General features: G+C 40.4%; 1 protein-coding gene across 2 annotated transcripts; it reads left to right on the top strand.

Annotated features, from left to right (window-relative positions):
• The first annotated feature begins 926 nt into the window (after nt 1-926).
• Nucleotides 927-54,047, top strand: rbms1a (RNA binding motif, single stranded interacting protein 1a). Of its 2 annotated transcripts, none has more exons than XM_063012403.1 (14): nt 927-976; nt 33,195-33,373; nt 40,337-40,395; nt 41,614-41,705; nt 43,969-44,126; nt 45,953-46,032; nt 46,149-46,264; nt 47,287-47,336; nt 48,221-48,308; nt 49,055-49,105; nt 49,953-50,063; nt 50,158-50,238; nt 50,486-50,564; nt 53,291-54,047. In XM_063012403.1, the coding sequence occupies exons 1-13, from the start codon at nt 971-973 to the stop codon at nt 50,558-50,560; spliced, it is 1,146 nt and encodes a 381-aa protein (XP_062868473.1). In that variant the 5' UTR covers nt 927-970; the 3' UTR covers nt 50,561-50,564; nt 53,291-54,047. The 2 variants fall into 2 exon arrangements, with proteins under 2 accessions (XP_062868473.1, XP_062868472.1); XM_063012402.1 differs by lacking the exon at nt 927-976 and adding an exon at nt 23,189-23,465.
• Nucleotides 54,048-60,948: the final 6,901 nt, after the last annotated feature.

Genomic DNA, 60,948 nt, shown 5'->3' with positions numbered 1-60,948 from the left:
ACCCAGGAACCAGGAGAAAACGAGGCTGGGGTCAGGAACACTGGAAGCATGGGATCCAGGAAAAAGCACAAAGTTCAATTATCAAAAGTTCAATATCAAAAGTTCAAAAAGGTAACCAGGAGAGCTGAGCAGTTCACGCTGACATCAACAGACGATCTGGTGGAGATTGAGAGAAACTGGGGGTTTTTAACTGCTGGTAGATGAGGAGTAGATAGGAAGCAGGTGTGACTAATTAGCCACGGTGGAGATCTATTGGTTAGCTCCAGAACCAATTAAGCTGGTGCAGTTGCAATAAGCGCCACCAGGAGTCACCAAAACACCCTGGGTTGAGCCAGAAGAGAAGTGAGCACAGCAGTGACTCCTAACAGTGTGTTTATTAGACTTGATGTCTATGCCAGTCTGTGTGGCTCTTGGTCAGTTATTCACTAGGTGGCGCAGTGGGTAGCACTGTCGCTTTACAGCAAGAAGTTCCTGGGTTCGACTCCTAGGTGGAGTGGACCGTGTCCTTTCTGTGTTTGCATGTGTGTGTGGGTTTCCTCCGGGTGTTCCAGTTTCCTCCAACAAGTCCAAAGACAAGCAGTCTGACCAGTTGGAGCTGCTAAATTTGCCGTTTGTGTGTGAATGTCCTGTGATGGACTGGCGACCTGTCTGGTGTGTTTCCTACATTTTGCATTATGAACAAGACCCACCGCGACCCTGATCAAAATAAAGTGGTGGTGAAAAAGATAATGAATAAAAGAGTTATGTAATTATGTAATGTTAAAAGACAGCCGGTAGATGGCGTGCTTGTCCCACCTTAAATGTCTGTCATCTATGTCTGTGACCTAAAGCCACTGGAATGTGTTGAGATTCCGGGAAAACCAGTAGAAACCACAGTATAATTCACACGGTTTAAACTAGTGATTTATTGCAGCTGGGGCTGGTGATGATCCTGACTGGTTCTGCCCGGAATGTTGAACAGTTTAACTCAATGAAGGTAAAACCAAGAGAAACCATATTTGTACTTTTTATTCTTCTTTTAATCTAAACTGACGTTTCTGCCAGGAAAACATATTCACATAAAATTCCTTACTATATGTATCATAACACAAGGGTTTACATTAGCACAGCTGGTAAAATGGGCATACTTTGGACCTAGGGTTCAGTGCTTACCTTGGGTCACTGTCAGGAGTTTTGCATGTTCTTACCATGTCTTTGTGGCTTGTTTACTTTAACCTCCTCAAACTTGCAAATGCTGAATTGTTTGCTTCAAGCTGCATCTGGATAAAAGTGTTTGCCCTGTAATGGTTTGGCACCCTGTCCAGTGTGTGTTTCTGACTTGCCACCCGGTGACACTGGGCCCTACTAAGAATAAAGCGGTTGGTAAAAATGAAGTTATTAATTAAAGTAAGTAATTGAGACACTAAATGGCATTGTGTTACTAGTTACAACAACAAAATGAATTTACATTCTGCATTTATTATCATGGATTTAGTCCTCACCTTAGGTCACTGCCTATGACGAGTTTTGCTTGTTCTCCCTGTGTCTGCGTAGGTTCTCTCTGGACATTCTTTTTTTTTTTTACCCTAAAATGCAGTGGATATAGGAAAGTGAGTAAACTGATGAGTGTGTGCTGCCTCGTGATAGCTTGGAGCCCTGGCTGTGGTGTATTGTGTTTCTGGGCGGTACCGGTTCCTCCACACCTTCAGTTCAGATGAATTAGTTAGTTAAAATGAATGAATGTCTCTTGATTTAAAATGTTTGATAACATTATTTTGGTTTAAAAAGGGAACAGCACGACCCTGATTAGGAGTAAGTAATTAGTAAAACTGAATATAGATTTTTGCACCCTTGTAAGTAGTAACTGGCAGTATCTGCTTTCTTAGCAATAACATTAGACTTGCACAACAGTGAGGAATAATTTCAAACCATTCTGGGCTTGGCTGCATGAACAGCCCTCTTCAGGAAATCCTACAACATCTGAATTGGGTTAAGGTCTGAACTTTGACTTGGGTGAAAACAACAGGCTTGTGTGTTGGTGGTCGGGCGATGCAGCAGTCTAATAATGTAGCCCACAATCATGGAGATTTCTAGCACCCGGGTTTTACTGGTTTGGCGAGCATTTAACAGACGCAATTAGGCATATATTAGTGAGCGAGGGTGGTATAGGTTTTTTCCCACATTGCCACTGCAACATTTACTCCTGATGTCTGGTTGTGCTGGCATGAGTAGTGGAGATATAAATAAGGCATAGTGCGGTACTACGTACATGGTTTGGCTCTGTAAAAATCTACTGCTGCTGGTAACCAGCGAACACCTGACCATTAGCTAGTTAGACATCACATTTCAAAAACATGACTTTTAATATGGAAATGCAGCTTTAACATTACAGCTATTCTGTGTCTGTGAGAATTTGTGCTAATTTAGTAAAAAAAAAAAAAAGCATTTAAGAGGTCATGCATTGTTGTTGGAAGACAAGGCATGGCTCAAAGTTGATGTTCCACTTCATTGAGTTCATGAAGCTGGAGCCTATCCCTGCTTTTCAATAGGCGTAAGGCACACAGTAACATCCTGGTTGGGGTGCCAGTCCATCGCAGGGCAGACACACATACACACACACACATTCACCTATAGGGCAATTCAGTGTCTCCAATTAACCTGACTGCATGTTTTTGGACTGTGGGAGGAAACCCACACAGACACGGGGAGAACAGGCAAACTTCACACAGAAAGGACCCGGACCGCCCCGCCTGGGGATCGAACCCAGGACCTTCTTGCTGTGAGGCGGCAGTGCTACCCACCGAGCCACCGTGCCGCCCTGTTAAATTCTACTAAAATAAATACATTTTAAAGTGAACCCATGACTTTTTAACTCATTAGTTTAAAGGCTTAACATTTGGAGAGGTTGTAGAGCTAAAGCTTAAGTAACTTTTCAGCAGTAAATGATTCATCATTGTGCTTAATAAAACTGAATAACTGATAATAATGAAATTCATGCAGTACGCCAATAAAAAAGGAAACATTTTGTACCACTTCAGAGGAAATACGTTTGTTGGATGAAATATGACATTTGATTTTATGCTGACAGGATGTAAATGGAAAGGGAAGTGGAAAATGTACGTTCTGTATAACATCAGTTGAGAGTGTATTTACTCTAGCATGTCGGTGACAAGAATCTTGTCAAGTATAAAACAAACATTGGCTTCGAGCATTCGCTGGGCTGGTGTTAAAGGTATGGCTACGGTAATTATCCCCTGTAGAATTCCGGAGCCTCTGAAGGGTCAGGCGTGACCCCAGGGCAAACATGACCTCCTACCTCAATAAAAAGGAAATATGCTTTCCAGACCCAACAAGTTCTCTGCATGTGTTTCCTCTTCGTTTGCTGCTGTGTATGTGAGAAGATCCTGCCCCTGTATGCATTTCTAATTCTCAACAGTTATTATATGTTATATTATATAAAATGGCATTATATATGTTATAATATATAAAATTATATAGTTTGATATGAGACAAGAAATCAAGTTAAACAAATGAATTGAAAACACTGGCACTGATCATGTGATGAGACTTAAGACCCACTGAGGTGAACTGGAATAATCCCACTTCTTACCCTACTGCTGTATACAGTTAGAAAACCCACGCAGACACGGGGAGAACATGCAAACTCTGCACAGAAAGGACCCAGAATGGACCGCCCCGCCTAGGGATCAGAACCCAGGACCTTCTTGCTGTGAGGCGGCAGTGCTATCCACTGAGCCACCGTGCCGCCTGCTGCCTGTTTTAGTTCATTTTACAAAATGTCCCATTTAGGGTATTTCTGGGTGGTTTCAAATATAATTATTCATAAATACTATTAAATAATAATTGTGTGAATGACAACAAACACATAGTTAAAAACGTTTAGCACCAGCAAACTGGTATTGTCAGTTGAGGTAAAAAAAATGCTATTTTAAATATGTAAGTTGTAAGACACCTCTCAAACAATGAAAGACATCCAGATTTTTCACTTTCTCATAGACATCTAACCACAATGCTTGCATCTTACACTACCATATGAACTGTTTATCTGATATCACCAAAAATATTGTCACAATTTGGATTATTTGTCATCATTTATAAATACTTATGAACCATGGTGAACAATACATCACATTAGTACCTGCCTTTCAGACAGGTTCATTTACACACTGTCTTCATTCTCAAAATGATGAGTTCTGCAAATGATACTACTGGCAGTTAAATAATTAATTTGCATCCAGGATCTTTCCCCCAAAAAACTGGTAGAAATGAATTCTGTGTAGAAATGAGGGATCTTGACACCTGGACCTGGTTAGATTCATCAATAGCACACATTTACCATTACTACCAACTACCAACCAAGTAGAAAAATCCAACTCATGAAAAACTTACTGTTCTGTGGTAGGGCTAATAATCCTGCCTCTTATGTGAAATCTGAGCTCTTTCCTGGAACCACAGCAGGAAGTGGTTAAGTGGGAGGTGCGGGATGACTTCCTGTGGAAATGGATTCCTAGGCAAACTGAATCAGATAAAATGCACTACAGAGTCTGTTGCTTCTTGTCTATCGATAGAAGAATACGTGTCAGTGCAGGTAAAATATAGACATATAGAAAGTAGCCAGGGTCTGCTGTTTATTACAGTGCACTGCTTTTATATATGCTTCTTAATTAATGAGTTTAGCTGTTTCAGCTATGCTCAACCTGAGCCTTGACCTCAAGCACATTAAACATCTTTGGAATGAATGGGAATGTCACTTGTGAGCCACACCAGTCCCTGACCTCCAAAAGCTCTCTTGAAAAAATGGAAATGAATTCTAACATAGACTCAAAAACAGCATGAAAAGCCTTGCCAATGAAAGTGGAGGCTGTTGTAGCTTTAAGGGGCTGGGAGGTTGCTTAATATTTATGATCATGGTTTTGAATGTCCAACAAGCTCTTGATCAGGTGTCCACATAATTTGGCTATAAAGTGTATTTTAAGAGGTTAAAACCCTCCTGAAATTATGTATACACAATATATGCATTAACACATCTTGATAACTAACAAATGCATTTATGGTTGGATAATCTTATTACTTTCAATTTAGCGTTTAGCCCTAAACTATAACAATAACAAATAAAATAGTTAATCAGTAAAGCCATTTCAACAGAATGTGGCGCTATCACGACGTTAACAATAACCTCTATCTTAGTATGTGCACTTGAAAATGTTTCAGAATCAGGGAAAGACTTTTTAACAAGGCAGACATGCAGTCTATTGATCTTGTAGCTGTTGTGATGCTTCATTGGTGTGAAATGCAAAAACTCCCTCTGCAGCAGTAACAACATCTTCTGTGTTACCCGGTCTTTACCTGATGAACTCACTTTCCTTCAGCTGCAGTTTTGTGTTTTGCTGAACTGGCACCTGTATTTAACACTGAAACGTATGCGTCAGCTTTGCAGGTCGTGCATTCTGCTTCCCAAGGATCCCGACCGAGACAAAAGCGCAGATTTTTTCTGTAATTCGTCTGTGAATTTTCATCTGAGCTTGGGCAAGAATGTGGGACCTAAAGAGAAAGGTGAAATCAGTGCAAAAACACACAAAGAATAGCACATGCAGACTACAAAAGCTAAATCCCTGACATTTTTGGTGTAGTATTTTTTAGGTCCTAAAAAGAGGACGTATGGTCACCCTACCATACATACCATAGTATCAGGCCAGCTAGCTATTATATTATTTCTAATACAGCAAGTTAGCTTACATTGTCATAAGTACACAGAGATGAGATTTCAGTCTCTTGAGTCTTGAATTGAATCATTACATTATATTCCATTCATTTACTTTAGGTTCATGGTTTTGATTTCCATAGTTGTGTTTGACCACTGGAGTTTCTAAAATGTACTTAATGATAGCCACACATGGTAAACCCTTTAATGTTCTGCTCAACCATTTGATTAAGCTTACTTTGAGTCTATATACTTGGGTAAAAAAGCTGTTTTTAAATAATCTTGTTTGGGTCGTATCTACTCATTGGCTGACGTGTTAAACTCAAAAATTGGTAGATGGTTTTAAGAAAACATTTCTAACCTACAGTGTATCACAAAAGTGAGTACACCCCTCACATTTCTGCAGATATTTAAGTATATCTTTTCATGGGACAACACTGACAAAATGACACTTTGACACAATGAAAAGTAGTCTGTGTGCAGCTTATATAACAGTGTAAATTTATTCTTCCCTCAAAATAACTCAATATACAGCCATTAATGTCTAAACCACCGGCAACAAAAGTGAGTACACCCCTTAGTGAAAGTTCCTGAAGTGTCAATATTTTGTGTGGCCACCATTATTTCCCAGAACTGCCTTAACTCTCCTGGGCATGGAGTTTACCAGAGCTTCACAGGTTGCCACTGGAATGCTTTTCCACTCCTCCATGACGACATCACGGAGCTGGCGGATATTCGAGACTTTGCGCTCCTCCACCTTCCGCTTGATGATGCCCCAAAGATGTTCTATTGGGTTTAGGTCTGGAGACATGCTTGGCCAGTCCATCACCTTTACCCTCAGCCTCTTCAATAAAGCAGTGGTCGTCTTAGAGGTGTGTTTGGGGTCATTATCATGCTGGAACACTGCCCTGCGACCCAGTTTCCGGAGGGAGGGGATCATGCTCTGCTTCAGTATTTCACAGTACATATTGGAGTTCATGTGTCCCTCAATGAAATGTAACTCCCCAACACCTGCTGCACTCATGCAGCCCCAGACCATGGCATTCCCACCACCATGCTTGACTGTAGGCATGACACACTTATCTTTGTACTCCTCACCTGATTGCCGCCACACATGCTTGAGACCATCTGAACCAAACAAATTAATCTTGGTCTCATCAGACCATAGGACATGGTTCCAGTAATCCATGTCCTTTGTTGACATGTCTTCAGCAAACTGTTTGCGGGCTTTCTTGTGTAGAGACTTCAGAAGAGTCTTCCTTCTGGGGTGACAGCCATGCAGACCAATTTGATGTAGTGTGCGGCGTATGGTCTGAGCACTGACAGGCTGACCCCCCACCTTTTCAATCTCTGCAGCAATGCTGACAGCACTCCTGCACCTATCTTTCAAAGACAGCAGTTGGATGTGACGCTGAGCACGTGCGCTCAGCTTCTTTGGACGACCGACGCGAGGTCTGTTCTGAGTGGACCCTGCTCTTTTAAAACGCTGGATGATCTTGGCCACTGTGCTGCAGCTCAGTTTCAGGGTGTTGGCCATCTTCATGTAGCCTTGGCCATCTTCATGTAGCGCAACAATTCGTCTTTTAAGATCCTCAGAGAGTTCTTTGCCATGAGGTGCCATGTTGGAACTTTCAGTGACCAGTATGAGAGAGTGTGAGAGCTGTACTACTAAATTGAACACACCTGCTCCCTATGCACACCTGAGACCTAGTAACACTAACAAATCACATGACATTTTGGAGGGAAAATGACAAGCAGTGCTCAATTTGGACATTTAGGGGTGTAGTCTCTTAGGGGTGTACTCACTTTTGTTGCCGGTGGTTTAGACATTAATGGCTGTATATTGAGTTATTTTGAGGGAAGAATAAATTTACACTGTTATATAAGCTGCACACAGACTACTTTTCATTGTGTCAAAGTGTCATTTTGTCAGTGTTGTCCCATGAAAAGATATACTTAAATATCTGCAGAAATGTGAGGGGTGTACTCACTTTTGTGATACACTGTATATGTCAACTTGAAGCTAGAAGCTGAAATCATTAATGAAAGTTGCATTATTTTTGCAACCATCTCAGCTGTTTGGTAGAGGCTCTTAAAAATACTGAGTGCACTAGTAAAAAATGTTTGTTGTTGGTGTAGTCCCAAGAAACTAAGAAATGCAAAGGAATAATTTTTTTAACACATTTGCATTTATGATACTTGGCAGACTTTCTTACCCAGAGTTAAAAATGCTTAAAATAAAACAGAACATCCATAACGTTGGCAGCATCCCAAACTACATACAACTGTGCTAACGTGTAAGTCAAATAAATGCGCAATCAAGATGTTGGCAGCATTTTAAACAATATGAAGCCAACAGTGTTTATTTTATCACTAGCCAACTACCAAACCAGCACGCTAGTGTTTAATAGTAAAATACAAACATATGCCACAATGGCAAGATTTTATGTAGGTAATCTTGGCTCAAAGAAATGGTCAAATCCTAGTTTTATTGGGCATACATAGAAATATGTGTTGTTTCAGCAGTAATACAGTGGTACCTTGTAACTCAACATCCCCTAAACTCAAAATCTTTTCGTCAAGAAATTTGTACCCTTAAACTCAACGTTTCCTCTAAACTCAACGTGTTCAGTTTCTTTAAAAACTATTTATTTAATTTCAAATTAACAATAACCAGCCGCGTCATCAAAGTGTGCATATGAGACAAATCTGCATTTGTAAGGAATAACCGTCAAATTCACTCTGAAAGCTCCACATGTATCTGTGTTCAGCTGGATTTTCCTCACTGTTTTACTTTTAAACTTGTGTTACAGTCGGGGTTCCGAAAATTGTAAGAATCAGCTTTTCTGAGAAAGTCTAAAACGTTTATCGTTAGTGCAAAAGCTAATGTGCCGCTTCTTATATGAATGTGCCTTTACTAAATTGAATACATTATTCTAAGAGCAAGCATCTCCATGATTAAGAAGCATAAGGAATCAATAAATAAGTAATGGTATATATATATATATATACAGTATATATATTTGTGTTATTTTCAGTGGATAAGTGTCAAAAACAACCCCATTATTTTACATTAGCCTAAAATATATGCAGTTCCATAGGACCACGGAACGCATTAACAGGTTTCCCATACATCCTTATGGGAAAAAATACCTTAAAACTAAATGACACAACATCTCACACTTCACAAACAATGATTGCTTTTAATTTAAAAAAATGTACACTGCTTTCAGCATCTCTTTTTACTCTTGGTAGTCAGGCTAACAAATCACAATCTGTACATGGAACTGTGATCTGAACAGCCTGTACTAGTGAAATGTGATACTCCAGGAGTCATCACTTCATCTGTAGCCTTCATCTACGTCTAGATGACAGTATAATTAGTGATGCCAGAGGTGCCTGGTTGAGATTTGTGTATGCTGTCAATTTGGAGTTCCTGTTTAACTATAAAGCTGTGATTCAGGACGAAGAAAGTACAACAGTCCTCGCTGTCTCCTGTCAACAAACACTAGCAGACAGTGTGTTAGAAGTGTGCATGACACAGATAGAATGGGAAGGTTGTGTAAAGCAGACTCTCTGTGGTATGTCAGTAATGCATAATGCCTGTTCACCTCCCCCCTACAGTTTGCCGCTCTCTTTCACTCATGCATGACCCCCCACTTCTAATTCCCCCTGGGGTGCTTGGCATGCAGAATCCTTCTAGATCCTCTCCTCATGTCTGCCCCACCGACCACCCAGTCCACTCCGGTGGGACAGGATCTGGTTTCGGCTCCTCTTCCTACACTGCTAGATAAGCCCGACAATGGCGGGGTAGGTCGGAACACTCTCAGAGCGTCTAATCTGGTCTGTGATTGAAGCCAGCACTCTGCACCATGCATTAGGCTGCACAGATATCACATTACACCATTACACTATTACACAATTACAGAAGGGGCCTGCATTTAAGGAGTGCACATGATGATGATGATACTGGTGTATAACACTAATACATGTAAGGTTGCTATTTCGAATATGTAACTTAGGTCATGGTTATTGGACATTGAGAACTGTTAAATCTGAACTAAACAAGAACATAGTTTGTTATTCTGAGGGATTGTGCACTGCCTGGTGCGTCTGCAGTCCCTAAATGTGTATTGAAGGGCTAAGGGAATATTCCAGGAATGCACAGAGAGAAAAAAAACTGCACAGCTCAGATTGCAGGAAGGAAACCACAGCAAGCAACCCAGTGAGGAAACAGACATGGCACCTCCCCCAGTCCCTGTTCTTTTTCTAACATGAACAACCAAGGATTAACCCACGGCTAATTCACGGCTAGGTCTGTCGTGCAAATAAAAGGGGGTGCATAGGACCAAACAGATGTCAAGGAAAACAGGGATGAATGCACCAACTAGCTGAGTTGTCCTAAATAACAATTACACGTAAACAACAATGGACTTGCCTAAGCAGCTAACTGAGCATCTGATAATACGGCTCACTGATGTCTTTAATCACAAAGGCAACATCGGAAGTATGACAAACACCTACATAAGTCAGAGGCATTTTGGGCAAAAGTTGTATAAACTTAAACTGGAACTCTTTGGCTACTGAGAAAAAAAAACCAGAATTTGATTAAACAAACACCTTGCCAACTGTTAAGCATGATGTAGCAGGATTTAATATATTTGGGGTTGTGTGGCACCCAGTGGCACTAGAAACATTGCACATGTAGATAAAAGAAAGAATTTTCCTAAATAATATTACCATTTTAAAAGTAAATGTCAGAAACAAAAGCTGAAAAGAGGACAACATGGTAACAATCCGAAACATTTCTTAAATCCACCATGACCTACTTAGGTAGCCCGAGAACATCTTAAAACAAAGTGTTTTGCAATTAATTACTGGGTTAAACTTGCTAAAACAAATACAGAACAACATTACTGGCTACAACAAGGGCATACTGAGATATCTGTAGGATGGGCGACAGGTTCCAAGATGCAAACAACTAAGGGCTGGATGGATATTGCATCTAGCATAAGTAATAATTTTACCACATTTTATCTTAGCACACAAGTTGTGTGAGTCTGTGTGTTAGTCTAGCTCTTGTAAGCCAGGCTTTCTGGTTTAACATCAGATTCGATTTAACATTTTTTACTTGCGTAGCGTTTAAGTGTCTCACGTTTACTGGTTAATCTGCACTATGAGGCGGTCCTACGGCAATTCAGTTAGCAAATTCTTAGTCAAAATTTTAAGTTTAAAGCAGCTAAAAACACAACTCGGGTAACTTAGTTTGGAAAACTACCAACCAATTCTGTGGATGCAGCTAGGGGTGTGTTAAAACACAAATAATGTCTGTGAAATTAAGCACATTTCCCTGTGAAGTTACTAGGGCCCTAATTATATGCAATTGTTTTATTAAAAATACCACCATAAAATGTGGCTAGTTTAAAATAAGCAGTGAATGTGAATGTGTTGTTTATAAGATCTGACCTGATGCCTCTTTGCCTACTGGGATTGTAACAGAGCATTTCATCTATAATTCAGTGGTGAGGTGATGTCTAAATCCAACACTTTCAGTAACATATTGCCTTATATTTTGGCCTGTGATGAAGATACTCTGCACGTATAATTATGCCTAGATGGTTTTCTTTAGATTTTAAACTGCCATCTTGCTATTTTATATTTGAACTTTAGAATCATGAAAAGGTATTAGTCCTTCTCCTAATCTTTTGTATTTTTGCATATTTGTCACACTTTTTAAAAATAAATCTTTAAACTAAATGAAGACAGATCATTCATTCATACAGAGCATTTCATTCATTTAAGCAAAATAGCATCAATGCCAAGTGGCCCTGGTGGAAAAAACCAAACCATCAGCTACTTAGATCAATCAATTAACCAAAAAGTGGTTGCCAGAAGTCTAAATTAACTTAAAGGCACTTGACAACTACACCAACAATGACAATAATTATAATACTAGATACAACAACAATAACTGATAACTAAGTTTAATTACAATAGAAACACTCAAGGTATGATCGGTGCCAGTCTTGATGAATCTAAACATCACTTAAAAAGAGGCTAAGGGTCTTAGCAAACAGTGTGTTATAATAATATGTTATAACAAGTCATTACAAGGTCATTAATAAAACCCGGGGACTTTATCAAACCACAGGAAGAACTATTATCTTCAAGCTGAGAAAGGTTGGAACAGTATTGGATATTCTGTTTTTCCAGTTTAAACTCTTCAGTAAATCTTTCTACAAAGAATTTAGAATATGTGGAAATTTGAGACGCTCATGTTGACACCATGTCTTTATGGATCTCATTTTGTGCCCCGGGACACAGTCATGCTGGAACAGGAAAGAGATTTTCCCAGACTTTTGCCATGAAGGTGGAAGCATGGATTTTATTAAATGTAATTGATTCTTATACACATGCCTATCAACATTCCTTCATTCCGACAGTGTTCAGTGGGGTTAAGGTCAGGGCTCTCTGCAGCCCACTGGAGTTCCTTCAACTTTTCAAACATGTATTTATGGACCTTACTTTGTGCACCAGGGGCTCAATCGTGCTGGAGAAGGAATCTGGCTTTCCCAGATTGTTCCCGTAAAGTTGCAAGCATAGATTTTATTTTATGAAATTGATTACGTATTATGACATAATTAGGTATATTAGGATTATTATTCATAGTATTGATTACTTATTCACCTCTTAGCAATATGTGTGACTAAAACAACAAGACAAAAAATGATGACATTACAACCACACTTTCTAGTTAATTATGGCTTCTCTGACTGAGATGCAGAAGTTATTTTATTTATATAGAATTATGTATAAACAAAGTGACTAAAAGCCTTGTGATATAATGAGATGAAAATTTTGTAGCAGTTTGTGTGAAATAGTCAGGGAACAGTGTCCTGCCTGTAAAATAAAGTGGTGGTAGCCTCACGTTATGGAAATGCATTTAAGTCTGGGTGTCTGGTCAGGATTCACCTGAATAATAAATGGTGCACAATACTTTGAGATCATAATTAATACCTTGTTCAGTCCTACCAAACAGCGTGAATTGGGAAGAAGGTTTAGACGAACTTATGCTGTGACTGAACATCTGTCGTGAGAATTTAAAAATGCTGTACACTACTGGTGGCCAAATAATGAACTTTTCAAAGCAATGGTCCACTATTCGCCAAAAACACAAGACTGCAATGGATCAACCAGGTAGTACTCAATAACAGTGCTTTTTTTTTTTTTAAATGGATGATATTTCAAGTCTTATTAATATTATATATAAAATACTTTTTGGTCTTTACTGTGAAGAATAATGTATAATTAAAGTATTAAAGTAAGCTCTGGCTATCAGGAGTTGGGGGCTAAATACTTTAAGCCGTGATATAAGGGGTTTGAATCAAAATTGATCTAAATAAATTGCCATATGGCAAATCTTCCACAATTAATAATTGAGCCAAAGTAGGAACCCCATTGTGGTTAGAATGACATCGTTACCTTCTTTGAAACATAGAGCCAGACAGGCAAAATGCATTTCCTATTGATCTCTTTAATGCTAAATTTGGTCCTTTACTCGTTCCAGTATTCCTTATATTTCTGCCTTGGAGCTCTCTCTCTTTATAATGGAAAGACATGATTGAACAGCTTGCCCTGGTGAATTGATGAGTCCATTTTTTATACTCTTATGTTGTTAAACACAGGCATTACATAGCCAAACATATGTGGAAATTACTTCTAATAAGCCATTTTTGTTTATATAATCAAGTATTCATCTATGCAATCACCAAGGATAAACACAGGCAGTAGAATAGCCAGTTGTAGCCTATCTGTTAAGGTACTGAACTAGTAATCAGAAGGTCACTGGTTCAAGCTCCACCACTGCCAGGTTGCTACTGTTGGGCCTCTGACCAAGGCACTTAACCCTCATTTGCTTAGACTCTATACTGTATGTCGCTTTGGATAAAGGCGTCTGCTAAATGTTGAAAAAGTAAATGTAGGATGGGTCATTCTAAAGAACTCGAGATGTCAGCTACCCTGTGTTAATATTGCATACTAAAATGTCTTGAAGTAACAACAGCTCATCAGCAATGCAGTAGGTCATGCAAGCAGAACACCAACAGTGCAATAGTACAATAAATAATTAGTGGAAGCTTCGGGTATTAGCTGAACATGACTGAGGTAACACACACAAACCTAAGATTATCATGCACAATGCTAAGCATTGGACAGAGTGGTGAAAAGCACACCTCAATCAGACTCTAGAGCTAGAAATGCATGTCATGAATCATCACCATCTGTCAGTTTGATAAACTGAAAATGGCAATCCCAGGAGAACACTACATAACCACCTGCCTGATGCAGTAAAATATTGGAATAAGAGGAATAGGTGGAATAGTGGTTCAGGTGGCGCAGCGGTAAAAACACACACTGGAACCAGAGCTGGGATCTCAAATATGTTGTATCGAGTCTCAGCTCTGCCTGCCAGCTGTGCTGAGCAGCCACATGAGCAATGATTGGCCTGTTGTTCAGATAGGGGTGGGATAATAATGCCGGATAGGGACGGGAAAAGAGTGCTGTCAGGGTGTGTCTCTCCATACACAGTGCTGCTCTGCATTGCACTCGTCAAAGTTTAGGTGACAAAATGTATACGGCTGCTGTCCATGAGTCAGAGGGGAAGTGAGTTAGCTCTGTTCTCCTCAATCAGACATGGTGCAGAGGAAGCATGACGCAATCGGGCAATTTGACGCGCTAAAAGGGAGAAAAAGGGGAGAAAATGCATAAAACTAAAGCGAGTGTCCCCTGCGATGGACTATCCTTCTGTCTTCCTGCTTTATACCCAAAGTTTCTGGGTGGCAAGGGACCCTCTTCAACCCTAACAATTATTTAAAAAAAAAAGTGAAACTGAATGAATAAATTAAAAATGTTAAACACGAATGTGTAACTTGTATGTGTTGTTTATTTTGTGTGTATGAAGAATCACTGTTTGTATTGGCGGTTTAACCTTTATCAGTGTGTCATTGATATTAATTGTGTGGTGGCAGGTCTTATTTGTGCTCCTCTCAATGAGAGAAAGGGGAAACAAGTGCTCTGTGACCTGGTCTATTTGTGTCCTGGGCAAATAGCCAGATGCTCTGACTGCATTCAGTGTGACCCTGAAAGGACCAAGGTCTTTTAAAGGGCTATTGTCAAGCACATATCAACTTAGAAAAGAATCGGATTGTGTGAGTGTTTGTGTGTGCACGTATGTAAGCTGTGCAAATACAGCATGCATGCTCCCATAGCAGTCTGCTGGAACAGGACCTGAAACCATAGAGCACAATTACACAAACACGGCAGCCAGGGCTCAGCTGACTCTCTGTTTACGGACTGAGTTTGCGATGTTGCTCAGCAACGGCGTCGGCTCAGACACAGAGACTGTTGTGATCCACACTATTCAGTTCTGCAAATCTGCAGGCCTTTTACTCTGGGAGAAAGTGTGTGTTTTGGGGATGAACACTAAAAGCTGTGACCTTTAGACAGGAAGTGACTGGACACCCATGACCCATGACTGGAGATTGTGTATGATGTATGAGAGATCACACTTAGATTTTCTTTACTTGATGAATGTAAGAGGGCTGAGAGCTAAAGGAAACAGACACCTCGTGTGTATGAGGGTTGAGGACATGAAAATGTTTGTGCTGAGGTGCATAGTTTTTCATATTTTACATACTGATGGGTGGCAGAATGTTTTTCTTAAAGTTTAGGCGACAAATGAACACCTATACACCCTAGCTTTATTAAGCACTAGCACAAAAGTCCTGAAGGGATAGAACTTTGAACTTCGATCCTTCCTAGAGTCTGCCGCCTGGCCAAACTGGGCATCCGGACAAGAAGGATGTTGGTCAAAGAGGTAAGAAAGAAACCAACAGTCACACAACAGAGCACCAAATGACCTCTGCATTGATAGGAGAACATGATGAATGGACATCTATATGTGCAGCACTTCATAAATCAGGCCTTTATAGCAAAGTGGCAAGATGGAAGCCACTGTTGAAAGATCACAAATCAGTTCTTCAATCTGATGGAGCTTTAAGGCAGGTTTGAAAAAACCTGTACAGATGTGTGTATATATATATATATGTATATATATATATATATATATATATATATATATATATATATATATATACACCGATAAGGCATAACATTATGACCACCTGCCTAATATTGTGTTGGTCCTCCTTTTGCTGCCTTATACACAACAAACTGTGATGCACTGTGTATTCTGACACCTTTCTAACATAACCAACATTAACTTCTTCAGCAATTTGAGCTACAGTAGCTCATCTTTTGGATCGGACCACATGGGCCAGCCTTCGCTCCCCGCGTGCATCAATAAGCCTTGGCCTACTGACTGTTACTTTCTTGGACCACTTTTGCTAGATACTGACCACTGCAGGCCGGGAACACCCCACAAAAGCTGCAGTTTTGGAGATGCTCTGACCCAGTCGTCTAGCCATCATAATTTGGCCCTTGTCAAACTCGCTCAAATCCTTACGCTTGTTCATTTTTCCTGCTTCAAAAAAATTAACTTTGAGGATAAAATGTTCATTTGCTGCCTAATATATCCCAACCACTAACATGTGCCATGATGAAAAGATAATGAGTGTTATTCTAGATAGATAGGTAGGTAGATATAAGTTCTACAATGACTATGCCCCTGTGCACAAAGCAAGGTTCATATAGACATGGTTAGAAGGAATTTCTCCCCAGGGTGGAGTTGGGGTGCTTATTTGGCTGAATGTGCACAAACTCCAAATAACACACTCTTGTAAATCTTGTAGAACACCTTTCCAGAACATTGGAGGCTCCATGTAAATGGGCATGGTTTTGCAGTGGGATTTTAAACAAACTTAAGCCAGGTCTCCAGCTACTTTAGGCAGCAAATGGATTTATCCTGCATGGGGATGTGGTGAATAAAAACCCCTGGAGTCATTGGGTGCAAATCAGAAACACACAGAGCATCAGTCATTGTAGGGTATTATAACAATGTACTAATTCACTCGCATGTAAGGCAAGATCTACAGCATATTTCTGAAATGTGGAAGAAAACCAGATAACCCAGAGGAAACTCACAGAAACATGGGGAAAACATACCAAACACTGAAGAGAAGAGAAGCAGAAGCAAGCTATAAACCCAGGACATAGATAAAGTTTATAGATCCGTTAACAGTTAGTGAACTGTACAGTATACATTATGTCAAATCAAAGTATTTAAGATCTCATACAACATAGAGTACCTTACCAGTTTACTACATTTGTCGATGCTGATTGTTTCCTTTTAACTTACAAGGACAAATAGGTGTATCAGTTTGTGAGGTCTATCACTATGATAGTGACTGTCCACTTCACAAATGAGGATAACATACCAAGCACTTTAAATAACACTCATAAATTGAAAGATAGAATAAATGGAAGCTACAATACACAGCCTAGCCTACCTTAATAGTTGAATGTAAACCTAGAACATTCAGGCTCCGTCTCAAATACAAAAATTCCCATTCGTCTTTTAAGCTGCTTTAGACTTCGACATCTTGGACGTTTTGACTGACCGATTGCTAACTGAATTGCTGTAACATTGCTGGGACCGACTCATAGTGAAGATTAACCAGTAAACATGAGGCACTTGAACGCTTTTGAATTTCACAGCACATTGCCTATTACACTGGAAATGATCATTTCACGGTAGGGCCTTAGTTACTGTATATTAAACATTTCATATAATATTTATTTTATATGGTTTTATGACCAGTATGACAACTTTGGTTTTCCTCTTTTCATGGAGGGAATGTGTCACTGTAGCAATGTGATTTATTTCATGTCAGAACCATCACCTCCAGATTGATATTTTTTGGTCAACATATAAAAAATGGTCTATTCACCTTGATAAATGAGAAAGGCTGTGCAAGTAGGCGTGAGCCATAAGTGCAAAGCCAGCAGCCTCATTCAGACCTTTACAAAGAGAATGTCATCACCTTTCACCGAATGACCTCCTGCTCTGCTGAATCAGATCTCTCACTTATTTACCTTCTCATCCTGAACCTCACACTCCCCTGTCCTGTCCTTCCTGTCCATCTCTGGCTCTATGTCCTTCACTTCCCTCTGTTGACCTATTGATGTTTCTCTCTTTAGCCAAATAGACTGTGGGTCTTCATTCTAGATTGACCTCTCGTAAACCACCCACGCTGTTCGGATCAGTCACAGTTAATGTGACAGCTTTGCTATACTATACTGCTGTAAGTACTTGGACGCCCCTCCTAATTACTGACTCAGGTGTTTCAGCCACACCCGAAATGAAATGCTGTCAGCTTTGTGACAAGAGTTTGTGGAAAGTCCTTTCCTGTTTCAGGATGTTGAAAGCTGAAAGGAACTTCCTGAACACAACACTGTTGACCTATGATATGAATTAGGATGTCGACTGTGACCCAGTCATTTTTATCAAACATTAATGCCTGACCTCATAAATGGAATTTTGACTGAATAGTCATAAAGTGCCACAGAAGTGGAAAGTTTCCCCTAAAAAGTGAAGACAGTGCCTGTGGTTTTTGGATTGGATGTCCAACAAGTAGATGTTAGATCCACATGCTTCTTATGGTGTAAAAGAGCACCTATTATATTAAAACTGCTATAACAGACTGATATGTAAGGGGTTGAATGGACATGATGTACAAATTTAGCTCAGTTCAGGCCAGACACATGTTTTCATGTTAAACCCAACAAACCATTTCTACATCGAGATCAGTTTGTACTGCTGAATTGTCTTGCTGAATTAGGAAAGAACCCTTCCCTAATTGTTGCCACAAAGTTGAAAGGCCACTAGTTAAAGGTATGAACCTATAAGCAATCAACGTTTACATACTTTTAGTCATATGGTAAATTCTAGTAAATTTTAGGGGTTTTCCTCAGTACAGAAAAAAAACATTAAAATTACTGTTTATAGTCATTTTCCATGCACTACAGCTGTAACAGGCTCAGAAATGAGTTTTAGATCATTAAGTTTTTAAAGGTAATTATTCAAATTGGTGGTTTTGGAAAGAGTTAAACTGGTTTGAGTTAGTGCTAAGGAGTGTTAGCTCTGGTGTGCTTTACTTCAACATGATATGTTGTAATATTATCTGTTTATGTACAGTGTCATAAAAAAAACTGGTTTTAAAACGTTGTGGTTTAAATTAGGACTTTGACTCAATGCTCTCACTTTGAAATGCTGTGTTTGCTTGTTGCCAGACATAATGAAACAAATTCCCCCCCCAAAAATTGGATTTATCCAGAGTTTTTTTTGCACATCAGACAAACACTGATGTTAGCAAGAGTTCCTTCTTGCTTCTTTCCTAAGAATCCTATTTTTTGCCTGGACTCTTTCTTGTTGTGGAGATCACTAAACTAAGCTGAGATTAGAGATATGTGAAGTCTGGAACCCTAGCAGGCAGATCACTCCTTGGTGGATTTACCACTTATTTAATTTTTCTTCATTTAATGTTAGGGGCTCTTACTGTGGTTCAGTGGGGTCCTGGAGGCCTAGAAACAGCATTGTGACTATTGGCCTTCCAGACGAATACATTTAACTACATTTTTTCTTAGATTTTTCTGGAATTTGCAAAGATTGTGGAATAGTGTGGTATGGTGTTTCTTTGAAGCTTTAGAATAACTTTGATGGTGAGATTCAAATCAACTAAGATAATTATTCTACAGGGAAATAAAACATGTAAATATAAACGAATTAAAAGGGTGAACATTTTTCCCAGCACCGTAAATTAGTATTTTATACTATGTAGAGTGCAAGCTGGACTTGTTTGTTGTCAGTACCACAGTTATGATTAAGTGCCTAGGCTGTTTCATTCCTCTGCTCTGTTTGATAACAGTTGTGTGGTTTGGGCTAGATGTAGTTTGTGGTTACCGCTAAAACTGCATTAGCGCTCCCTTTCCCTTTCGACAGGGGGGCTGAGCGCTCCGTGTTTCTTTGAAATGTTTCAGCTTTGATCTGTTCACGTTAGCTGTCTTGTTGGAGTAGCAGCTTTACAAAATCGTACGCTAGAATATCAGTACTGTGTAGAGCATCATAAATCACAATCAGTGCAGATAATTGTGAGGAACGTTTGCTTTATTTCTGTCTGATGCTTGTTCTTTCTCACTTAGACTCGCAGAGATAATTGCTATTCTCCAATTACCAAAACAAGGTCAGGACTCGTGTGATTAAGCCCTGACACCACTCATGACCATGAATGCCCTGCTAAAATTGGCCCTCCCAGACGGAGCCACATATGCTAAACCACTGGCAACATTCCCAACTGCCTTTATATGATGCATAATATTACTGTATTACTCGGTCTTTGACTTAATAAGCCAAATCTCACTTAGCAAGTATGAAAAAGTAAGTAAATGTAAATGTTGATTAAAAATACCTTACTTAGGGTCACCTGCATGTCTGAAAACTATTAAGCATCCATACACATGAATAAGAGGTGGCAGAATCCAAGTGTCCTGAATAATGAATTAATAATCAGAAAAATTGCTATTAAATAGCTGAAAGTGCTGATTTTCAGTATTAAAAAGTTTTAAACAGGCAGACCTAAAATAAACCTAACTAGAAGAGGATGCAAGTGTATTTTGCTCTAATGCAAAGGGTTGGTGGGGGTGTAAAAGGCAAATATTTTACTAGATATTTGCCAAAGATGTTAGGTAGCATTAACACATGGTTCCACATCTACAGTAAAAGACCCGCTCCATTCCGGCATGTCATGAATACTGTTTAAGAGGTTAAAAAGAAGGATGGTTAAACAGAAAAACCAATCCCAGCTGTTAAGTATGGTGGAATATCAGCAGACTTAAGTTCATGGCATCATAGCAGTTCTAGTTCCATTGATGTAAACTCTATTAAATTATTTGGGGCAAGCTAAAAAAATGAGATTCTGCAACAGATGACCTCTGCAGCATTGATGATCTGAGGAGATGATGGATTGAGCATTGCTCCCAGATTCCTAGTTCTGGATTCTCCAGTCTCAACAAGCATTATAGGGAAAGGCTCAGTGCTATTCAGTTCACTAATGGATTTACCACAAAATTCCATAAGGGTTTGTTAAAGACTATTTTTCATGGTCAACACGGTAAAACAGTTCAGCCTTATTGAAGCCTTAAACCTTAATAACACCAGATTTTTGTATTTGGATTTCTAAAAAATAAAACTGTATTGGTATATTTATTTAATGTTCATTTCATATTCCTAAAGCATAAAGTGTTGACCCAAAGGCCTTAGATTCAAATATTATTGTTTAATGGATATAAATGTATTTAGGGTTGTGAATTTTGTTGCTTAATAGAACTGAGTTAGCTAAGTTTGCTTAGACATGCGGATTGACAATAATGTTCAACTCCCAATGTATACAGATTTTTGTTGTTTGGGTCGTTATATTGCATTGACAATGTTAGGCATCTCTAACATCTAGTCAAAATTATGGCCAAATTATTAAATCTCAGTCACTTTGTAACACCTGTAGTGTGACCTGGTCTTTACACTAAAGGTAGGTGGTGTGAAGTGTTGATCTTGGTGAATGTCATTAAAGTAAATGGGTTGTATGTGTGTGTGAAATGTTATTGTATTGTTAAACAGCTTGGGTGACAGTGGTTTAACTTAATTATAAACTTTTCAGTAGAAGAGTATAAACACGGTGTGTGGTAAATTATGAGAATTCATGAAATTATAGTTTTTTTTTTGCTTTTTACTGTCTGTAGCTGCAGGAAGCTTTAAAAACCAGAATATGTCATTAAAGCTAAAATTTGACATAAAACAGCACAGTCGATCATAAAACAGTAATAATGTGTACTAGGCAACACAAACCAGTTCAGACCAGCAATCAGCTAATGCTGCACTGTATGTTGTTTCCTCACCAGGGTAGCCCTTCACATCACCGTGTTATATTTATTTTACTACAGGACTGTTTCAGTTGCATTTGTTTCAGAACAAAAATGAGGGGTGTTAAAGCTTCATTCAGTCTGTATAGAAGGTGTGACACATGATTACAGGAGCCGTTTATCATGTGAATAGGCAGGTAGAGCAGGGTGTGGGCAAGCATTTGGTTGGAGACCTAGGAACATCTTACTCTGTTTCTGAGCACCTTTCATCCACCCTCAATTTTTTTAGACTTTGATATTTAGGCCTGCTCATAAATGTCTAATTTAAAGAAAAGTTTTTTAACCACGACATGTAATTTAGAAACCTTTATTTATTCATTTTTACCAACACCTTCAACTTTGGTCAGGGTCACATTGGGTCTTTACCACATGAAACCACTGTTTCCATGTGTGCTCCATTAAATGTTTGACTTTGCCTGAAATGCATTTAGCATAGCAATGTGTGGCTGAAACACCTGAACTCAATCATTTAAAGTGGTGTTTACATTCTTTTGCCCATATTGTGTATTTTAAAGTATTTTCATAGATAAACTACTTGACTAGCTGATTGGATTTGTGCTTATTGGAAATGAGAAACTTTGATCTGTTCCAAACAGATGGCCATAAAGGTAAAGTAGCACCAAATAAAAGCTAAAGTCAGAATGTATTCGGGTTATTTTCTTAGCAGCAACCCACAGGATATTAAGCTTCGACCTGTCATATATATTTTTCTTTTGGCTGCTCTGGTATATGAGGGTCGTCACAGGGATCTGGTCAGTATACCAGTGTTGGCACAGTTTGCTCGCCCGATACCCTTTCTGACACAACCCTGCTATTTCTACCCAGGCTTGAGACCAGCATTGAGAGCGCACTGACAATGGCTAAGCTGTTTCAGCCACCACCTCCGGACTCCGTGCTAGATTTAATAAAATCGACCTGATGTAATGTTGGCGCCAACATATTTACAAAGTATTGTGAAGATTGTGTGTTTGCCAGGCCCAGAAATGTTCAAATTAAGACAAAATGAGGCTAACTGTATAAAGAAAGAGTCAGAAAGTCTACTTGCACTGTCCAGTATTGAGGGTTTGGGGTTTTTTGGAGAGTTTTAAACACATGCTACCTTATGCTAGCTCATTTAGTAAATTGTACCTGATTTAGGGAGCATAATTAGCACAGGCGGTGAGGGGATGAGACTGTCCCGGTGGCCTCTGGCACATTTCTATGGGTGTATTGTAGCTGGGATCTGATGGTCAGGTTGTGGAATTTGTGGTATGCGTGCTGGAAGCGAGAAAGATCACAGCGTAGGGGAGCAAGAGTTTATTTTTAATACTTACAAGGGAACGAGCGAATCATTCCTACTTACAGCGTGTGCTATAAATAGTAAGTTTAATAATCAGTACTAAACTGCTTTACAGATAACCAATCTAACCTTTATAAAAGGGAAAAAGATGCGCGTTAGTGATACGGGACACCCCCGCCGGTCGAGTGAGGCATGGTTCGTTCCACAGTAGGTGTGTCTTTCCTGCGGGCAGCAGAGTGAAGATCAATGAAACAGGCGATTTACCGAAACTGGTCGGACGGGTCGAGGTGGGAATAAACCATCCACACTGTACATTTAGTGCAAAAACGTTTTTACTGAGTAAACTCGTGCGTCCGAATATAGAAACGAGCTTAACGGACTGAGAGTCGACATTAGAAGAGTGCGATGTGGAAACATTACTGTTCCACACAAGCCTGATATACTATTGTGTTTTATACGGACTCATTTTTGTTGATCGTTGAATTAAGGACGCAGGAATTAAACATGATCTTTGCGAACACCGCCAATCCAATGAGGACTCCTTATCGAAAACAGGTCAGTCAAATCTTTAACTTTCATTTTACTGTAAGAGCAGATCGGGCTGATGTGCCGGACAGGCCACAGCCAAATAGTCCAGGAGGTTATATGGTTACATGGCATGATCACAGCTGCAATGAATGTATTTATCATCCAGGATGGATGTGGTCCAGGATGACATTCAATCACAATGAATAGCTCATCTGTAATGCTTTGTTTTTCTTTCATTTTGTAATGCACACACTTAGTGATCATTTCAATTTTATTGGTTTGCATTCAGATATCAATGAAACACTTTAGTCAAATTAAATTTAAGAAATCATGTATGAACATATTCATGGAAAAGAATGGAATGGTTTCTTGGCTATTCTTATAAAACTAATCAATAATATGAGACTAGTAATAGTTTTATTCCTATAATCTACACTTATTTCACCAGCAGTAAACAATAGGCTGTTTTTCTTTACAAAAACAAGTCCCAGGTAGTGGTAGCCTATTGGATAGATCTCTGGGCTATCAACTGAACCACTGTTGGGCCCTTGAGCAAGGCCCTAACCCTCTCTGCTCCAGGGGTGCCGGACAATGGTTGACCCTGTGCTCTGACCCCAGCTCCCAAACAACCCAGTCCCACCTGTGCAATGACGCCTGGTGAATTTAGTAATAAGTGCCTAACGAATGTGACTAGTGTTACCTTGGGTTGTAACAGTGCTAATAAGGGTTCTGTCTGTACGGATGGGATCAGTAGAGTTTTCCATGGTAACTTGTATCAGGACGATCATTCGGGTGTGCGCACTGATCCTGAGCTCATGAATATTCAGCAGTTTGTACAGCATTTAGAGCTTCTGATACAGAGCACAACCAACTGCTGGGTGGGGTCTAACCAGAGAAAGCTCAGTAGTTACAAATTGATTTGAAATTGGTTTGCATTTGGTTACTAGGTCATCTGTGCTGCCTGATTGCCCATTCATCCATCCATCCAAAAATGTATCCATGCATTCATCCATACATCCAATAATGTATTTGTTTATTTGTTAGCTTATTCGGCAATCTATCAATCAATCCATTAACCTATTTTTATATTTATCTATGTATTGTGTGTGTATACACCTGTTTGGTCATCTAGCGGTCGGTCTGTGTAAATGTTCGACCATCCATCCATCAATTTATCAACCACCCATTTATTGAATCCCTCTATTTATTACTGTTTGTATCCATCTGTCATCTGTAAGTCTCTCTGACTGACCTTCCATCCATTCATTTATCAGTACACACCATCTGGCTATCAATTACATTCTCTATCTATCTATCTATCTATCTATCTATCTATCTATCTATCTATCTATCCATCCATCCATCCATCCATCCATCCATCCATCCATCCATCCATCCATCCATCCATCCATCCATCCATCCATCCATCCATCCATCCATCCATCCATCCATCCATCCATCCGTATACATACCTGTGTGTCTATGTGTGCCTGTCTTTCATTCTATCTGTATGTAATTCCATCGATCTATCCTGGCATCCACCTATCTGTGTTTTCAGTCCATCCATCCCATTAAAATTTGGGATGGATGGATTCCCTTTAAAAGGAAATTGCATGTTTATAACTATATTGATTTCAAAATTAGTTACAAATATTTGTTTCATTTTAATCCCTTTAGTTAGTGTATATTTATCCATTGATTATCCGTGCATCCAATTTCCAGGTGCATTTTTGGTAAGATAATAGTCATTTGGTGCATTACTGTACATACAATTATATAAACACATGCACATGCACATGCATACACACCCCCCCACACATTTGCATTTATTCATGCGTAGCCTAGCCCGACTCAGATTGGTGGGTGTAGTAGATGCAGCAGTGGTTAGCGGGACTCCAGGATTTCACAGTTTATAAGAACCATATGGTGCAGCATGACTGCAGCACATAGTACAGGACCCAGGGGATACACCAACGCTTGAAAGATGGCCCGGAAATTGAATCTGATCTTTCCCTCTCCCTGCCTTACTCTATTTCGCACCTCCTCCCAATCTTTCCATTTCACCAGTTCTCTCTCTCTCTTTTACAGAGCTCACTCTGAGGTTTCTAATGTATAATTCATTCTCCAGTTTAACGAGCATTGGAAATACTCTAGCACAGTTTATGCATTATCTATAGGCCGGGAGCAGGGGGAAAGAAAATGAGAGCGCTCCCACTGCTTTGAATTATCTGCGCATCACAGAATGGTACCAAATCCGACAGGATTAATCGATGACCTTCGTACTGGTGCCCGGCTCTGTTCTTTTGAAGGGTGCATGTGTTCTCCAGTTTTTGCTTTATATTTCTTTCACGTTGAGCTGGAACACATTGCTCGGCGGTGTGGCTCGACCTCCTCACTCGATCCAATGACAGAAGTAACGAGCCTGGAGCACCGTGTCCAGGTTCACCTGAGTGTGCACGTGTGTGAGGTTACAAGTTCGTGAGGCACTCTTACAGAAATGGGTCAGTGTGTCAGGGAGCAGAAGGACACACTCACACACACACACACACACACACACACACACACACACCCCCCTAGGTGGCTTTTTTATGTGGTGTAGTACAACCTCACTCAGACATTCAAACCACACGTGTAGCTCGGTTCATAGCTGGAGTTCATTTGCCGTACATCGACGACTGTATATCACGCCTGCCAGCGTTTCAGTCACGTTATTACACTCTTGTTCTCTAAAAGCCTGTCTCGAGATGGTTTATACAGGCAGCCATTTTGTGCTTGCCGAGAGGGACTAGCAGAATAGGAGCTGTTTTTATGAACGAGCCAGAAACAGGAAGTGAGTCACTGATGTGGGCCGCAGCTACGGCTACGGTCTGCGGTGAGAGAGAGGCCTGTGTTTCCTGTATCCTTTGTCATGTGACCTTTCCTAAAAAAACTTGCATTCCTCATACAAAGCGTGTGTTCACAGCGGCTGTTGATCCTGCGTTAGTCATAGGTCTAAATGAATTTTGCGGTTAGGGAGGTGTTATGGTAGTAAGACCTGACTCCTAAAATGTATCATTGTAATGTAGATACCTAAGCCAGTGTGTGTTTTTTTTTAGGATGACGCACATCCTAATGAGAGAGTGATTCATTTTTAAGTCAAATAAATAGTTGAGTATGTCTTGCCTTGTGATAAACTGACTCACTGTTTAAGGTGTATGGTACGATTTAATAAAATAAATGAACAAAACACCAGTAACTCTTTATTCTTCATCCTGGTCTGGTTAGGGCTATGTTGGATCTGATTCCACAGGTACACTGACCACAAAGAGGGAATACATCCTAAACAGCAACCCACACTCATTTCCTCACTCACTTACTTAATCACAGCAGCCATTCACCTACCAGCATCTATCTTTTTGAAGGGATCTAAAAATGTGAGAACACTGGGATGGTAAACACACTAGCCCATCATTGGTGACATCTTGAGCTCTGCCATCAGGCTAGGCGCTTGCACAGTCATGAATGGCTATGTCTAAGGGTGGGTGCGCCGAAGCATTCCTCATTTTTCCTGCTTTTGCAGCTGCGCCCTCTGCTGGCTGGTTGATGGCTCCAGCACAGAGATGGGGATAATAAATATATACTGATCTCTGCGTCAACCGGAGCGGTTGGTTACCTACTGCACATGTGTGCTAGGTACAGCCATTCTAGGTCAGGGTAGGAGTCTGCAGCAGTAGAGGAGGTATGTTCATGAGCAGAATCCAAAAATTAGAGCAATCAAGAAACTTATCAATGGAAAATGACTGAAAATGAGGATTAAATACAGGTCCCAGGGACCCATGTTGCTGTGCGATGCCCAGTCAACCAGCAGGGTCATCGTCCTGTCTGCCTTCTGAGACTTTTTATAGTTAACTGGATGGATAAAAGATTTTAGCTTTATAACATCTACAAGCAGCTGACAGATTAAAGGAAAATGTCTCAGTAAGACAACAGCTTCAAGGAACTTGGCTTTTGCTCTCTAAAACTCTGGAGTGCAGCACTATTCTTCTTAATATATTTCCCATAATTGATGTTTTGATTGTGATTTTAAACTAAAAACCAAAAAATGGTTCTCAAATTTTTAACCATGTACCACCAAGTACCACCTAAAGTCATCTTACAGGAAGATATTTATATACAGTAATTCTGTACAGTAAATGTATAGTGTGTGAACCATCTTGCCAACATTAGGAGTGTGATTTGGGTTGCGATTATTATTAGTTGTGTCATGGTCAGCTATCCGGCTCATTTTTAACAAGGGTGTCTGATCAATCAGCTCTTTATTTTTCTTCCTGGCATATGTTCCCTTTAGCTATGCAATAATGCTAAAAGTGTGTGAGGGATAAATCTTTCTGGAAACAGGACTAGGTTTTGGAAAGATATGCCTCGGAGATCTTTAGATTACGAAATTCCTGGTTGTTTGTAGTAAGACTTTTTGCATAACCTACACACTATATACTGTATTTTTAGCTCGGAAAACATAGAAATGACCGGACCTTGCTTTGATCTAAAACACTGATCTAAAACGTTCCCGGAGTGTTTAGCTAGGTTGAGATCTAGTGACTGTAAAAGCCAAATCATAACATCAAAATCATTATTATACATGTCTTACCGTTTAGTGACACCCAGTGCTTTGTAGATTGGTGCATAGTCATCTTGGAAGAGACCAGTTCCCAGTACGTTGCTATAAAACTGTAATTGGATACGACTAGATTGGGAGAAAAAGGAAACCTACATGAATAGATTTTAAACAAAACAATGGAAAATAAGTGGATAGGTCTCTGGGACCCATGTTGGTGTGCGATACCCAGGTAACCAGCAAGGTCATCGTCCTGCCTGCCTTCTGATACTTTTATAGTGAACTGGATAGATAAAGGATCTTAATTTTATAACATCTGCATGCAGTATGTTGCCATAAATCTAATCTTTGTATCACTGGTCCCATTATAACACTTCAGTTGACTATATAAATGTTTTTGTAATATTGAATAAGTATCAGCACTCCTAAAGCTGGACTGGGTGTGTGTAGCAGGGAAAACCTGCTTTCAGGATGTTACATTCTGTCCCAGTGTTCTCAAAATCGAGGTTATTACTGCAATGTCCACATGTAATGCTTATCCTGTAACCTAAACTTAATCCTTGTTTTAATGTGTTATAAATGGCTTCAAATAAAAAGAAACTACTATTCACTATATTAAAGGAATGTAATTGTTGATATATTATAAATAAATATGGACAACTGAGCTCAAAACATTCTAAAACCATGGACATCATTATGGAGTTAACTCTCCTTCTCCCTGCGCTATAACAGTCTTCACTCTTCTGTGAAACGTGTCTGGGGAACATTTGTTCCCATTTGGTCAAACGAGCATTTGTGAGGTCGTGAACTGAAGTTGGGCAAACACAACAACCTCTTACCAACATAACCAGAATAAACAAGTAGCTAAATGCCTTTAGGTGCAATTTTCTATCAGTTTTCAAGCTTTGTAGATTATTTTTAGGACTTCTGTAGTATACAGTCATGACTAAAAATATTGGCACCCAGAAAATGGTTGCAATTACAAATACTTTGCTATTGGCCGCTGAGGTGCTAGAAACACATGCTAGAACACAAAACTCAAACTCAAAAGAAGCTTTATTGGCATGACAAAATAGGACATTCGTATTCGTAGAACACCAGCGCTGGGATCTCGAATACATTGTATCGAGTCTCAGCTCTGCCTGCAGGTTGGGCTGAGCAGCCACGTAAACAACGATTGGCCTGTTGTTTAGATAGGGGTGGGATATTAAGTCGGATAGGGACTCTCTCATAACTAATGCAATTACGACCTCTGCTGGCTGATTGATGCCGCCTGCACAGAGACGGGGAGAGAGTGCGGATCAGGGTGTGTCTTTCCATACACAGTGCTGATCCGCATTGCACTCGTCAAAGTGTAGGTGACAAAATGCATACGGCTGCTGCCCACGTTTAGGAGGGGGCGTGGGTTAGCTTTGACCTTCTCAATCAGAGTGGGAACAGCATTGGTGGAGAGGAAGCATGACACAATTGGGTAATTGGATGCCCTAAAAGGGAGAAAAAGGGAGAAAATGCATAAACAAACAAAAAAAAACAAATACTTTGGTATTCACATTTTTATTCCTTTGGTTTAAATTGGAACAAAACAATAAAAACGCATAAAAATGTAAAATTTGATATCATTCCACACAAAACTCGAACTCCAGAATTAGACTGGACAAATGCCCTGTGGAAACAAAACCTTGTAAGCGTGAATGAGTTTCTTACATCTTTCTACTGGAATTTTGTACCACTCTTCTTTTGCCAACTGCTCCCGGTCTCTCAGATTTAAAGTCTCCCAAGTGCTGTTTTGAGATCTCTTCACTGGAGTCCGGTGGGATTTAGATCTGGACTCACTGTTGCTCACTTCAGCGCTTTGTCTTAATGCACTTTTAAGTGCTATTTGAAGTATGCTTTGGGTCATTGTCCTGCTGAAAGACCCATGACCTCTGTCTGAGACACAGCTTTCTGACACTGGGCCCTACCATGGTCTTCGGATTTCATCAAGGCAGTTAAGGAATCTGGTGCCTGAAGCAGCAAAGTATCCCAAAACATATTTGAACCTCCACCATGGTTCTTCTGGATCTTCTACTATAGCGTCCCATGTAATTCAGTAATGATGGCTAGTGTGAGCTGACATAGTTGTACTTTGTGTCTGCAGCTTGAATTTGTTAAGAGTTTGATTGAGGTTTTTTATCCACCATTTTGCTAAATTCGTCAGTGTAATTTTCCGTCAGTTTTTCCCTTCCGTTCACATCAGCTCCAGTCCCATGAGCTGTAAACTTCTTAATGATGGACACAGGAACAATAAGTTCTTTGTGAAAAAATATCAGATTAGATAAACAAAAACATCTGAATATTCTGCATTTTCTGAAAGAAGTGCAGGGGTGCCAGTATCTTCGGCCATGACTGTATTCCATGATAAAATTGTGTCTATAATCTACTAGGGATGTAACGATGCAATATGATTCACGATACTGGGTTTACGATACAATTTTTTCCCAATTTTTAAACAAAATGAAATTGAAGACAAATGATGACTGTTTGAATATTCAATATTCAGTATTTAATTTGTGGATCACTGCTGTAATATAATTATTTACACTTATGAAATATGGTGGATTACAGCTTGTTCAACACTAAACTATTCATTTAATTCATATGTGGGTAGTTTTTACATTAACCCAGAGAAAGAAGAATGGCTTATCAGTGGTAAAGCTGGTGTGAAGTACAGCAGTATTACTGTAGCTGTTAATATGTCCAGCACCTTGTGGTCTATTACCAGTTGTGTTGGCAGGACATCCATCTTTTCAATCTATTTTTTCAATTTTTTGCTTGTAAAGACATCAACCATACAGTGTTGATAGAGTTTGTAGTGACATATAAACATTTAACAATACTAATACAATAAATATGACATTATTAAATTGATTTTATGAATTCTCCACAATGCCAGCATGTTTGCCCAACAATTAGATACATTGTATTAGTCTAGCATTAGTTTAGCATTTACTGTCACTTGCCACATACTCAGGAAAAACCTTGCGACCTTGGATAGTTGGCAAACTCCACATAGGTATTTTTTATATGAATGTGCTGGCCAACTTAATTCTGAAGTCATCCTTCTGACTCCAAAAAAACAATGCAATGCTGTCTAAACTGCAGATTAAAAAAAGAACGACCTCGTACAGAGGGCATACAATTCCTTTTCCCAGAGTCCTGTGCTGTAAAATAATCATCCATTGTTCTGCTAGAGCGTGATGATAGATTGGACTGATACGAGAGCGGATGGGCTGCTCGGGCTGGCAGGCTGGCTGGTACAGGGCTGAACAGAACAGAGCCGTGCTTCACGCTGATTAGACGGTAGGGAGCTGTAGATGTGGGCGAACTCATGCAGAACCTGTATCTCTGATCGAAGCACAGAATGCTAACCAGCACCACGGAGCCATGAAGAGCACTACAGTTGAGTGATTTGCCTGTTACAGCATGCAGAGGTATCGCTGGGTGGGGGGGTTTGCTGCCTGGGTACAGTGCTCTCATTTCAGTCCGGTGCAGATACGCATTGAGCGTACATGCACGTGATCTGCGGAGAAATATTTCATTCACACGGAGACTGGACTGTGCACTCGTTCTACCACAGTTCCCACCAATGAGAAAACATCTGGATTGTGTTTACCAGTGTAAAGAATGAATAAAAGCAACATTTTTCAGTGTTTTTTTTACATTTAGCAGACACTTTTGTCTGCTCAAGGGCCCAACAGTGGCAACCTGGCAGTGGTGGGGCTTGAACCAGCAACCTTTGGATTTATAGTCCAGTACCTTAACCACTAGGCTACAACAGTCCCTGTGTGTTTAGTAGGAGAGATTTAGAAAGCTGCATATGTTTATATTTAATAGTATTCATTTTTGCTGTTTATTGCCTTAGATTAAAGACAGGGGCCAGTCGTAGCCCAGTGGTTAGGGTTCTGGACTAGTAATCAGAAGGTTGCTGGTTCAAGCCCTACCACTGCCAGGTTGCTGCTGTTGGACCCATGAGCAATACTCTTAACCCTCAATTGCTCAATTTACGTATAGTACTTCCCAGTTATTCTGTGTATCAAATGAAAAAAAGGCAGCTTTTATATTTTGGGGTTGTATTACACCGGATCGTCTTCCCGATAAAACTCTCCTATTTCTATCAGGACTTGTGATTCGCCTCCCAATGGCTAGACTGTTCGGCCATCCTCCCTCACTTCCCCAGGCACAGCCAATCATGTCTGGACCTGATCCCCTCCCGGATAAAACCCTCCTATTTTTATCCGGACTTACGACCGGCCTCCCAATGACTAGACTGTTCGGCCATCCTCCCTCCATTCCCCATACACAGCCAATCATGCCTGTGTAGGTGCCCGACCAGTCAATAGCACACTGAGATTCAAACTAGCATGATTTACAACTGCGCCACCGAATTATCTCTAAATTACAAGTATATGTATACTCCTTCTAATTATGAGGCAAGCTTTGATAGTGAAAAACTGTGTAATAAATAATAATAAATAGCTAGTTAAATGCAGTCAAAATGTTTCAAAGGACATTGACAACCCAAAAGGGTGTTTAAAAATAAAAATAAAACACTTTGAGTGGCCTAATCGTAATCTCATCAAACACCTCTGCACTTCTTGCCAGGTAACCTAGCAAATCTTAAAGCATTTTGCATGGCAAACAAGGGGGATGAATACCTAATGATTAAATAATAATACATTAATTAATAGTTTTTACATTTTACATTGTAGTTTGTTGAAATAGAATTAGGGTAGCCTAAGGGGTAGAGTTTTGGGCTATTAATCAAAAGGGTGAGTGTTCAAACCAAGGCTATGCTATGCAGCCACTGCTGGACCCTTGAGCAAGGCCCTTAACCCTCTCGGCTCCAGGGGCGTTGTATGACCCCAGCTTTCAAACAAGCTGGTATACACTGTAAAAGAATTTCAAGGGCAGTTGTAGCGTAGTGGTTAAGGTACTGGACTAGTAATCGAAAGGTCGCTGGTTCAAGCCCCACCCTTGTCAGGTTGCCACTGTTGGCCCTTGAGCAAGGCCCTTAACCCTCATTTGCTCAGACAGTATACTGTCACAGTACTGTAAGTCACTTTGGCTTAATATGTAAATGTATGCATTATTTTTAACACAGTGATATTTGTATGACCTAACAGCCTCTGGTTGCTCCGCCCACTCTCCCGATGGCTCCGCCCAGTCCGAGCACCAACAGCACGAATAACAGCAGCAGCAACAGCAGCACGACCGGATGGGAGCAGCTCAGCAAAACCAACCTCTACATCCGCGGCCTGCCCCCCTCCACCACTGACCATGACCTTGTCAAACTCTGTCAGCCGTGAGTATACACACACCAGGCACCCGCACACACACACACACACACACACACACACACACACTCCATACACACAACAGTGGTGCTGATTAAAGCTCTTTTTATTCATTCATTCATTCATTGTCTGTTTAACCACTGCTTTATCCTGGTCAGGGTGTGTCTGAAACACTCCATCACAGAGCACACACACACACACATGTTTTTTTAAGGAGACTGGTGCACCCAGAGGAAACCCACATGGACACAGGGAGAACATGCAAACTCCAGGCTAAGGAATCGATTCCAGGCCCTTCTTGCTGTGAGGCAACAGTGCTACCCACTGTACCATTGTGCTGCCCACAGCTTTTTTTTTACATTGTTCAGTGTATTTCATTCCCATGTGGGTGGTTTTAACATTAACAAATAGGAAGACAGGTTTTTTGTCCCGCTGTGTCTAAAAGGTCATAAATAGTGTAAACTTACAGACGTCCACATTTCAATAGAACAGAAACAATGAGAACCTTGATGTGCTGTTTAAAGCTCCATACAATAAGTTACTGCTAGACTAGGTAGAAGAACAAAATCTTATTTTTGCATTCTGTACAGAGCCCTGACCCCAGCGCCACTGAACAGCTTTGGGATATAGTTTTTTTTGACCAAGTGGTTACAAATTCCCACAGACTTTTCTCAAAATCTTGAGAAAAGTCCTCCCAGAATAGCAGAGGCTGTTATAGCTGCGAAAGGTGAAGGTAGCTGGGGATGGGATGTCCATCAAGGTCATGGACGGGCGTCCATAAATTTGCTGTTTATTATCCTATTTTAACCTTGTGACCGATGCTTGGGCTGCAAAATTCACCAAGGGAGTGACGTCCTGAATCAGAAGCTTGGCTGCGCTAACGTATGCTTACAGTCACCCTCCAGATGCCCTGATCTAGATACAATTAAACGAGTTAGATAGAAATATTTGGTTTATCACTGACTCTCATGTTATTAATGGTGAGTCATGTTGTAATGGTAATGTCTAACATCAGTGCCTGATTTAATAAAGCTTTCATATTTGAATAGGGCAGTTGTAGCCAAACGGTTAAGGTACTAGACTAGTAAGCAGAAGGTTGCTGGTACAAACCCCACTACTGCCAGGTTACCACTGTTGGGCCCTTAAGTGAGGCCCTTATTTCTCAGTTGCTTAGACTGTATACTGTAAGTCTTTTGGATAAAAGCTCTGCTAAATGCTAAAAATGTAAATGAATTAAAGTGTATCCCGGCAGTCATGTACCAACATCTAGTGCAGGATTTCTCAAACCCAAGGTAAAAAAAAAATGGGTCACAGATAAAAATAATAATTAAATAAATGAATTTTAACAGGCGCATAAACACAAAATGAACTTGTACACAAACGCCCCCCTTGTGGAGGCTTCATACACTTTGTAAACCACAGTGGGACCAGATTGCCACAATTTTTATAAATTAAGTATATTTCATTTGTGTTTCTTTTTGATGCGTTGTTTGTGTTGCCTGTGTCAAAAATCATGGACAAGGCGCCCAGGTGGCGCAGCGGGATGTTCCGCTCGTGCACCAGCGCTGAGTTTCTGAACTCCTGGTTTCGGGGCTCGGTGTTGCCACCGGTCGGCTGGGTGCCATTTCGTGGGCATGATCGTGGGCAGTGCCTTCAGCAGACACTAATTGGCCACCGTGTCTGTAGGATGAGGACCGGACTATGTGTGGGTGGGTGGGTCTTCATGCGCTGTGTAGAGACCCTGATTGGCAGAAGAGATGCCCGTGCAGGAAGCGCGGACGAGAAGAGGAGGGCTGGACACGTGTAAAGAAGGCGTGGGCAGCAGCATGCTCTCCTTGGATGCAAATCTGGAGTCTGTCTGCAGCAGAAGACAAATTGGATGAGCTAAATCAGGAGGAAAAATGGGGAGAAAATGCATAAAAAAAAAAAATCATGGACAGAATCTGATCTAATGGAACACTAGTCAAGGTGATTAACTCCTCAATTACGCCCATGTTTATGGCCTGAAATTAAATTTTATTGACGTGTAACACAAGTGGTATTACAATATTATAAATGCTGGGCTTTATCTAATAATACTTCAGTAGAGCAGTGAGTGTTTGTGGGTAAAACGTAAGGTTGAAGCTTAAAGATATTGTGATTTTTAAAGAATGGTTAGCTATCCAGAGACATTTCTGGCCGTTCTAACATCTGCTAGATGATTGTAATGAGACTGTTATAATGACACATCATTTATTACAGCAGATTACATTTACTTTCCTCTATTTATCTTTCTCTCCATTTTTCCCACAATCTTGCTCGTTCATTTCCGTCCCCTCCCATACATCCCACTTTTATGCTTTACTCCACATGAGTTGCTCACACGAGCAGCCACTGAAGCTTGTAACCCACAGCAACGGCATGTACTTGTGTTTGTCTGCTTGTAAACACTGGCTCAGATGGAAAAAGCCTGGAATCACTGGCCACAATGCAGTAACACACCTCCCTCAGGCACAGCCGATCATGTCCGTATGTAGGCGCCCAACACGCCAACGGGGCCATGGGTGATATTTTAGGCTAAAGGTTAGGTTACAGAGATCAGGCTCTGTTCATTAGGCACAGGTGACTTCAGCTTGGATGTAGTGCTGTGTACCGTCTCCGCACATTCTTTGTAATCTGTGCTATGAAACCAGATCGCCAAGCAACAGAACATAAAGATCCCTGGAGTAAACAGATCCAGATGTTTTGAGTTTATCGTTGGTTGGGAATCACGTAATAGACTGGACAGTTGTGCAACCTGTGAGTGCAAACACTCTTATGAAGGGGAGAGTATTTTTTATCATATTTGGCTGTTTTGTAAAATTAGAAAATGCTGTTTAATCCTAGAGGTTTAAAAAATCCATTATTCAACCTCAGAAAGAAAATGGACCAGTGACATCACTGTGTCTCTAATGCACAGGAAGTGAATAGCCTTCTAAAACCAATGTGCTGGTGTGTTTTGTGTATATGCAGGACAGTAGAGTCTGCTCTTTGTCTCGATTGGATGGATATTAATGGCCCATTTCTCATGTTTGGTCCTGAAGCACCGAGCGGACCTAATATTTTAATGACGGCTGAGTGAACGTGGAGAAAATCCAAACAGTCAAACAATGGCTGATCTCATGTTGAAGTGCATTACATCACTGATGAGGTCTGATGTGCTATTGATTGAAGCTGTGTTGTAATGGCTGCACTAATTATTTTGTTTGTACTACTCATGAAGATGGAAGACTGGCCTCCAGTTTAGCTCTGCTTTTCCAGCTTCTCTGCCCATGCTGAGATAGGCGGTGGCTGCAATTAGGCGGAATTGATGCTCAGTATTGATGTTCAGTATTTCACGTCTTCTCGTTGACCTTTTAACTCCATAAATCCTTGTGCGCTATGGCATGTCTTTTCCTGAGTCTAAGTGTGTGTGTTGTGGGGGAGAGCGAGAGAGTGTATGTGTGTGTATGTAATTGTCCGGACATTCCCGTCACGAGTTCATTCATCTTCCGTTGATCCCGGGAGTCCGGTTATCGCCATGGTAATTCCTGGAAAATATTTTGTAGGAGACATCTCGGGAGGACCTGTAGTTGTTTTACAGAAGTATTCAGCCCTCTGACCTTGTTTTGTCAGTTAAACTTGGAACTTTTAGTTTTGATTCAGTTACTTAGTTTCTCAGAAACGAGCAAAAAGAAGTAAAATATTAAGTAGTAATGAATCATCTAATTTTTTTTTCTCAAGGCAACTCACATTTTGTCTATGATTTTTACCACGACCCAGGCAACACAGACAAAGCATCGAAACAAAACACAAAACGAAATAAACTTCATTAATAAAAATGGTGGCAATCTGGTCCCGCTGTGGTTTACAAGATTTAACTTAATTTTAAGACGTGTACAAGTTTATTTCGTTTTATGTATCTGTTAAAATGAGTTCATTCTAAGTTCTCTTTTTGTTTCGGCTTGCGACCGATCCAAGGGTCACAACCCATGGTTTAAAACAAACCCTGTTTTAATCAATTGCCTCACCTAGGCGCTGATGTTGTAATTTCCTTTATCCATCACTATTTTATTATGGATTGAACTAAATGTAGGTGCATGTATACTGTTCAGGACAGTATTTAATGATCTATTTTAGGATTTGTTGAGGTATTGTGCAGTTAAACGTAATTTACATGAATAACGATGATTTTTGATGAGTTCTGAGCGAAGCGTGATGAAACGTTTCTGGCATCTTGATATGGTTTGCCGTGATATGCTGCAGGCCAGCGCACGCATTCGTAGTGGGAATAGCAGAACGGAATTCTGCGCCAGGAAATGGGGCCCCTCTACCCCAGAATGATGAGGTCAAGGCCAAGGCTGTGTGGGCCTCCGCACCGGAGAGTCATGTGATCTGCGTGCGAAAGCCCATTGGCTCCCTCCCCCTTCGCTCTCGTCTCATTTTACGGGACTGGCCGTGGAATGCTGTTTATGTAGTCTGTTTATGCTGCATACCAAATCAGATCTTTATTCAATTTAACGTCAGGGAAATTTGATCTGCGCTGCAGCTTAGCAGACGGGAATGGGGGAGGGGGGCAGGGGCGTTTGCACCTAGGGAGAACAGTCCCACTCTGGAATAGTTTGAGAAATTTAAAAACAAAAAGATTTTTTATTGCTACAGAATTGAATTATTCCTCCACTCACACTCCCAATATTTATTTACATTTCAAAAGAAACACCCTGTATTAAGTCTGCTTATTTTATTAAAGCGTAACAGGGAAATATTGCACCCACCCAAAAACACTATTGGATTTCCATGAAGGATTTGTTTATTAAATATATTTTAAAGAAACAGGCACGTTATATTTGGGGAATATTTAAGACGAGCTATGAGAGCTTAACATGCAATAAAATTTAGGAATATTTCCAACTAGAGCTGCACAATATTGGATAAAATGACCATCGTTCTTAATGTTTGAAGCAGAATGATCTTTTTTGCTATTTCTTAGTAGGTATACTGCTTTAAAATGCCTGAGCATTCTTTCCCTCCAAAACCAAACATAAGATAAAAAAAGACTCAGCTCTCGAGGACCAAAGTGGCAGCACAAACCACAGGCCTGCATTAGGAGTAGAAAAATAGTTGAGTTTTTTTTTTCTTATTGATGGTTATAACATAAAATAATGCACATTTTTAAAGCTAACTGCCGGTTGGGCGTCTGCACAAACATAATTGGCTGATGTCCGAAAGAGGGTGGCCGAAACAGCCTAACCATTTGGAGGTGGGCTTGTCAGTGCGCTCTCAGTGCCGGTCCCGAGCCTGGATAAAAATAGGAAGGTTGCTACAGGAAGGGCATCAGTGCCAAGTCTGGTTCCCTATATACAGGAGCAGCCAAAATGGTCTTTAGTAAAATTGATCTATTTAATCTACATCGAGGATTCTGTAAGCAAATCAAATCTGCGTATCCAAATGAAAATGGTATGACTGAGGCTGTGTAATATTTAGCCTAAAATAAATTATGATTTTTTTTTTAAATACCTTATTAAGTAATACTAATTTGAGGCAGCTCCATGGAACAGCTGGGAGCGCTGGTGCCACAGCAACAAGGGATTATGGGAATTGGGTTAGATTCTTGCGTGTGGTCCCTATCTGTGAGGCTTTTCTCATGTTTTTACTGTGTCCATGTGGTTTCCTCTAGGTACTATTATAAAGTTTCTTTGAGCTTGGGAAAGGTGCTATATAAATGAATATATATATATATACATTATTGTTGTTGTTGTTATTATTATTGTCACTATAATAATAATTATAATTATTGTTATTACTGTAATAATAATAATTATTATTATTATTATTGTTATTATTATTATTATTGTTACTATAATAATAATTATAACTAATAATAATAATTATTATTATTTCAGTAATAATAATAATAATTATTATTATTATTACTATAATAATAATAAATAATTGTAAGTATTATTGTTATTATTATTATTGTTATTTTTATGGTTACTATAATAGCAACTGTAACTAATAATTATTATTATTATTGTTATTATTATTGTTACCATAATAATTATTATAACTAATATTAAATAATAATAATTGTTATTACTATAATAATAAATAATAATAATTATTATTATTTATTATTACGTTTTTTAATCATCTTCAGAAACTATGTTAAGTTGAATAACAGGAAGTTTTTGATTCATTTAAATGTATAAAATTATACATACATTTACATACATACATACATTATACAAGTAAATGTATAAATGTATATTTTGATTGTTTTTTATTCATTTAAATGTATAAATATTGTAAATACCTGTAACATAACAAAGTTTTTTTTTATAGTCGTCTATAACACCCCATTCTAAACTTTGTTTTGCTATATTTTCTGTCAAATGTTTATGCAACATATAAGGAGTATAAAGTGTTGATGGGTTAGGATCTGAGTAAATATAGAATGAACACTTCTCTCTTGAATTGTGCATATGTTTAGTCCTGGGTGTTAAGAAATGCATTTAGTAATTTCTGCATTCATTCATCATACCTGACTCAGTGCCTGATGATGGACAAAACAAACACACACACACACACACACACACACACACACACCAGTCAGAGGCCTGTTTCTCCTCTCGGACTGTAACAGGGTTTCCTTTGAACTGTGTGCAGTAATAACAGACCTCACTCCAGCCTTTTTCACCTCATAATTGCCACATAACCTCACGAGCACCTGGATCTCAGTTACTCCGGGCTCCCCACACCGAGCACACAAAGCTGGCTTTGTCTCAGCGGACACACCTATCGTGAAAGCGTGACAGCTTTGCTGCACTGTCCGTGTTCTGTGCTGTTTAGCTTCACTTGCAGGTTTCTGATTCTTCACATCAGTTCACATATGACACGTGAAGACTGATGGCTTCTGTCAGCGCCATGCATTTATCCTCCTCCCTTTTTGTTTTGTCTTTTTCATCCTGCAGGTACGGAAAGATCGTTTCCACGAAAGCCATTCTGGACAAAACTACGAACAAATGCAAAGGTTCGTCTTACTGGTTTGTTTTTCCCCGTAGTCTATGTTCATTTTCTGTCAGGTGTTCTTCACCTGCATCTTTACACTGTAGACTAGGCCTGTACGTTAAAGCATGTGTTGAGAACTACTATTGTATATTTTCAAGGGGAACACTTTGTAAATTTAACAACAAGCCCACCTAGGGACATAAATGCTCATGAAACAAAGGTAGCATAATTAAATCCATATTGATGTTACACTTATCAGCCAAAATATTAAAACCACCTCCTTGTTTCTACACTCACTGTCCATTTTATCAGTTCCACTTACCATATAGAAGCACTTTGTAGTTCTACAATTACTGACTGTAGTCCGTCAGTTTCTCTACATACTTTTTTAGCCTGCTGTCACCCTGTTCTTCAATGGTCAGGACTTCCACAGGACCACCACAGAGCATGTATTATTTGGGTGGTGAATCATTCTCAGCACTGCAGTGACACTGACATGGTGGTGGTGTGTTAGTGTGTGTTGTGCTGGTGTGATTGGATCAGACACAGCAGCGCTGCTGGAATTTTTAAACAACGTGTCTATTCACTGTTCACTCTATTAGACACTCCTACCTAGTTGGTCCACCTTGTAGATGTAAAGTCAGAGACGATCACTCATCTATTGCTGCTGTTTGAGTTGGTCATCTTCTAGATATTTTTGGTTTTGGCAGCAGTGACAGTGAGGTGTTTAAAAACTCCAGCAGCGCTGCTGTGTCTTATACACTCATACCAGCACAACACACACTAACACACCACCACCAGTCAGTGTCACTGCAGTGCTGAGAATGATCCACCACCCAAATAATATCTACTCTGTGGTGGTCCTGGGAGAGTCCTGACTATTGAAGAACAGCATGAAAGGGGGCTAACAAAGCATTCAGAGAAACAGATAAACTACAGTCAGTAATTGTAGAACTACAAAGTGCTTCTATATGGTAAGTGGAGCTGATAAAATGGACAGTGTGTGTAGAAACAAGGAGGTGGTTTTAATGTTATGGTTGATCGGTGTATATTTAAACACAAATTGAACCGAGACAAGAGCTCACCTCAGATAATGTCATTCATTACAGTTTGAAGTGCTGGTGATGCTAACAAAGTCAAACCAATCCTCTCATTTTATTTATTTTATTTGATCTATTTTAATCTAGGATTGATCGAAAGTACTATTCATTTAGAATAATGCAGAGTGTTTTGTGTTTAGGTTACGGCTTTGTGGATTTCGACAGCCCGTTATCAGCACAGAAAGCTGTGGCGGCGCTAAAGGGCAACGGAGTTCAAGCTCAGATGGCCAAGGTAAGACAATGAGGGCTGCCGAGGGCTTCATAATAATGACCTCAATTATAAATAATTTGCTCAATTTGGGAGGTTGAGGGCTAGCATGCTTTGTCTGAGACACTTCTGAGACACTTGTAACCAGCTACTAAATTTCTACTAGCCGTGACACACCAATGTCACACCAAACTCGGGCTTGTCAGGGACAATTTAACTGTTTTCGGTACACGGAGGGAGATGTTAGCTGGCATGCTAGTGGGTTGTACCACCTCAGCCTATTGGTTTAAATGACCTGAGACTTATTGTGTTAGCCTAGTAAGCGAAAACTGAGGTCACGTAATCACTATAATCTCTAAGTAGTGTGTCTAAATAATCTGCCTTATTCGAATCCTCTCTACTTAGGCAAGGCTCACTAGGTTTTTGAACAGACCCAAGATGTGTATTAATGCTAGACAATGTGCCAGTGAGCCATAAACATTGAAATGCATAGGAGTCGATATTATTTTTATGGTAGAAAAAGCTAAATGTGGAGGAAACAAGATTTATTTGCATATTACGATAGTAATAGTTATTTCCCTTGTAAAGCACTCTGAGTAGACAGTCTTGTCTGGTAAATATAGTGGTACCTTGTAACTCAACGTCCCCTAAACTCAAAATCTTTGAAACTCAACGCCCTTCGTCGAGAAATTTGTACCCTTAAACTCGACGTTTACCTTAAACTCAACATGTTCAATTATTTCTTTAATTTCAAATTAACAATGAACGTCGTTTTGTTTAGCACTCTGCTTGAGCGGTGCAGTAATACGTCATCAAAGTGTGCATATGAGACGAATCTGCATTTGTGTGGAATAACCATCAGATTCACTCGGAAAGCTCCACATGTGTTTAGCTGTATTCCTCCTGTTTCACTTTTGAACTTGTGTTACAGCTCGAGGTTCTGAATAAAATCTGAGAATCAGTTTTTTATTTCAGTGTTTTTATAATATATTTGTGTTATTTACAGTGTATAAGTGTCAAAAACAACCCTATTATTTTACAAAAATGCCTAAAATATATTCAAGTCCACGTGACCATGGAACGCATTAACAGGTTTCCCATACATCCTCATGGGAAAAAGTACCTTGAAACTCAACGTCTTTTAAACTCAACGCCAGTCCCAAAACCAACTGACGTTGAGTTTCAATGTACCACTGTAACATGGAATCTCATAACTAGTTTGTTGGGTTAAACCCTTTATGTAAACACTTCTGTGGAGAAAAAGAATAGGCAAAAACCTTCTGTACCCAGATCAGCTAACATTGTTAGCTGGGCAGTCATTGTTTGGCTCTATTTTGCCACCCTTTTTGTTTAATCAGTTAAGGAAGCCAAAATCATGATGCTGATTAACATGCGCCATGACATAACTTCCTACTCAGGCTCCTCACATCCTGTTTGACCTGCATTCATACCCACTGCTCGGCAACCTTACATCAAATCCCGAAAAAGCGTGTCTGTGACTGCATGTGCTTTATTTTACCTTTTTGTTGCTCTAGCTCTCTTAACTTCACTTAACGTCACATACAGAACAAATCCACACAAGTGAAGTGCGTCTGTGATGGTGGTGAGGGGGATAGGGCTTTTACTGCACTGACCTCCTCCCACTGCCCTCCAGTGTTCTGCATTAACGTTTAATTATTCATCGCTTCGCTTCCGGATCTTTCGTCTCACCAGTAGCGCACAGCTCTGCTGCTGTCATAATCACGCATTTCCACGTTCGTGCTGTTCCATGTTCATGTTAACATGCATACTCTACACGCGTGTGTTTTTTAATTCCTCGTTCGAATGACGCACGCTTGACGACGAGTGTTTTTTGGCTTTCCTTTTGGTCCGCTTTCATTTCTGCAAATATGGATGCTGCCGTCGTCGGCTAATGCCATATGTTAATCCTGGCTCATCACCATGGCTACGACCCCTTGTTAACCAGAGTTTTATTGAGGATCATAAATCCAGGGTGGTCTTATAAACCAGATTGCTTCATGAAGAAAGAATGTTAGATTTGCCTCTGGCACACAGTGCCTCAAATAAACCTGGTATTGTGTTCTGCCACTGCACAATTTTGTCCTTCCTTATGATTAAAAAATAGATTATTTGAGGGTCACAGAGCATATTAGAAAAGGATTAGTGTAGATTAGAACAAATCTGAATATTACATAGTAGCTCTGAAACAGCTGTTATCTAAATTATGGTTTAATGTATGTGTATATAAAACTCTTGTCATCATGCTGTTACGTGCTTTGTGTTACAGCAACAGGAGCAAGACCCGACCAACCTGTACCTGTCGAACCTGCCAGTGTCCATGGATGAGCAGGAGCTGGAAAACCTCCTCAAGCCATTCGGCCAGGTCATCTCCACTCGCATCCTCAGAGACGCGCAGGGTGTTAGTCGAGGCGTGGGATTCGCCAGGTCAGTCTGTGGTTGTGTGTGGTCTAACAAAGCACCATCTGGCACCTTTTAGGTGCAAGATCTGATGCAGTCGTTTATGCAGGAACTGATTAAATGGGCAGACAACACAACACTAAGCAGACTAATGTTTTGGGGGGCCGTGGCCACATTTGCATTTAATAAATATAGATCAAATGTGCTTCTGATGTGTCTCTTTTGGAATCCTTGCCCATTTGTATCATACACGGGTTTCTTTAACCCAGTCTTTATCAGGTCCTCCTGTAAGGTTTTGCAGACAGGTTTGCTGCGTAATACGTTTGGAACTTACAGACAATACTTAATACCCAGTGGTTCAAGATCTTGGAAATCTTCTTATACACATTGCTCTTTGGGTGCAATAAAATTATTTCCTCACTCAGCTTTTGTGGGAGCCGTTTTTCATCATGATTTCAACAGATCTTGCCAATTAAGAGTTTTTACTGAGTTCCCAATGGTTTAATCTTGTTGTAACCCAACTTTAAGTCATGACGGTCATAATATTAATAATTCTAACATTTGCGTACTGCCAAGAACCAGTGACTTGGACCAAATAGCCAAGACACAGAGGATTGTGGCTCCCAGGCTTCCAAATTTGGACACAGTTTATGCTAGCTGCCTACATAAAAGGGCTAGCAACATTATTTAGGACTAAACCCACCCAGCTCACAGGCTGTTTGTCCCCCTCCCATTGGGCAAAAGATACAGAACCATCAGGGCATTCACTAACAGACTGAGGAACAGCTTCTTCCCCAGAGCTGTAGCCTCCATTACAACCCCCTGCACACACACACACACACACACACACACACATACATCCATAGCCACTGAAGACAGCAAACAAACCAGCCTGTCTTCTGCTAACACACAGAGCACTTTACCTCCTGGACTGTAAATACAATTATCACAGTTTGTGCAATACCTAGAGTTTTTACTGTGGAAAACGTGTTTACGCTGCTACTACTGTATATTTGTATATATGGTTTTATCTAATCTTTTATCTAATGTATATTTCTATTTTTTATTTCTAATATTCTTAAACCCATTCTGATTAGACTCCTCCAACACATTCCAAATAAAGTTAGGACAGGGTCAAATTAAGACCAGAAACACAGAACACCCCCCCCCCCACACACACACACACACCACACACACACACACACACACACTCTCCCAGCTCAAAACAGGTGTTACTGTTAAGGAAGAATTACTTTTCAGTCCCCCTTTGTGGTAACGGGACCCGACACAGCTGTCTAATTTGCCTTTGCTGAGATCTGGCTATGCATGCATGATGTTTTCTTTCTTTTAAGGCCGCTCAGGTGGCGCAGCGGTTAAAACACATGCTGGAACCAGAGCTGGGATCTCTAATACATCGTATCGAGTCTCGGCTCTGCCTGCCGGCTGGGCTGAGCAGCCACATGAGCAATGATTGGCCAGTTGTTCAGATAGGGGTCGGATTAAACTGGATAGAGTTTTTCTCATAACTAATGCAATTACGACCTCTGCTGGCTGATTGATGGCACCTGCACAGAGACAGGAAAAGAGTGCTGTCAGGGTGTGTCTTTCCGTACACTGCACTCGTCAAAGTGTAGATGACAAGATGCATACAGCTGCTGCCCCCCCGTCAGAGGGGGCGTGGGTTAGCTTCGTTCTCCTCAATCGGAGCGGGGATCGGCATTGGTGGAGAGGAAGCATGACGCAATCGGGCAATTGGACGCACTAAAAAGTCGGGAGAAAAAGCATAAACAAAATAAAAATAAACTGTCTTTATGCTTCATTTTGTCTCTTTCCTGCTTTTGTGTGTCTCTCAGGATGGAGTCTACAGAGAAGTGTGATGCCGTGATCTCTCATTTTAATGGAAAGTTCATTAAATCTGCGTCAGGAATGCTGGGTAATTAATCATGACTGTGTTCTGTCTTTATTTGTCACAAAGATGCTGATGTCTGTGATACACAGTGTTAGAAATTAAGCTGGACATGTGTGTATGTGGTGTGAATGTATGTTCAGGTGCGTCTGAGCCGCTGCTCTGTAAATTTGCTGATGGAGGTCAAAAGAAGCGACTGAGTCAGACTAAATACATCCCTAATGGACGAACCTGGACAAGGGACGCCGAGGTGAGACTAGTAAGTGTAGTCTCTCTGCTCTACTACACGTGTGTGTGTTTTGTGTGTGTGGATTGGACAAGTGATGTGGTTACTGTATGAGATAAACGTTTTAAATGATTTCCTGTTGGGGCAGCATGTAATGTAGGTGCCACATCATTTCAGGGTTCAAATAATCTCTGGTAACTGTCTAAATGTATAACAGGGCAGATCACGCCTCTGCACTGGTGCGCCAGACTTAGCCCGGCGTCTGCTGGAATTAAAAATGAACCCAGTTTGCAGGATGCTTAACCGAGGTAGGACAATGATGTGACTGAAAAGCTGTGAACAAAAATAGTAAAGGGACAGTGAGAACAAACAAATGAAAGACAGCTCGCAACGAAGAAAATGGATTGAAAAAGGGCTAGCGCAGAAATTACAATATGTCACAATATAGCAAGCTCAGAATGCCTGTGACAACCCAGTTCTCAAAAAAAAAGGAAACAAAGGAAACCTGGAACAAGCCAAATATGGCAAAAAAGAAAGGCCCATAACTGGCGTGGGTCCAAGCGTAGGGCCTGCTCCGGAAAAGTAACCCGGACATAATTGAGCCAACAGAGAAGCCGGCAACTGTAATAGAGAAACCGTGATTAATAGAAACACTTCCACCTAAAAACAAATTAACATCCAACTAGGCCCAGGTGAGTGTCAGCTTAGAAGAACCAACACATAAATCATCTGCATTTTCATGCCCCCAATCCTGGCTATATTTTGCAAGGCAGAAGGACATGATTCTGGAACTGAGTCCCTGAGCTGATCTCCACTGCATTATAGAATGGGTCTCCACTGGGTACTCTGGTGCCATCCCATTTGTGTCGAGGTGTGAATGAGTGTAAATGAATGAGTAAATGTGGTGGCCCGTGATGGACTGTGTATTCCTGACTTGCGCCCAGGATTCAGTGTGCATCCAGTCTAGTGGGGGGATATTGGCTACTAAAGATAGTGCAATGCATTGTTAATTTCCTGTTAGACTATTTTAATCATGATTTTATTTTTCCATCTAGAGTGGCATAACATTGACCTATGACCCCACTGCAACTGCCCTTCAAAACGGGTAAGTATTTTATTTTAAAACAATGTTTGCTTCTTTATTTTGCACCGGAGCTCCAAGTCGATTGTTGCTAACAACACTTGTACAACATGCAAACTGAATCATCACGCACCTGAAAACAATTATGGGTGCACAATCTGAATCAGCCAGGACTGGAATCGGCAGATTTTTCTTCCAAACACGCAATTGTTGATCATTTATTTATTCATTTTTATTCTTAGCACTGCATTTTCCTGGTCAGGGTCATGTTGGGTCTGGTTTCCCTGGAAACACTGGGCACAAGGCAGGAAAATCTCTACACATGGTGCTAATCCATTGTGGTGCTTTGGCCACCCGTAAGACATAGCGAATCATGTAAGTGTAGGCACCCAAGCATCCGATAGTGCCTTGGGTAGGGCAGTGGTAGCTCAGCATTTAAGGTACTGGACTAGTAATCAGAAAGTTGCTGGTTCAAGCCCTGTCATTGCCAAGTTGCCACTGTTGGACCTCTGAGCAAAGCCCTTAACCCTTAATCGCCCCCCATCATGTTTAGTCATAATTGTAATTGCTCTAGATAAAAAGCTAAATGCTCTGCTCAGATCACACTTGGGGTGCCACTGCTGTGCAATGGATTTGCCCCCGTCCATGGAATTCCTACCTTGCGTCCTGTGTTTCCCAGTGAAACTGGACCCCGACCAGAATTTAGCAGTTACTATAGCTCCAAGCCAAAACTACAGAACTAGAGAAGCAAACCTCTATACACCCTCTCTGACCTTTTTTGCTGTTTCATTCATTTGAATTGTAGTAGCCCAGTATTTGCTGGAGCAAATTGACTTGTCGTCTTCTATTGATTGTTTAAGTGCGCATTGTAAAGCTGAATGCAGCATGTCGATCTGTTACGCCTCCAGGTACTACGCCCCTCCCTACAGCATGGGAAACAGGATAATGACCCAGACAGCTGTGACCCCCTACATCTCTCCTGTCTCCACCTACCCGGTATGACCTCTTTCTCATCCTTTTAAGCTTCATCCAGATTTGCCAGATTTTTTTTCTCAGATAGGTTCCACATGGAGTTGATACTTGAAGCTTAAACCATATATGTAACTGTAAGACATTTTATAGAATATAATAGAATGAATTTATTTGTCATATATACATACACAGATGTACAGTACAAAAAAAATCTTTCTTTGCATATCCCAACCTGTTTGGACACTGGGGTCAGAGTGCAGGGTCAGCCATTGTACGGCGCCTCTGGAGCAGAGAGGGTTAAGGGCTTTGCTCAAGGGCCCAACAGTTGCAGCTCTACCCACCAGGCTTCCACTATACCTCTGTATATATTGATTATTATGTATACAAATTATTGTAAATATTAAATATACGGCTCTGGAATTTTGAATTGTGAGCCACCCAGGGGTCGTGAGCCAGGGTTCGAAAAATCCTGCTCTACACCACCATCATCAAAACTTCAACTCTCTTAACTTCTCAAATTCTCTTAGAAGAATGGTAATCCTCCAAGCACTGTTCTCAAACCCATGCCAAGGCACACTGAAGCTGCTCCGGTGTCTGTTTTTAGAAGTTTGTATACAGGCTAGTGCTTTTTTTCAGGCTGTTATTGTTAAGGTTATGAGTGGGTGAATGTGTAGTGTATCTACTCTATTGTTCCTGTTGTGTTGAGTGCTAGGCTTTTACATTTACATAGAACCTGCTCTGAACTCATGTGTGTGTATGTGCACTCACAGGTCCAGAGTCCTTCCTGGATGACGCATCAGCCTTACATTATGCAGCACCCGGTAAGAATAAACCAGCACATTTCCAAAATTTTTGTACTTCAGGTGGTTTTTTTTGCTCTTCAGTTTTCCTGCTTTTGAATGTGTTGTCTCACACCTACCTCACACTATAGTTGACAGTATCACTCTACAGTCCATAAATTTACTGTATCGTGTACTTGGTAATAAATTGTAACTGTAACTATGACCGCGCTTCAAGCCGTTCAGCGAGGAACAACATGATGGATTAAAATAAGCTCATGTTGGCACAGCGGTAAAACACGCTAGCACACCAGAGCTGAGATTTCGAACACGTCGTTTCAGAATCTCAGCTGGGCGCCTACATGAACATAACAATGTAGTTCAAAACCAGAAGTGTTGCATATTTTCTACACTATAATTAAGGCCCAACTAATTTTGTCACGAACTTTTTCACCCGTGTAGCATTTAAGTGCCTCATGTTTACTGGTAAATTTGCACTATGAGGCGGTCCTAGCAATCCTACAGCAATTCAGTTAGTAATCAATTAGTCAAAATGTCCAAGATGTCGAAGTCTGAAGCTGCTAAAAACACAACTTGGGTAACTGAGTTTTGAAAACTCCCAACCAATTCTGAATTTTTGTATTTGAGACAGAGCACCATGTTCTAGGTTTACATTCAACCATTAATGTAGGCTGTGCTGTGTATTTTAGCTTCAATTTATTCTCATTAAATCATTAGATTTATGAGTGTTATTTAATGACTGCTGTGAAATGTGTCACTTTTCTTTACAAATCTGTGAAATCTGTGAAACGAGGTCCATAACTTTAGTAGGGCCCTAACTATAATACATACTAATACAGGAGTCTGTCTTTCTTGATCTTGTCTGCAGGGAGCTGTTCTGTCGCCCTCTATGGAACACCCCATGTCTCTGCAGCCGTCCTCCATGTTGGCTCCTTTGACGCAGCAGATGGGCCATCTCTCCCTCGGTGGCACTGCAACTGTAAGAGCCATTCAAAACATCACTGGTCAATATGGCTAAGGTTAAGGCTTTTATTGTCATACAAACGACTTGTTTGTTTTTTTTCCCTCTGCAGTTTATTCCGGCTAATACACCTATGCAAGGAGCGTATATTCCTCAGTATGCTCATATCCAGCCCGCTGCCATTGCCACTGAGGTTTGTTCTACTCTTCACTGCTAAATTACTAAGTGAAGCATGTTGCATCCAGAGGGGTTTTTTCCAGAAGGCGGGTACGCCTGATTATTGGTAGATAGCTGGAAAACTGCCAGGCTTTGGCATGTCTTGTCAGAAGCCATCTGTCTCAATCTCTTACTGTAATAGTTACATTGAATATTTCAGTACTTGTGTATAATGATACATGTATTAATCTGTGATTTTTGTCATTCGTAATTTGTCGTTTTAGGATCCCAGTGTTCAGGCCCAGGATGTTAACTCCAGTGATCACTCCACCTACCCATTCCCACCTAACAAGCAATAAAAAGGTAATTCTTGAATTGTGACGGCTTAGCTAGGCTGCATTTACATGATACGCTTTGCACTGGATGGCCATTGCTTTCTTGTCGAGTGAGAAAAGTACATATTCATCACTCTACCGCTCCATTTTACAACTTCTGATTGAACATTGGTCAAATTTGCTGCTATTTGTTTGAAATGCTTCCATTGTGACATATAGGGACAGTGGTAGCCTAGTGGGTAGAGCTTTGGGCTATCAATCGGAAGATTTGCGGTTGGAATCCAGGCTCCGCTATACAACCACTGTTGTACCCCTAAGGCCCTTAACCCTGTCTGCTCCAGGGGCCCGTACAATGGCTGACCATGCACTCTGACCCCAGCTTTCAAGCAAGCTGGGATATGGGGAAAAAGAATTTCATTGTACTGCACTCGTGTATAACACAGAAGAGAAATTGATTCTCAACAGTATTACAGAACTTTAATTTGTCTAATAATTCAACTTAGGACATAATATATATATATATCGTCAACTGTTTGTTTGCCACTTAGCAAATGCATTTTAATGACGCAGAAACACTTAAGTCGTGGTAATTGGCAATATGCGTCCATCCTTGCGGTAAATTACGTGCAAAATGGCTTATCATGTGAACACATCCCAAGGCTAAATGTTCTTGGCATTTAAAATGCAATAATGTGAGAACAAAGAGCTGGTTTATCATGCGTCTTTAGCACGGCTATGATTGTTAAGAAAACAGTCAACTGTTAAAATTCACCGGTATTAACCAGGACTGAATGCACAGCACTGTCAGTAAAGAAAATAAGAAAGAGGCTAAATGTAATAGACTGCTCTGTCACTCAAGCCCTCAATACATACTGTATACACACGTATATAAAATATATTGGTTGGCCTGGGGTCTGCACAGACATGATTATGATTGGCTTTGTCTTGGGAATGGGGGTTGGGGCAAAGCCCTGCGATACACTGACACCCCATCCAGGATATTCATACCATGCGCCCAGTGTTGTGCCAGCCATATAATACTGTTCTGTATATTATAGTAATGTTAGACAGGGTTAATTCCGACCTTGTGCTTAGTGTTTCTAAGTGGGTTCTGGACCATTATAACCCTGACCATGGATGAAGCAGTCACTAAAGATATAAACAATGTAGTTGCACAACCTGACATTTACATTTTCAGCATTTAGCAGATGCTTTTATCCAAAGTGACTTACTGTACTGTGACAGTATATTGTCTAAGCAATTGAAGGTTAAGGGCCTTGCTTAAGGGCCTATAACTGGCAATCTGGCAGTGGTGGGGCTTAAACTGGTAACCTTTCGATTACTAGTCCAGTTCCTTTATTATACATTACTATAACCATAACTATAAAATCATTAAATTTATCACATAGATGTGCAATAGACCAACCCAAATATGGACAATTTTTTATGCATTTTACCCCCCTTTTTGTTCAATTTAGCGTAGCCAATTCGCTGCCAGGGACCTTGACGGCATCCTTGGAGGGTGTTTATTCGCCTGAGACACACTCCCTCCGATGTGTGCTCAGTCCACCAATCTCTTCTTATTTACCCATACGGTAAATTTGTGATTTGCGTGTGAGGTCAGCTTCGCCTATGGAGAGCCACGCCCTGATCTCTGCGCTCCTCCACTTTTACCCCTTTTTCACCAAAAAAAACATGGTTCTTGAACCGGTTCTGTTCAGGTTTCTCTGAACCTTGGTGTTCTGTAGAGAACCGACACGCGTTTCCACCAGTTTTTGAGAACCAAGCAGCGTCATCATCGGTGGGCGTTACTTAACGAAAGTTAAGAGCAGTAATAACATGGCGGAGCGTGTAGATTATGTGCGAGCATTTGTGCTGCTGTTACAGATGTTTACAGATTACAGATTTGCTCAGCGCTCGGCTTGAGCGGTGAAAGATCACTAAAGTTCCACAACACGAACATCCATCTGTGTGAAATAAACATCAAATCCACTCTAAAATACAACATGTATCTGTGTTTAGCTGGATTTACACGTGTGGTGTTTATGCAGCTCAGGGAGTTGAAAAAGCGTCACGCTTTATTTTTCACGTTAAGCATTTTTCGTTCTGTCCGGGTCACTTTTACCACGTTATATCACACAATTCACCTTTTTAAAGGCGCTTTGAAAATATCAGCGGCAAACTGGCTCAAAATGTAATCAGGTGAACTTTAAAAGATAAAAATGCAGCATTAAGCTCCATACGAGACACCAGCGCACGCCATTGTTGCTAACGCGCTATGCTGTACAACATGACACGCCCACAGGTGACGTCACGGTTCGGGCTGAAAAACCAAGTATTCTGTGGTGCCAGATTGGCCCGTTAGTTTGCTGTCTGGAACCTCTTTTTTCCGGTGGAAACACGCGGAACCGGTTCAAAATCAAGTTCGGGAACCGGAACGGACTCCGTGCCGCGTCGGTGGAAAAGGGGTATTTCTGTACAGGCACCCTGGGCAACCAAGGTCCTTACACAGTTTTATAACGCCACCCCCTTTAGTCCGGTCTTTCCCACCAAGCATGCTAGAGGCCAATGTTGTCTGCTGCAGGGATTAGACAATTGTGCCTGCTAGGGGGAGCCCGGCTGACCGGTAGCAGAGCAGAGATTCGAACACGGGAGCTCAGAATCTTGCCACTGATGTGCTAGTGGATTATCCCGCTGTGCACCTACGATTGTCATTTTAATTCAGCTTATTAAAAATGTCTCTTTCTTTTCCAGGTGAGCAGATGGAGACAGAGTCGTCAGAGGGCTGCTACAACTACAGGCTTTGCTTCCTCGAAGAGGAAATAAGAAAAACAGATCACAGAGGACAAGATTTTTGCACAGGTTCCAAAACTCAAACAACCTCAGTGGCCCTCGGCAGGTGTAACAACCAGGTCTTCATCAACCAAACCAATGCAGCTCATCAGACAGCCAACACGGGAGAGGCAGCAGAACTTTTATTTTGCTAACGAGGAAACAAAACAAAGACAAAATGCTTATTTTTTACCGAGGACTTTGAAAGGCACAGACGAGGTCTGTGAACCCAGGACTCAAACGCAGCGTGCTCGTACCTTTAGATGCATGAGAGGACTTTTTAGTATGGGTTTAGTGTGTTTTTACCGATTGTTTATTTCACACACACACACACACACACACAAGGAAAAAAAACATGCTGTGGTAGTAACAATGAGGAGGTTTTTTTTTTGCTTTTGTCTTCCGCACTTTGCCTTCTTGGTCCGTAGTAAATAAAACTTGCCTTGTAAATATTGTAGAGCGGGGTTTAGAACACCTGATGAAGTGCTCGATGGCTGTTGGACTTCTCTCCTGTCTGTCAAAGCGAATATTTCACATGCTTTTTTTTAGGTTGTAAAGTGTGTGTGTCGCTAAAGAGTCGGATTCTGCTTTCCTCTGAACACGCTCGTTCCTAGTCTTCTCGCCTTTTTAGTCAAACTTGATGTGGTAGATTTAGGTGAAGCTGTTGTTATTTGATTGGGTGGGTTGTTACGGGTTCGGAAGGGAGGGGGTCAGGGGGGCGGATAGTTCCGGTGTGGTTTGGTGGGTGGGTTGGAATGATGGGATGGAATGGAATATAGTCGGGGTGGGGGTAGGGGGGTGTCATTAGAGACACAGATGCCATTATTAGTTTTTCAGAGAACAGATTATGGCGCTTTTCAGTGGCTGTTCTTCTTTCTTTCATTCTTTTTATTGACAGTATGTGGAGATTTCTTGTACTGAAAGGCAGAAGTGCAATGTTTCTTTAGATAGAAAATGAGTTGTACAGAACATGAGAAACTTTTATAAGTAATCAATCATGGGGAAATAAATCCCTGGTTTCTTTTCTGCAGTTTTATTGAACGGTCATCCCTCTAGTTCATGGCAATATTAAGGGCTGCAGCTGTCAATCAGAAACTAATATAAGATCGGACTTCAGCATGAGTCTGTTGAGCATGAGTGCCAGTTTTGAGGAGCGTACCAAGTGTTTGACAAACACAAACCTTCTAAATCAATCAAAGGGTAAGCTCAGATAATAAATAAAAATAAAAGTCCAGGGGCCTTATTACAGAAATCTTACGTCTCAATTGAAGTCTAACAATATTGACAGCAGATGTTTGTTTTACAGAAGCAAATATTTTATTCATTTATTCTCTGTAACCACTTATCATGGTCACAGTTTGTCACGGAACAAGTAGTATTAGGCAGGAATCACCTTAGTGAGGTCACACAATATACTAGCCAATCCACCTACTTGGAGAAAACCCGTGCAGACACACTCCAAACTGACTGGATTTTTGCACCATCATGTCACTAAGTGGCAGCTTAAGTTAGGATTTATATGAATCTCTTACTGCGCAGATAGTCAAGTATCATGTTTGTTTCCAAGCAACCAGCTACTAACTCACTAAAACAATGTTCTCAATGCAGTTTTGGGAACATCTGTCAAAATGTTACATTTTTTTACTACCTGAATGGTAGCTGGCGATGTCTGGTTCGATTTCTGGTCACGCTGTCACTGTTTTTACCAATTTTATTTCCATTGACCCCATCTTAAGGGCTCAACACTTTTGTGATCCCACTATTTGCCCCTAAGATGTTTTTATTTACTTAAATTTACATTACTTTAAAAAAATGTTTAAGTTAGCAGCCATATAAAAGAGGACCAGATGTGGATTCTTGTTTTTAACTTTGCCTGTATACAATTATATATACATTTTCAGCATTAAGCAGACGCTTGTATCCAAAGCAACTTACAGTTATCATTGAATACAATTTAATCAATTGAGGGTTAAGAGCCTTGCCCAGGGGCCAAACAGTGGCAACTTGGCATTGGTGGGGCTTGAACCAGCAATCTTCTGATTGCTAGTCAAGTACCTTTTCTGCTGAGCTACCACTGCCTGTTTAGCTGATATGACATTACAAATGGGTAGCCTTCACCATAGCCAAATAAAAACACTTCTAGCAGATATTGCTTTAGCTAATAAAGTTATGAAATTATAAATTCAGCAGCCAAAACAATTGTGCTTAAAAAATTGTGGAAAGGCTTCACATAAGTTCAAAGGGCATTTCTAAGGTTTTTATACTCGGGTGTCTAACTACTTCGGACCATGTAGTGTAAAGAAATGCAACATCATTATGCTTGTATTGCCTACTAAGCAAGAATGACATTTTAATTAAAATTCCTGTGTTCTTTCTTATTTGGACTTAATGCTGCTACATGTAAAAAATATGTCATGGGCTGCTGCAAGTGGAAAGTGTCACGTTAGTTCCAGCTCATTTCTATCAGGTTGCATTTTCTAAATGTCCAGTATAGACCTCGTTACAGATTTAGTCGATACCTCTGACTAAAAAGTTTGACTGTGGATTAACTTTCTATGTGCAAAATTGTAACCATATAATATACACAGTAAAGGATGCGCCACAATCCATGTTACTAATCTTTTCCACAAGCTGCTTGTAATATCATATTTCTACCAGAGAGGTCTCAGAATCCCCTGAGTTAAAGTAACATACTGCTGCTTTAAGAAATGCTGTCCTTTAATAGAAGTTGTCCTCAATGAGATCCAAACTAAAATGATCGTGGTTAGCAATGAGGTTTTGGAGATTTTGCTGTAATACGGACCCTGTGGATTAAAGAATTAAGGCAATAAAAATAATTAGAGGCAATTAATATTTCCACCAAAGACCATCAAATTTCTAGTATGGGCTGTTGCTAAGGTGCAGGTGTAACTAAATGTTAGTACATTTGGAAATTGTGCCTTGACTCGGTTTTCTTCATGTTGTTATTCATTTGCGTGCTCAGACATGAAGTATCTAGCGAACGCTAAACTAATCAAAGGCTCGTGATGCAGATCCAAGTGAGGTTTTGCTCTTTAACACGGATAGTTGAACGGATAAAGTTCCCGCGTGTCTGTTTTGCGGCAGTTTTCTTTTGATGTCCAGGTCAGCTTGGCCATCGATCTACCTCAGAGTCGTATCTGTCATCTGATTGGTCGGGTTTGCAGGTCTATCCTAGCCAATCAGGAGGAATAAAAAGCCAGCTCTGGAGCTGGGATCACACAGAACTTCACACTTAACTCGTCCACTTCGTCAAGGAAACATGCTGTGTTTATATTAATGTGTCTTTTGTTTTGTTTTGTATTATGATGTTCTAAGTTTGCTGATTTGTTGGAGTCACTTGCTCGTGGGCCTCTTTTGTTCAGAATAGCTGCAGCGGTGAGAAAAGCCTGGGCGACTGCTATGAAAAATGAAAATTATGGGAAAAAAAATCATGTTTTTTTTTTGTTTGTTTGTTTTTATTTGTTATTTTTTGGTTAACCAAGATAGACCATACGCTCTGCAGGATCATTGTGGCCTCTTTCAGTTCGAGGCTTCAGATTCAAGTAACCAAAGTTCATCACGTCATTGTAACTGGGGTTTGCTCATGAAGGAGACATTTTGGTTTTGACAACACAACTCCTCATCAATCAATGAGCAATCAGTAAAGGAGAATCTGTTTTCCTTTACAGTACTTTATAAAACAAAGTAAATGATACACAGGTTTCACAGAAACGGTGATACTTTTTAATATTGTACACGTACCACAATTTTGTCAGTGGTAACTTGTACACCCAACAATAAAAATCTGCTCCTGTGTTTTCTTCAACCTCTCTTTTTTTATTTAAAGGCTTTATGTTTTATTTCTATGATGATTTCCTCTGTAAAAAACAACTTTTGAATTAAAGACAGAGCTCAAACCTGCTTTTCTGTTTGTTTGTTTATTTGCGAGTGTGATGTTTGTTTGTTGATTAGGATTTTAACGTCATGTTTTACACTTTGGTTACATTCATGACAGAAACGGTAGTAACTCATTACACAAGGTTATATTGAACACGGTCATGGACAATTTAGTGTCTCCAATTTACCTCACTTTGCATGTCTTTGGACTGTGGGAGGAAACTGGAGCACCTAGAGTAAACCCACACAGACACGGGGAGAACATGCAAACTCTGGGGATCGAACCCAGGACCTTCTTGATGTGAGGCCACTGTGCCGCCCGCAAGTGTGATGTACATAATATTAATAATTGTTATGATAATAATTATTGTGATTATAACTATTCACCCATTCCCTTGTTTCCTTACACTAATTGGCAATTAAAAGTGGCCAATCCACCTTCAGCACTTTTTGGATTGTTGGAAAGAAACCAGAGTACCAGGATGGAAGCAGCTTGGTCCACATTCTAAGAACCAATATTGATGTAAGGCACATAATCTACCTGCCTCACTGCTATGTTGCTCCTATTGTTTATTATTATTTTTTTTTAACATAACCACTGGTCATGGTCATTGTGGGTCCAGTGTCTGTGCTTAATTCCTGATGAACATCTTAGATAGGGTGTCTATTTATCTCAAGGCTTCACCTCTTTACCCAATAGCACTGTCGCCTCACAGCAAGAAGGTCCTGGGTTCAATCCCCAGGTGGGGCGGTCTGGGTTTTTTCTGTGTGGAGTTTGCATGTTCTCCTCATGTCTGTGTGAGTTTCCTTCGGCAGCTCCGGTTTCCTCCCACAGTCCAAAAACATGCAGGTGAGGTGAATTGGAAATGCAAATTTGTCCATGAGTGTGTTTGACATGGGCGGCACGGTGGCTCGGTGGGTAGCACTGTCACCTCACAGCAAGAAGGTCCTGGGTTCGATCCCCAGGCATGGCGGTCCGGGTCCTTTCTGTGCAGAGTTTGCATGTTCTCCCCGTGTCTGGGTGGGTTTCCTCCGGGAGCTCCGGTTTCCTCCCACAGTCCAAAAACATGCAGTCAGGTTAATTGGAGACACTGAATTGCCCTATAGGTGAATGGGTGTGTGTATGTGTGTCTGTCCTGCGATGGACTGGTGCCCCGTCCAGGGTGTTACTGTGTGCCTTGTCCCCATTGAAAAGCTGGGATAGGCTCCAGCACCACCAGCGACCCTAATTGGATAAGACAGTGAGCGAGTGAGTGAGTGAGTTTGACGTTAAAACTTGAGTAACTACTGTTTCTGTTATGAATGTAACCAAAGTGTGTAAAACATGACGTTAAAATCCTAATAAATAAGTAAATAAATAATGGTAAAGCAGGTTTACAAAAGCATAGAATCAAAATGCAAGATGCTAAGCATTGCCTAGAGTAACATCTATGAATTCTTAAGTATTTACATTTAGCGTTTAGCTTTCTTCCAAAGCATCTTACAGTAGCAAGAAAATGAATGGCCAACTCAGAACTGTTCTCAGCCACATCCAAGCAGGTCAGATCACCAAACATTAGTACCCAAAGTCAATAATGCCATACTATATTATATACTATATGTTCCAAACTCCAGTGCTTCATTCCATCTTCTTCAAGAAGTGAAGTCTGTTACCACAGTGGGAAAATATTAAAAATAAACACTTCTGGTTTTGAATGTTGGTGTAAAGAGGTGAAGCCTTGAGATAAATAGACACCCTATCTAAGATGTTCATCAGGAATTAAGCACAGACACAATGACCCTGACCAGTGGTTTGGACGTCCACATGTTTCTGAAAACAGCACATTACTACGAGTACATTATGTACAGCTCAGGAATTTGCAGTGCTAGGATACAAAAAATCCCAGAAGTACCAATGTAGAGGCTCCAGTTCGCATAAGGGGGGAGAAGGACAGTGTGAAGGAAAGAAATAAGCATGGAAAATGGGGGTTTAATAATCCATCTCAGCTGGTGGTTGGGAGTGTTTATGATGACTAAGAAACACTTGGATGAAAAAATGCTAAGCTTCCAAGTGTTTCTTAATCATCATAAACACTCCCAACCACCAGAAAGCTCTTAAAAACCACAAAGAATTTTATGTCATATAGCACCCATTAACCAGTAGATGGTGCTCCACTATCTATTTTAATAATTGTCTAAAAACAGTGGTTCTCAATGCTTGGAGTCTGGATCCCACATGGGGTCGCCTGAGATTTACACCCCCAAAGCAGAAAATGTTGGGACAGCATGGAAAATGCAAATAAAACAATAATACAGTGTTCCTTACATTTACTTTGACTTTTATTTGATGGCAGACAGTTTGAACCTGAGATATTTCATGTTTTTTTTCTGTTCAACTTCATTTCATTTATTAATAAACATCCATTCCTGCATTTCAGGCCTGCAACACATTCCAAAAAACGTTTGGACGGGGGCAATTTAGGGCTATAAGGTAAAAAAAAACTAAATAATGATGTGATTCGAAACAGGTGATGTGAACAGGTGATTGTAATCATGGTTTGGTACAAAAGCAGCACCAGGAAAGGCTGAGTCTTTGATGAGCAAAGATGGTCAGATGATCTCCAGTTTGTCGACAGACACACAATGTATCTCAAAGAAAGATTGGAGGGTATTTGCATATTTCTCTCTCTACAGTGCATAATATCATAAACGATTCAAGGAATCGGGAAGAATTTCAGTGCGTAAAGGCCAAGGACGCAAGCTTAAGCTGAACACCCGTGATCTTCGATCCCTCAGACGGCACTGCTGTCCCAACTTTTTCTGATTTGGGGTTGTAAATGCAGGCAATGGAGATTTAATACAAATCATATCAGAATTCTAGACAGAGAAATTCCTAATAATAATAAGTAAAGATTGATTGTTTTATTTCCCTCTGCTATTTATAATGTGCTTATGGAAGTTTGATTTCCAGTTCAGCTTGGCCATTGATTCGTATCTGTTGTCTGATTGCCGTCCACTTCATACACTGCGTGTGTTTTTAGATGTGGTTGTAACCAGAAAACGTGGGTGAAACCTATGTAGAGATGGAAAGAACATCCTGAACATCTTACAGACAATGATTGCAGGCAAGGTTTGACCCCAGTGCTTTGCTGTGCCATTACGCTTTCCATATAGTCTGTATATAATTCACTATTTTGGTTCTGATAAACCCTCTGGTGACTTGTGACAGTTGCATGACACTCTCGCTGACCAAGGAAGGCTGCTGACAAGCACACATCACCTGCAACACATGTGAAGGCATTGGCTGTATGTTTACATCAGCTAGTGGCAGATTTTTACAGAGAGTTTCAGCTCATAAGAGGAACCTTACTGCTATCTGTGTTTTCCCACCAATCTTCTTGTCGCGTTGGCTGAGAGTAGGAGTTGCTGTTGCAGCAGCCAATTTTGTTTTCAGGTGCCCAGCTAGACTGGAGACTTGAGTCTTGGCAGTGATGGGCTACTGCATTACACTGCTGCACCACCCTAGTTTTCAAAATACACGGCTTTACAGCAATTCTCTGGAACATGGATGGAGGTTGTGCTTGGGTCCTGAAAATCCTGGGTTCTGAGATCTTAAAATGTGGTCATTTCCCGAAAACTTGTAAAAACTTCTGGCTTAAAATTTGGCATCTCTGTCATTCAGATAAACAGTTGTTGACCCTGTG

Source organism: Trichomycterus rosablanca, chromosome 17, assembly GCF_030014385.1.
Source record: "Trichomycterus rosablanca isolate fTriRos1 chromosome 17, fTriRos1.hap1, whole genome shotgun sequence".
Lineage (NCBI taxonomy): Eukaryota > Metazoa > Chordata > Actinopteri > Siluriformes > Trichomycteridae > Trichomycterus > Trichomycterus rosablanca.
This window is presented reverse-complemented; position numbering and strand designations above follow the sequence as displayed.

What these genes read in the sequence shown, in the direction of transcription:
- rbms1a (XM_063012402.1), top strand. Translation starts at nt 23,415, where the DNA reads ATGATCTTTGCGAACACCGCCAATCCAATGAGGACTCCTTATCGAAAA. An exon ending in GCAACTGCCCTTCAAAACGG is followed by an intron (nt 47,337 to 48,220) that starts GTAAGTATTTTA and finishes TTACGCCTCCAG; the next exon opens with GTACTACGCCCCTCCCTACA. An exon ending in CCGCTGCCATTGCCACTGAG is followed by an intron (nt 50,239 to 50,485) that starts GTTTGTTCTACT and finishes TTGTCGTTTTAG; the next exon opens with GATCCCAGTGTTCAGGCCCA.